This window comes from Homarus americanus, unplaced genomic scaffold (genome assembly GCF_018991925.1).
Source record: "Homarus americanus isolate GMGI-L3 unplaced genomic scaffold, GMGI_Hamer_2.0 scaffold37032, whole genome shotgun sequence".
Classification (NCBI taxonomy): Eukaryota; Metazoa; Arthropoda; class Malacostraca; order Decapoda; family Nephropidae; genus Homarus; species Homarus americanus.
Genome location: NW_024731852.1, coordinates 2101780 through 2168232, shown reverse-complemented (window position 1 = coordinate 2168232; position 66453 = coordinate 2101780). Strand labels below are relative to the sequence as shown.

At 42.5% G+C, this 66453-nt stretch overlaps 3 protein-coding genes and 1 non-coding gene across 4 annotated transcripts; 3 read left to right on the top strand and 1 right to left on the bottom strand.

The window, feature by feature from the left end:
- Nucleotides 1-10807: 10807 nt before the first annotated feature.
- Nucleotides 10808-24484, top strand: LOC121867887. The gene is made up of 4 exons (XM_042368008.1): nucleotides 10808-10974; nucleotides 22214-22345; nucleotides 22746-22914; nucleotides 23508-24484. The coding sequence occupies exons 2-4, from the start codon at nucleotides 22214-22216 to the stop codon at nucleotides 24080-24082; spliced, it is 876 nt and encodes a 291-aa protein (XP_042223942.1). The 5' UTR covers nucleotides 10808-10974; the 3' UTR covers nucleotides 24083-24484.
- A 1862-nt stretch (nucleotides 24485-26346) lies between these two features.
- LOC121867937 lies at nucleotides 26347-37840 on the bottom strand. Its single transcript, XM_042368084.1, has 9 exons — nucleotides 37745-37840; nucleotides 36926-37003; nucleotides 36273-36409; nucleotides 31257-31394; nucleotides 31017-31077; nucleotides 30040-30188; nucleotides 29217-29328; nucleotides 28917-29025; nucleotides 26347-26877 (listed from the first exon to the last, which is right to left on the bottom strand). Exons 2-9 carry the CDS (start codon nucleotides 36975-36977, stop codon nucleotides 26661-26663), a joined length of 975 nt encoding a protein of 324 aa, XP_042224018.1. The 5' UTR covers nucleotides 36978-37003; nucleotides 37745-37840; the 3' UTR covers nucleotides 26347-26660.
- Nucleotides 37841-41758: 3918 nt separating this feature from the next.
- On the top strand, nucleotides 41759-48258 carry LOC121867936 (vitelline membrane outer layer protein 1 homolog). Its single transcript, XM_042368083.1, has 7 exons — nucleotides 41759-41846; nucleotides 42886-43004; nucleotides 43662-43839; nucleotides 44560-44681; nucleotides 47172-47295; nucleotides 47626-47747; nucleotides 47959-48258. Exons 1-7 carry the CDS (start codon nucleotides 41801-41803, stop codon nucleotides 48130-48132), a joined length of 885 nt encoding a protein of 294 aa, XP_042224017.1. The 5' UTR covers nucleotides 41759-41800; the 3' UTR covers nucleotides 48133-48258.
- An 11361-nt stretch (nucleotides 48259-59619) lies between these two features.
- On the top strand, nucleotides 59620-59703 carry Trnal-uaa. The gene has a single exon. It is a non-coding gene; the product is annotated as a tRNA-Leu (tRNA).
- Nucleotides 59704-66453: the final 6750 nt, after the last annotated feature.

Here is a 66453-nt window from a genome sequence, read left to right as displayed (position 1 = left end):
TGTTCTTCTTCCAGATATTTTTCGCTGTATCCTGTAATTACTTCTCATACCTAGTAAGTGGATGTCGGTCGGCGTGTGTGTGCGTGTGTATTGATTCGCATATATCAGTTAACGGACTCGGAAATCAATCACAAGGAATTTGAGGCTTAAATGTAGTGCTGAAATTAATATACCCTGTATGAGTTTTTGTCCATGGCAAAATAAGAATCTCTTAGCATTACCATTTCACAAAAATTTCTCTCAAATTCCTTTACAACTAAAAACCTGGAACGTCAATGTGGCATTTAAAAACTCATGCACTGCTAAACAAATGTTAATCAAGAACTCCCCCAACAATACAGGTGGCTGCATTTATAAAGTTCCTTGCAAGGAATGTAACGTTTTACTTAGGCCAGACAGGCAAAGATCTTGTAACTAGACTTAAACAACATAAATATAGTGGCTAGATGAGCCAGAACTAATGCTCTGGTTTGTTCATTTGAGGGATAATAAGAACATAAGAACATAAGAATGGAGGAAACTGTGGTACCTATTGGGTCTATACCGGGCAGTCCTGTTACACTCAACCCCTATTCATAAGCATCCAACCTATGTTTAGTTATTCAGCGTATTCGAGTTAATGATGATATTTGTAACTTGTTCCATTCACTTCCGTTTCCAAACTAGTGTTTACCATTTCACGCCTAAATTTAAGTTTGTCTAATTTAAAACCATTGTTACGGTCTGCCCTGGTTGATAGTTTGAGTACCTTTGCATGTCCCTTGTTTAGCCCCTGCTCTCCACTCTATACACCTCATCAGGGTAGCACCTCGCACTACGTCTCTCGAGGGAGTGCAAAACACGGACAGCACCGCATCAGGAGGCTTCTGAGAAAAATTAGCGCCTGCGGTATCGAGGGAAAGTTTGAATTGATAAAATCATATTCACCGATAGAACGCAGAGGTCAGCGTAGATGCAGCAACCTGAGTGGGGCCGTAACCAATGGGGTTCCCAGGGCCGCAATAGTCACTTGTTCATAATCTCCGGCAAACGATCTAGACATCGGGATCAGCAGTAACATGGTGGATGACACCAAAATAGGGCGGACCAGGGCAGGATGCAAATGCATTACAGGAGGATCTAACAACCGTAGGTGGTCTGCACGCAAATGAAATTCAACACCAGCAAGTGCAGTGCACGACATTGGAAGAACAAATACTTATAATGTATACAGCCTTAACAACATCAACCTGAGAAGTCGACTTTAGAAGAGACCGAGGTACTTTGTAAGCCCGACCCAGCGGCCCGAAAGGTGCGTTAATGTTCGAAATAAGGCAACAGAGTAATATTACCTTATATCTAGAAGCGGGTAACAAGAGTGCAGAGGTCTTATTGCAACTATATCTTGCGCTAGTCAGCTGCACCTCGATTATGCGGTTCAGTTCTGGTGCCCCATATAGAATGGATATACATTCACCAGAGTCGGTAAAGGAAGAATGACAAAATGATTCTGGGACTTAGAAACCCGGCCGTCACCCATCCCATTGACCCAACGCTCTACCACTGTTCGACGAGAAGCGGTTTGCTATTGGAAAAATACGAGACCATCTATTTGCCTGTCTTATTTTATTTTATTTCCGAATTAATTGTTATTAAAACTACTTTTGAACAATATAAATGTGGCTTGGGACACCGTAGGCATATAGTTGTTCTGTGGGCTACTACGTTAACTAGAAGAAAATACACAACAAGATTAAACCAATAATAAACGTAACAATAAATTAAACTTCCGTAATTGGTATTTACAATATTCAACACTTCTCTCACAACTTACAAAGAGTCTTCAGCAATTATTCAGACCGACACTCACACGTCCGTTCATCAGGATAGAACACGAGGCATCTCTTTATTTTTTTTTTAATAAAGGAATATTAGTTCTTGGGAATGCTTCTGGACTTATGAAGGATCAGATGCTTTTAGCGTGTGTCTGAAGTGTGTGTCTGGAAGTGAGATTTATATGTCTGTCATGCTTCTAATAATACCTTGATTATTTCTTAAAGCCATCGTGCCTTGCCCTGTTAATGCTGAGAGCTATTAGAGTGATATTCTGTAACCTGACGAGAGGGGAGAGAGAGAGAGAGAGAGAGAGAGAGAGGAGAGAGAGAGAGAGAGAGAGCTCTCTCCAGGATTAATGTAAGCATTTCAATTGGGGTGAATGGGATAGTTTATCATGAGAAACAAATTCTCTGTGGCATACTCTGTGTATTCATTTAGGTAATTCACAACAAAACAACGATCATCAGCACCGGTCACCTTAAACACTTGTAAAGCGAAATTGTAAATCTACCAATAAATCAGAGAGCTAAATGCACATTAAAAATTCCACACCTACCAGGTCGTCCAACGGCTTACAATTTAGAATCGGTCACGCTTTCTTTTCCTAGCGGTTTGCGACTGTTTTATTTCATTAACTCCCCTCCACCCTCCAGAGATATTATTATTAATCTTCCTGTTGATCTTGAAATGCATTTACACTGAACATTGATATGCCCGAGAGCTGGCCAAATGAATCCCAAATTATTTCACACACACACACACACACACACACCACACACACACACACCACACACACACACACACACACACACACACACACACACACACACACACACCGCCCACACACACCCGCCCACACACACACACACACACACACACACACACAACACACACGTCCAACCAACACACACACACACCCGCCCACAACACACACACAACCGTCCCACACCAACCCACACACCAACCGCCCACACACACCGCCCACACACACACACACACACACACACCGCCCACACACACACACACACACACACCACCACCACCACCACACACACACACACACCACCCACACACCACACACACACACACACACACACACACACACACACACACCACACACACACACACACACACACACACACACACACACACACACACACACACACACACCGCCCCCACACACACAACACCGCCCCCACACACACACACACACACCACCACACACACACACACCACACACACACACACACACACACACACACACACACACACACACACACACACACACACCGCCCACACACACACACACACACACACACACACACACACCGCCCACACACACACACACACACACACACACACACACACACACACACACCAAACCCTCCATCTCACCACTGTACTGTTAATTCTTACCTCTACCCTCGACTTGTCCAATTAATAAACCACGTCACATCGACCTCATCGTCGCCTTCCCCTCTTGTTGTTGTCCCCCGTCAGCCGCCACCTACAGGAAGGCCTATGATATAAATGTACTTACAGGTATTGCACTAATTGGGAGTCATTGCATTGACTGAGTTGATTTACTGGCCATCAACGTCTGGGTCATCACGGCCGTAACATAATTACTTACTTTTTTTTTTTTTTTAGAGATTTGTAGGAATATTACCTCCGCGGACCTTAAGCTAAAATGCTGGTCCACCCACTGCTGGGATAAAACACCAGCGTCTTTTTTTGGAAATGTACATCTAGTGGGGATGCTCTGTAAGAAACTGTAGGGTTTCTTGACAGTGGTTGGTGGTTAGCTTTCCGGCAACCTTCTCTGCTGTGATAGGGGTTTGTATGTTTCTCCTAGCTAATTGTGTTCCAAGGCACTCTATGAGGTAGTGCTTCAGTGTGTTTTCTGCTCCGCTGTCACAGGTCTTGCATATGCGCTGCTCTGCTGGTACTGGTACAATGATTTCCCAAATGCATGGGTATCCCAGTCTCAGTCGGTGGAAGTTGACTTCTTCCCTTCTTGTTGTATTCTTCATGAGTGGTGGTCTCTCATAGTTCGTGACCAGATAGTACCACCTGGCCAATCGTGATGCTGGTGTTAACCTTCTGTGTTTCTCTATTTTCCACTGGGCGGTTCGTGTTATTGTTGTCTTCTTTATCTGCTCCTGACTGGGCGGGATGTTCATCTCAATGTTTCGCTGTTCTAACGCAGCCTTGGCAGCAGCATCAGCTCGTTCATTCCCTGGGATTCCGATATGACTGGGCACCCAGTTAATGATAACTTGCCGATCTTGTAGCCTTAAACCCTGCAGTAGTCCAATAACGGATGTTATGAGATGAATGTTGTCTCTATGCTCTCTGCATTGTAGTGCTTCAATAGCACATCGTGAGTCAGTGTGTATTACAATGCCTTGTTGACTGTTTATGGAAGCATGTCTTAGGGCTCCAAGTATGGCAGCTAGCTCAACTTGTAAAGTAGAGCATCCATCTGAGGTTCTCCAAAGGGACGTGTTACCTCCTGTAGTGAAGGCTGCTCCTGTCTTCGTACTGGTGGTCTCTACGGAACCGTCTGTGTAACACACTGTGCTATTGTGAGGTGTTAGAGCCTTCATGTTTCTCTCTGCTATCTGTCGGAGCTCATGTGGGTTACAGTCAGCCTTTCTTGTCCCAGTTTGTAGAATGTTGAAGACTGCTGGCGGGGGCTCCCACGGTGCTGGGGTGCTGTAGTCTGGACTCATTGTATCAGGTCCTTTGCTGAGGATTGTGTCTTTCAATTTCAGTCGGTTTACAGCGTCAGCTGCGCACAATAACCATGTGTTCTTGTTAAAGACATCTCTGTCAAGGTTCAGTGCTCGTAAGAGTCCGTTCTTGACGTCACTTTCCCGAGCCCTAGTAATCAGTTTTGTTGCAAAACACGCTGTTAATCGTTCCGTTCTGCTTTGTAGAGATGTGAGACCTGTCTCCATGTGTAAGTTTTCAATTTTTGTCCACATAGGTACCTTGACAATGATTCTCAGAGCGTTATTCTGGGCAACTTCTAATTTCGCCCACTGCCCCTCAGACAGTGTGTTAAGAGCCGGTGCCGCATAGTCTGTTAATGATCGAATGGCGTGTATACATAGCGTTCTAGGACTACATGTCCCGCACCCACCTTGGGTCCTGTCATGGCTCTCATCAGGTTGACTCTCTTGCCTATTCGGTCTCTTAGATAGTTTATCTCTGTGTCAGATTTGAGGCATTTGTCAATCCAGATGCCCAGGTATTTGTATACATTGACCCATTGTAGGGCAATACCTTGTATTCGAAGTTCTGTCACCGGCTCATTGTGTCCAAACCTCTTGGCTTTCGATTTGGGGATTGGTATCTTGAGCCCGAGCCTCATACATTCTTCACTGATGAGGTCTAGTGCTCTTTGGACTTTGCTGATCTGGTTTCTGCCTTTTACTATCAGTGCTAAGTCGTCAGCATAGCACAGCAGTTTGGTACCCTCCTGAAAGGGGAGCCGACACACGTTTTCCATGAGGATGTTGGAGAGAGTTGGACTAAGAACTCCTCCTTGTGGTATGCCATTTTCCAGTCTTTGCTGACCTGAGACTTGTCCTTGACAGGTAACTCTTGCTGTTCTGTTTTGGAGATAGTCTGCAATCCAAGCCAATAGGTATCCCTTAACGCCTTTCCGAACCAGAGTGGTTACAATGGCCTGTGCATTTGCCAGCTCAAATGCTTTCTCTAGATCAAGGAATACTACAATTGCCTTATTTTGTCCAATCGATCCCAGGAGAGTGACCAAACTGTGTGCAGTGCTGAGACCTTTGGTGAATCCAAAGATATTGTGGTGAAGTGGTCCAATTTTCCAGAGGAGTCGTGTAAGGACCATCCTTTCGGTGGATTTGCCGATGCATGCTGTTAGTGATATTGGTCTGAAATTCTGGGGATTATTGGGTTTGGGAATAGGAACAATGTTTGCTCTTTTACAAGCTGACGGGAGTTTGCCTGCTGACCATGATGCGTTTATAACTGTTAGAAGAGCAAGTTCACCAGCCGGTCCTGCATTGCTGAGTAATGAATAGGTAATACCATCACTGCCAGGAGCGGTGTCCTTGCTTGTTTTCCTGGCCCTTCTGATTTCTTCTATAGTAAACAGACAGTCTGTAGTGTCAGCTTGCTCAATTGCATGTCTGACTACTACTTCTCTCTCCAATTGTACTTGCTGTAGATGAAGTCTTATTTCAGGAGGTAGTTGAGCTGATGACGAACGTTCTGCAAAATGCTCTGCCAAGCGATTTGCTTCCTGTAGTGGCTGGGGGGAGGGCTGGAGATCTGTTCAGTTTTCCTGTTGCTGTCCTGAGATTTCTCCAGAGTTCACTCAGGCTGGTGTGTGCATTAAACGTTGCGCACCACTCGAGCCATTTGTCTTCCCTAATTTTCTGAGTAATTTGACAAGCATGTTGGACAGCAGCTCTCAAGAGTTTCACTCCCTCAGGGGAAGGGTATAGTCGGAGATGTCTTCTGAATGTGTTGATTCTGTGATTCTGTTCTCTGACTTCGTCATTGTAGAACCATTAGTCTTTGTGGTGTCTATTTGTAGGGTTTGTTTTTGGTATTGCTTTCTCTGCTGCATGTTGTATGGCACCAGTAAGGTCCTGGTTTAGTTGGTCAATATCTTCTGCTGGTTCATAGTTCGAAAACCATTTTTGGAGTTCATCTTGATATAATTTCCAATTTGCTTTCTTGGTATTCCATCTGGGTGGCGGACGTGGGGGAGGAGGGAGTAGTTCCATTCTCAAAGTAGTTGTCGTTGCAAAGTGGTCACCGGTCAGTTCATCATCCATCTCCCACTGAGCTACTGGAACGAGCTCAGTGGAGATAAATGTGAGGTCCAGTATTCCTCCCAGTATGTGTGTTGGTTCCCCAGTATTAATGAGCGCTATTTCTGGAACATCTGTCAGCAGTTCCACTAGGTGAATACCATCCTCATTGATTTTTGCGGTCGAATTGATCGTTGGATGGTGGGCATTAAAGTCCCCAGCAATGAGCACAAGTTCCTGTGTTGCTTGTGTCAGTAGTTCACCGGCTTCTAGTCGTTTGGTAGACGGTTAATAGATATTGTATACTACAAGACTGTCGTTTGCCAGGTGCATCCGAACAGCTTGTGCCTCTACTCCATCTCCACAGTGAACTGGTTCTACTTCTGAACTGGGGATGGTCGCCCTGACGAGAATCATGCTGCCATGGGAGTTGGACCCCTTTGGTACAGAGTACGGTTGGTATCCAGGCAAGCGGAATTGTTTATTTTTGGACATCATTGTTTCTTGCAGAATGAGGACATCAATATTGTTAGCTATGACTGCTGCTTGTACAGTATGCCGTTTGTTGGACAGGCCTTGTACATTCCACTGTGTTATCTTGAGATTACAAGGAGGTGAAGCTATTCTATCATTATCTCCTCGTCGCTGGTGCTGTAGTTGCTCTCGGCGTTCATGGTTGAGTCGCTCTCCTCCTCGTCCGTTAGGGGTGGTGGCTGTTTCTTGGGCACCTGCTCTGAAGGAGGAGCAGGAGGTGGAACCTCGGGAGTTTTTTCTTCTCTCTTCAGGGTGCTGTCGCTCTTGTCTGTGATCGTGTGTTTGCTGACGGTCTGTGCTTGTTGTTCTGTTCCTCGTGATCTGTTGCAAGGGGCTGGAGGCTTCACGGTTTTGAGTGATCTCTTGGATGGCAAGTTCATCCTCTTGTCTGATGTCTGTCTCTGTCTCAAGGGCGTCGTCTGTTCCACTTATAGTTGTGGAGTTTTGGGGGTCTGGTCTCCCTGCATCTTTTCTGTGAGCTGTGTCATAACTGCATTTATTATATTTTCGGTGCTGGTATCTTGTGTCTTCATTATCGTGGAGAAAGTCACTATCATAATAGTGATCATCTGTTTTATTTGTTCTTCGGTGAATGCCGCTTGTAGATTGGCAGGCTGGGGTGTATTCAGTTGGGTGGTCGCCTGAAGGGGTTGCAGTGTCCCAGGCAATATGGTGTTCTCCACCAATACTGGATTGTTCTGTCCTTTTACTGCTACACAGCTCTGGACCTGCGGTTGGGGAGTCCACCGGTTTGTCATGGTTTCCTACATGGACTGATTTTGTCCCGGTGTCTTCAGTTTTGTCCTGAATCCTGGTGGAGGAAGTGGAGGGAAGGAATCCTCTGACAGTTGGGGCGGAGTGGGTGTTGGGTTGACCGTATTCTGTCGCTGTTGACCCCACACGAATGTGCTCTGAGGTGCTTGTGTTCTGTATTGTGGTTGAATTTTTGCCATTGCAACTTTCATCCGCTCTCTCCTCTCTGGGCATGATGTGCTCCAAGCGTGATGTTTCTTTCCACAATTTGGGCACTTGGCTGTCGTGATGGTTCCGTCCTTGTGTTTTTGAATACACAATTCTGTCATGTGGCTTTGACTGCAAATGCCACATCTCACATTTTTGTGGCACCTGGATTGGTGATGTCCAAATTTCTGACATTTGTAGCATCGTAGTGGTTCTGGGACAAAAAGACGTAACTTGTAAGTCCCCCAGTTGCCTAGGTCTAGCTCCTCTGGGACTGTCCCCTTGATGTCCACTAGCACTTGCCTGGTCTGTGCTTTGTCCTGACTCGAAACACAGCGCTCTGCCTTGGTCACTTTTGGATGTTTTACGATGACTTCTACAGGTAGTTCCAGAGGATATCGTAGTAGGACCATTCTGGTTGTTTTCTCCTCGGGGTCTAATGGTATTATCTTGACCGTCCTCCCGTTGAGATTGGTGACCTCGCTGAGGATCTTGGCTGTGTTGTTGTCTTGAGGGGAAAGTATCAGGTCTCCAACTAGATTGGGGTTCACACTGAACTTGATGTTCTTGAATTCCAGTTCCAGTGCTACTACTACCTCGTATGCATGGTCGAACTCGGTTTCCTTGGGAATCTTGTACTTTGTCACATTCGGATTCGCGACGGTGGGTGGTTCTGCCACGGGGTGGATTGCAGGGGACATATTGTCCATGTCCGAGAAGTCTTCTTCCTTCCGAAGCCTCTTGTGGCATTTTCCTTCCATTGGGTACGTCTCTCTCGCTCGTCTTAAATCAATAGATTGACAGTTAAGGCTCACTATACCTACCTAGTTCCTTGTTGCCCTAGGACCAGTGCCGTAGCCAACCTCCAGGGGGATCGTAGGTTGGTGGCTGTGGTTTTGCAACAGGACCTCCAAAAAAAGGAGGAGCCTACTCTACCCTATCAGCTAAACTCACCGGCCCAGTTCACACCCCTCTAAGGGGCCCCTTTGTGGCCTGTCCTAACGACAGTTCCCGCAGGGTTCGTTAATACTGGGATAATCGGTGAGGGCACTAAGAAATGTGAGCCTAAAACACAGAGAAACAAGCAAGTCAATTCAACAGAGACGAGATATCCATGTCAGAGAGAGGGTGGCGTGTGTGGCGACAGTAAGTCTGGTTAAGCGCCGTCATGAGCAGGTGGGAAGCACGTGGGTCGGGAGTAAATACGACATACGTCTTCTCTCAGCGGTGGCTCACGCTGCACTGTAATTACTTAGTTGTTGTTGTTGTTGAGATTGTCGTACCGTAGTCCGACACGGGCCTTTGCCTATAGGCGGCCCATTCGGTGGTTCCGGCTGGAGCTCCTGGAGCAGCCAGACCGGATTGGGATTGGAGGTTGTCCTACCTGCAGATATGGAAGGATACTGCAGGTTGCAAGTGTGAGCGGACCCCCGATCAGTGGACGCTTACCACCAACCCCCACTCTTGGACGTGGTCAGTTTCGGAGTGGCGCGCCCCCCGAACTGGGGTCCGCACTTGCTGGGAGAGGATACTTTCTAAGCTATCTGGGTGGTGGGTATCGTGTGATGACCCGGAGTAGGTGGTGAATGTGGTCTGTTGGGGCCTTTCGGGTTAGAGTGGCCGCTGGTGTTGTGTGTGCTTCTTGGAAGTTTTGAGTTCTGTTTCGGAGGCTTTGTGTGACTTCGCAGTCGAGGAGATAGTGTTCAAGTGGGTTGGCTGCTGGCTCCTGACAGTACAGTAGGTGCATTCCATGACGTCATTTCCGATCATCTGCCAGGAGCACTTGTACCCCAACACAGTAAAAAGATGCGCTGCCTGTGGCGGCCCACATTCCTCCGCCGATCGGACCTGCTCGAAATGGAAGGAGGAATGCAGGATAGCCAAGGCTCGACTCGACAAGAAACTGAGCTACAAAGAGGCCCTCTTTGCTGTACGCTCCCAAGACAAGAAAAAACCAGTAGAAAAGAAAAACCAAGAAAAGAAAACCCAAGAAAAGAAAACTCAAGAAAAGACACCCGCCACACAGAATCAAGAACACCACGAGGCCCGTGGAGCTGAAGCCCACGTGGTCAACCTCACCGTCTCCGACTTCTTCCACACCTATGAGGACATAAGACACGAGGAAGACGAACAACGAATGAATGGACACTTCAAGAGAGCAAGAAGAGGAGGAGAGTTAGAAGAAAATCTACATTAAGCTAAGAAGAATACCAAGACAGAAAACCAAGACATTTCCTCCAAACAAGAAAATACCACACACAATCAAGCCGACCAAGCACTGAGAAACCATGGCCCAACCCAACACGCACCTGACGCTTGACCTGACGCTAACCTGACTCTGTCCTGCCGCCTCCTAGCCGAGTCCAGGCGAGTTGCTGCTGCCTCCAACTTAAACTCCCTCACGCAAGCGGTGTTTAGCCACTGCACCTATTTTCTCCTCCTAAAATTCACTTCAATCCTCCCTTTATCCTTCCCCTGAACCTCCTTCCCCCCTGTCACTAGCATTTTATGTATGTATTTGGATTATCCGCAGTCCTTCTTTAGATCTTTTCCAAGAGCCAGTAAGGAGCAGCGTAAAGTGAGTGGAACGTATCTGGATTTTTATTGGTCATTGAGCGAGGGAGGTGCGCGGTGTAGCTGAGATGTCGACTTCGTTAAAGCCACGCACCAGACAGTCTATTGACAACCACTACTACAACAACCACCACTGCTGCCGGTGCTCCTGTTGCTACTGCTGCTGAAACTACTATTGCTAGCGTTGCGTATGTGAGGGGTAACATGTTAAGCACACCCTGGTGAAGAGCAGTGTGTGTGTCTGAGCTGCCTAGTGATCCTCCTCCTCGCTCTTATCATCAGGAAGGTCAGTCTTTATCAGGTTTGTTATATTCCCTGAGACATATGTCGTTCAGCGAGAGACAAACGAACCAACACACCGAAACGTCATTGTGGCGTGTTGGTACTTACCGAAAACACTTTGCTCTTTGAGGGTTTTTATGTACATAAGAACATAAACATAAGAAAATAAGGAGTCTGCAATAGGCCGGTTGGCCTGTGCATGGCAGCTCCTGTCGAGAGTTACTACCACTCTTTATCATCCATGAATCTATCTAGCCTCCTTTTGAAACCTTCCAGAGTTCCCGCACTTACTACAAAGTTGCTAAGCTTGTTCCACTCGTCCACCACCCGATTTGTGAACCAGTTTCTTCCTATCTCCCTCCTAAACCTAAACTTATCCAACTTGAATCCGTTGCTCCGAGTCCTATCCTGCTCGGATATTATAAGAACTTTATCTATATCCCCTTTATTGATTCCTTTCACCCACTTAAATACTTCTATCATATCTCCCCACACTCTTCGTCTTTCTAGGGAATGCAAGTTTAGTTTCTTTAACCTATCCTGATATGGAAGGTTTCTAAGTCCCGGAATCATTTTCGTCATTCTTCGCTTCACCGACTGGTTTACAAATAGGGTGGTGGACGAGTGGAACAAGCTTAGCAACTTTGTAGTAAGTGCTGGAACTCTGGAAAGTTTCAAAAGGAGGCTAGATAGATTCATGGATGACAGAGAGTGGTAGTAACTCTCGACAGGAGCTGCCATGCACAGGCCAACCGGCCTATTGCAGACTCCTTATTTTCTTATGTTTATGTTCTTATGAACACACAACGAAGAGCACAAAACGATGAATACACAACGATGAACACACAACGAAGAACACAAAACGATGAACACACAACGAGGAACACACAACGAGGAACACACAACGAGGAACACACAACGAGGAACACAGGATAAATCAGAAATAAAATATATAATAAGTAAATATAGAAAAATAAATAAAAATTCATAAGCCAATAAATAAGAAAAAATAAATAAATGAAAAAAAAATAAATAAATAATGAAATAAAAATACAACAATAAATAAATATATAAATAATCCAATAAATAAAAAAAATAATCCAATAAATAAATAAAATAAATAAATAATCCAATAAATAAATAAATAAGAACAGAATAAACCAAAACATTTCCTCCCTTCCTAAAACCATTAATTATTTTTTTCCGTCAATATTATTCATCCGTTTATTTTGCCAGATGAGCGAAGGACGGCAATATTTTTTCTCTCTAAATAAAAATAAAACAAAAATAGGTTCGTTGTCCCCCAGTCGCCATTATTGTTATGAGTGGGGAGAGGAGGAAGGGGGAAGAAAGGGAAGGTTAGAAAGAATGAATGAGAAGGAGAGTGAAGAGAGGTGAGAATGATGGAGAGGGGAGAAGAGGGAGGGGTAGGGAGGGAGAAAGGGAGGGAAGGACAGGAGGAAGAGGGGAGAGCTTATGGAAAAGAGAGAGAGAGAGAGTTGGGAAGGAAGGCAGGGAGAGGAGGAGGAAAAAAGGGGGAGGTCTGGAAAGGGAGAGAAGGAGGAAGATGAGAGAGGTTATGGAAGAGAGAGAGAGAGAAAGAGTTGGGAAAGGAGGAGGATAATAAGAAGGGAGATAAGGAGAGGAGGGGGAGAAGAGGGTAGAGACAGGGGGAGACGATAGTGTTATAAATGGATAGGAAGGAGACGAGAAGGAGAAGGGAGACACAGATGAGGGAAGAGATGGAGGGTGTGTGGGTAAAGAGACAGGGAGGGCGTGGATGGAGGCAGGTGGCGTGGGGGAGGGAGAAGGCGTTGCGTGGGGAGAAGGCGTGGGGGAGGAAAGTATAATTCGCACCAAGTTTTATAATAATTAATAATAATAATAATAATAATAATGATAATATGATAAATAATAATAATAATAATAATAATAATAATATGATAAATAATAATAATAATAATAATAATAATAAATAATAAACACAAAAATAACGACAAGACTTAACGAAAAAACAAGATTAAAACACACACACACACACGTTGAATCAATAAGCTTACTTGTTCTTTCCTAGTTATACCTGACCCCCCCACACACACACACGGCTCTGCAATGTATCAACACACAAGGGTACAAAACACACACACAGGACATAACACCCATTGGACATAACACCCATTGGACATAACTCCACCACAATATTAATCAACTGGACAAAATCCCACTACCTTTACCTGTACTATTACGAAGGCTAAATCAACTTTAACAAAAATTTAACTGAACAAAATCCTTATATGGTATTAAAGTCTCATTCATTCTTTATTAGTTTGTTAGGTCAGGTCAGGGGAGGGTACCAATCCAGTAGTGTGTCTTAGTGTGGGAGGAAACGACATAGGTAAGGTTAGGAGTGAGGAACTTTTCAAGAGGTATAGAGAGGCGCTGGGGAAGATTAGAGATAGGGGAGGGATCCCGATAGTATGTGGTGTCTTGCCTAGAAGAGGGGTTGGTCGTGAATGGCTGTCCAGGGCAATTGCTATTAATTGCCGACTGGAAAAACATTGTGCAAACAATGGTTGGGCATTCATTGATAACTGGCAACGATTCTATGGCAACGACTACCTGTACTGTCGCGACGGAGTACACTTGTCTCGTGAGGGGGTAAAGACGTTGTCTGCATCCCTGGAGCGTGAAATTGTCACTCCGAAGGGGGGGTTTCGCCAGTAGAGAGGGGTCGGGGAAAGTGGGAATCAAAAAACAAGCAGGTCCTGGGAAGTAAAATTAGTTGCTCAGGACAAGGGGTAAAACAGGACTAGGGAAGGGTAGGTTTAAATGTATACTATACAAACAGTAGGAGCGTTAGAAATAAAATAGACTTGCTGAGAGCGGTTGTATGTACCGAGAATGTAGACGTCATAGCAATCACCGAAACTTGGATGAATCTGGCGAGCAAAATTTTTTTATCAGAGTACCACATAGAAGGGTACAACCTTTTCACAAGGACAGGGAAGGTAGGAAGGGGGGAGGGGTCGCACTCTTCGTCAAGGATACATTAAAATGTTGTACTAATAATTCAATAAAGGGTGAAATAGGAACCGAGTCTGTGTGGGTAGAAATCACGGAAGGAAGAGAAAAACTAATTATGGGAGTGATTTACAGGCCCCCAAGTCTTAGCAAAGAAGCAGCTCAGCCCATATGGCAGGAAATGAGTAGGGCAGCAAAATATAACAACCTATGCATTATGGGGGATTTCAACTTCAGAAATATTGACTGGGACAACATTGTAGGCGACTATGAATCTGAAGACTTCCTAGACGCAGTACAGGACAATTTTTTGAAACAACTAATTACAGAACCTACTAGAGGTGACAATATATTAGACCTAGTATTAACAAATAAAGAAAATATTATCAGAGATATCACAGTAGGGGAAGAACTAGGTAACAGTGATCACAGAGAAATCAGGTTTACCCTAAATTGGGAAACGAAAAACAATGACAATATGGTCAGAGTCCCAAACTTTCGGTTGGCGGATTATCAGGGGTTAAGAAAGTACCTAGGTGAGGTCACCTGGGAACAGTCACATCAGTCCCCAGTAGGAAGTGGTGAGATCATAGATGACGCAACAATTGATCATGACTATAATATATTCACCAGTATACTACATAAAGCACAAGAACAAAATATACCATACAGAAAAATTAGGTCAAATAAGAATGAGCCAAGGTGGATGACCAGAAAACTTAAACATGACATAGGAATAAAGAAAGGAATATATAAGAAATTAAAGGGAGGGGAGGAGCAGCTCAGAAACAGGTATAATGAACTATCTAGGAATGTTAAGAAAAATGTAAGGAAAGCAAAGAGAGACTATGAAATCAAAATAGCAAGAGAATCCAAGGCGAATCCCAAGGGATTTTTCCAGGTATATAGGACAAAGGTCAAGGACAAAGTTGGGCCTTTAAAGTCAGGGAGGGGAGAATTGATAAATGGCAGTGAAGACATGAGCAAAGCATTGAACAGCTACTTCTTATCAGTTTTCACAGAAGAAATTTGCGATGAAATTCCGGAGGTGGAACTGATATTTAAGGGAAAGGAAGAAGAGAAATTAAAGAATATCACCATCAGAAAAGAGGATGTTCTTAAGAAGATAAATAAACTAAAGAACACAAAATCCCCAGGGCCGGATGAAATTTTTCCTCGAGTCTTAAAAGAGTGTAGGGAACAGATTAGCGGACCCCTCGTAAATTTATTTACAAAATCATTAGACACTGGAGTTGTGCCAGAGTTGTGGAAACAGGCGAATGTAGTACCCATATTTAAAAAGGGAGACAGAGCATCAGCGTCAAATTACCGGCCGATCAGTTTGACGTCAGTAGTGGGGAAATTTCTTGAATCAATTATAGCAGATAGCATCCGATCGCATCTAGAGAAAAGCAAATTAATCTACGACTCTCAACATGGGTTTACAAAGGGAAAATCTTGTCTAACAAATCTGCTAACGTTTTTTAGGAAAGTCTTCGAGGTAGTAGATAATGACGAAAATTACGATGTTATTTACTTAGACTTTAGCAAAGCATTTGACAGAGTACCGCATCAGAGGCTTCTGAGAAAAATTAAGGCTCATGGTATCGAGGGGAAAGTTTTAAATTGGATAAAATCATGGCTCACCGATAGAACGCAGAGGGTCAGCGTAGATGGTGTTAAATCTGAGTGGGGCCGTGTAACCAGTGGGGTTCCCCAGGGGTCAGTACTAGGCCCACTCTTGTTCATAATCTACATATACGATTTAGATACTGGGATCAGCAGTGACATTAGCAAGTTTGCGGATGACACCAAAATAGGGCGGCAAATTAATTCAGGGCAGGATGCAAATGCATTACAGGAGGATCTAAATAAACTGCAGGGGTGGTCTGAAAAATGGCAAATGAAATTTAACACCAGCAAGTGCAGCGAACTTAATATTGGAAGAACAAATACTTATAATGTATACAGCCTAAACAACATCAACCTAGAGAAGTCGACTTGTGAAAGAGACCTAGGGGTACTTGTAAGCCCGGACCTACGGCCTAGAAAACAGTGCGTTAATGTTCGAAATAAGGCAAACAGAGTATTGGGTTTTATATCTAGAAGTGTAAGTAACAAGAGTGCAGAGGTCTTATTGCAACTATATCTTGCGCTAGTTAGGCCGCACCTCGATTATGCGATTCAGTTCTGGTGCCCCTATTATAGAATGGATATAAATTCACTAGAGTCGGTGCAGCGAAGAATGACAAAAATGATTCAGGGACTTAGAAACCTTCCATATCAGGATAGGTTAAAGAAACTTAACTTGCATTCCCTAGAAAGACGAAGAGTGCGGGGAGATATGATAGAAGTATTTAAGTGGGTGAAAGGAATCAATAAAGGGGATATAGATAAAGTTCTTATAATATCCGAGCAGGATAGGACTCGGAGCAACGGATTCAAGTTAGATAAGTTTAGGTTTAGGAGGGAGATAGGAAGAACCTGGTTCACAAATAGGGTGGTGGACGAGTGGAACAAGCTTAGCAACTTTGTAGTAAGTGCGGGAACTCTGGAAAGTTTCAAAAGGAGGCTGGATAGATTCATGGATGATAGAGAGTGGTAGTAACTCTCGACAGGAGCTGCCATGCACAGACCAACCGGCCTATTGCAGACTCCTTATTTTCTTATGTTCTTATGTTCTAGTGCTCTACTACCAACAAAGAACATTATTAATGTTCACCACAGTGGTCTTTGGGGCCTCGTTAATTATTTATGAGCGGCAGTGTGTGTATGTATATGACTAGCTACACACACACACACACACACAAACACACACACACACACACACACACACACACACACATAACACACCATATAAAAACCGGTACACGTGGCTATGAACGTGTGTACATAAGTAAACATACACGCACATTCCGCTCCCCCCTCCCACACCCCTCCTCCTCTACCCAACACACACACACACACGCGTGCAAATCTTACGTACAAAACACAAGCGTGATACTGCCCCTCTCTCCTCGATAAATACTAGTTAGTACAGTATTCAAACATCACACACGCACACACACACACACATGCACACACAAACGCGCGCGCGCACACACACACACGCACACGCACACATAAGAACATAAGAACATAAGAATGGAGGAAACTGCAGCGAGCCTATTGGCCCATACTGGGCAGTCCCGTTTACACCCAACCCCTATTGCTCATATGAGCATCCAACCTATGTTTGAAGCAATTCAGCGCATTCGAGTTAATGATGATATTTGGTAACTTGTTCCATTCATCCACTACTCTGTTTCCAAACCAGTGTTTACCTATTTCACGCCTAAATCTAAATTTGTCTAATTTAAAACCATTGTTACGAGTTCGCTCCTGGTTGGATAGTTTGAGTACCTTTGTAATGTCCCCTTTGTTTAGCCCTGCCTTCCACTTATACACTCTATCAGGTCGCCCCTCGTTCTACGTCTCAAGGGAGTGCAAATTAAGATGCTTTAACCTGTCTCTATACTCAAGGTTCCTAATGCCCGGGATTAGTCTTGTCATTCTCCTCTGAATTCTTTCCAAGGATTCTATATCCATTCTGTAATACGGTGACCAGAACTGAACTGCGTAATCCAGGTGTGGTCTCACAAGAGCAAGATACAGTTTTAGGATGACCTCGCTAGTCTTGTAACTAACACTCCTTTGTATGAACCCAAGTACTTTATTAGCCTTCTTACGAGCAAAACACATTGTTTACTTGGCTTAAGGTTCCTACTTATCATTACTCCTAAATCTCTCTCGCAGTCGGATTTCTCTATGGCATCGTTGTTCATCTGGTATCTGGTTTCCCTGTTTACATCTCCTATACTGAGTACTTTACATTTGTCGACGTTGAATTTTATCTGCCATTTTTCAGACCATTCGAAAAATTTGTTTAGATCTTCCTGTAGTTTTGCCGAGTCCTCGTCAGATTTGATAACACGTCCTATTTTAGTGTCTTCAGCAAATTTACTTATGTTGCTGTCAATGCCGATATCTATGTCGTTTATGTATATAATAAATAATAATGGTCCAAGTACTGAGCCTTGGGGAACTCCACTTGTGACGTTGCTCCAATGGGACAGTGCCGTTAATGCTCACTCGCTGTTTCCTGTCCTGTAACCACGCCCTAATCCATTTAAGGATGTCCCCTTTGATGCCATGAGCTTCTACCTTTCTAATTAATCTTTCGTGGGGGACTCTGTCAAAGGCTTTGCTAAAGTCGAGATATACCACATCATAATTGTGCCCCTCGTCCACCGATTCGAAAACTGATGAAAAGAATGTTAATAGATTATTTAGGCAAGAACGGCCACTTGTGAAGCCATGCTGGGAATCATACGTACAATACATGTTAAGAAGGATTCCTAAGCATTTACATACACGGGGCATATATACACACAGACACGCACACCATCTGGGAGGGACTTACTGCACTACGAGTTTGCTGTTCAACACCTACATTAATCTGTATGTTCACTGTATGTTCCTTTACCTTTCTCTAATGAAGGCTTTTGTTAAACCACCAATGTATGTAATAGGTCATTTATGTCCAATGTATATATTCAGCCTTCGGGCTGCAGAATTTTTTCAATAAACCGTTAATTATTATTATTATTATTATTATTTACACACAATGGTTTTCCCTCAAGATCGAGGATGCCGGCCCAAGGACCACCTAGGCGTGAATTTGTTTAACGTGTAGAAGCTGTCGACAACACAACAATCACACCCTGAGTTAACGAGCTGCATGACCCAGTGTCAAGGAATAATCCGAGAAGACCTTGCTCTTGTGAGACCACACCTGGATTACGCAGTTCAGTTCTGGTCACCGTATTACAGAATGGATATAGAATCCTTGGAAAGAATTCAGAGGAGAATGACAAGACTAATCCCGGGCATTAGGAACCTTGAGTATAGAGACAGGTTAAAGCATCTTAATTTGCACTCCTCGAGAGACGTAGAGCGAGGGGCGACCTGATAGAGGTGTATAAGTGGAAGGCAGGGCTAAACAAAGGACATTACAAAGGTACTCAAACTATCCAACCAGGAGCGAACTCGTAACAATGGTTTTAAATTAGACAAATTTAGATTTAGGCGTGAAATAGGTAAACACTGGTTTGGAAACAGAGTAGTGGATGAATGGAACACGTTACCAAATATCATCATTAACTCGAATACGCTGAATAGCTTCAAACATAGGTTGGTGCTTATATGAGCAATAGGGGTTGGGTGTAAACGGGACTGCCCAGTATGGGCCAATAGGCCCGCTGCAGTTTCCTCCATTCTTACGTTCTTATGTTCACTGTTTTCTAGGCCGTAGGTCCGGGATTACGAGTACCCCTAGGTCTCTTTCACAAGTTGACTTCTCTAGGTTGATGTTGTTAAGGCTGTATACATTGACAATATTTGTTCTTCCAATATTAAGTACGCTGCACTTGTTGGTGTTGAATTTCATTTGCCATTTTTCAGACCACCCCTGCAGTTTATTTAGATCCTCCTGTAATGCATTTGCATCCTGCCCTGAATTAATCTGCCGCCCTATTTTGGTGTCATCCGCAAACTTGCTTATGTCACTGCTCATCCCAGTATCTAGATCGTTTATGTAGATTATGAACAAGAGTGGGCCTAGTACTGACCCCTGGGGAACCCCACTGGTTACACGATCCCACTCAGATTTAACACCATCTACGCTGACCCTCTGCGTTCTATCGGTGAGCCATGATTTTATCCAATTTAAAACTTTCCCCTCGATACCATGAGCCTTAATTTTTCTCAGAAGCCTCTGATGCGGTACTCTGTCAAATGCTTTGCTAAAGTCTAAGTAAATAACATCGTAATTTTCATCATTATCTACTACCTCGAAGACTTTCCTAAAAAATGTCAGCAGATTTGTTAGACAAGATTTTCCCTTTGTAAACCCATGTTGAGAGTCGTAGATTAATTTGCTTTTCTCTAAATGCGAGCAATAGTCAATAGGCTCATAACGTTACCAAGGTCATTATACTCAAGTGAGCGCTTTAGGTTGGTGTTGCGATTGGTGGAAATTAACAGTTGGAGGAAAATCAACTTTGTGCCGGGAAAAAAACAAAACAAAACATTGAATCAACATTGGACGAGTGACAGAGGAAAATGGAAGGAGGCTATTGTTTACATGGCTGTGATCCACGATTCACAGGAAGAACATAACAGATGGTGAGGAAATAGTTAGTGGCACCCATTACTGCTGAGAATATTTGAGAAAAAAAAGGAAAACAAAGAAGGACCAGCGAGGTATCAGAGCCTATGACGTTATGGAGGTGCCTATGATGTAAGAGATATACCTACGACATTATGAAGGTGCCTATGATGTAAGAGATATGCCTTTGACGTCAGAGAGATGACCCCCTCCCCTTTCACCTCCATCACCACCTAGATCTCTTCACTAGGTCTCACCACACTAAAGGAACTGATGACCCACTGTTGCTGTGAGTTACTACCAGGACTGCGTGTATCCATCCAGTAAGTAAAGTATTTCGCTATTGTTGTCCTGACACACTTGCGACCAATGCAAGCGAGGTTTTACAGACCACGAACATATATAAATTTATACCTATGATAATTATCATAGGTATAAATACTACACCTATTATAATAGGTGTAGTATTTGGGTCCTGGGGGGAAATAAATGCTTACAAGTTGAAAAGAATAATACTGATAATACAGAAGAAAGATTTGAGAAACCTCGACATTAATCCTTGACAGTTCCCGGGCATCCTAGGGTGGACAGCTGAATACATTTTCGGCTTTTGTTGTTGGGTCTTATGGGCGGTTATCTCTGGGTATCCTGGGACATCACTGGTGGATGTGAAGGTTAACTTGACCACGACTCTCAGTTGTTACTGCTTTGCGTAACATGTGGTGGGAACGTGTTGTTATTCCTGTGTGGAGGAGGTGTTGGGGAGAGGGGCCAACCGTCTAGCCGTTCTTGGGATTGAGGTTTGCTTCATAATACCTCTACCCTTGTGAGACTTCCTAGGCTCATTTATTACTCCTCATTCCCACGTTCCCTCATTTCCTCATCCAAAATCGTTCTCGGCTTCCCTCTACCACTCTATACTCCCGCTTACACCTCCCGGACAGATGGCCGAAGGACATTTGGCCGACGGACGTTTCACCGACGGACATCGAGCCGACGGACATTTGGCCGAAAGGACAATAGACCGAACGGATAAATGGCCGAACGGACATTTAGCTGAATGGATATAGGGCCTTTTTAATTTTTGTTGTTATTTTTCTGTCTTTTTTGCCTTGTATTTACTTTATAAGACAAAGGATAAAAAGATAACATAATTACAATGTGATACATTTGCTTGATATACATTTTTTTTTGACCTGACTTAACATGACTAGTTACGTCGCTCTTTCTTTTGTGTTTGTGGTGGTGTTGGTGAGTGGATTAGCGGATGTCATGTTTTTGACCTGACCTCATGTTTTGTAAGGTCACATAGTCCTTGTAATTCACTAGTTGAATTGAAATTGGGGAAAATAATACTGATTGTTTCTGAATAATGCTGATTATTTCCGACGACTACCGGATATTAAACACAAGACTGAAGCAATTTTTATTAAACAATTACATTACAATTAATATATTTTATCCTTTAGTAAATGTACAAAAAATACATTGCAAAGAAGAAAGGAAAATAAAAAAAAATTAAAAGGCCATATGTTCATTCGGCCAAATGTCCTTTCGGCCATTTATCCGTTCGGCCAAATGTCCGTCGGCTCGATGTCCGTTCGGTCAAATGTCCGTCGGTGAAACATCCGCCGGCCAAATGTCCTTCGGCCATCTGTCCGGCAACGCCCGCTTACTTTTATCTTCTTTCGTCAGCCCTTTTTTTCTATAACAGTGAACATCTATTTAGGTCTAAAGCTGAATAAAAACTCACATCCATCTTGGTAAACATCATTGTATAATATAACCTACAATGTCCAGATTATAAGTTGAATTCACGGATCGATTTGGGGACACACTCTCCATAAAGTATCTTTACGGAGGGTCCAATGAAATGCAAAATGAACACTGTGACTCCTGTTGTCTCGGTAGGGTTGTGAAAATCCTTCGTCCGTTGTGTCATATTGTCTAACATAAAACCGTAAAGATACTTTTTGGAGCGTGTGTTAAATAATGACTGCAATTTATATTTCAGATGTGGGGAGCCTCGCTGATGGTGTTGGCTGTGGGAGTGTTGGTTTGGGTAGGAGCTGCCACCGTCACCAACACCAACTACAAATTATTGCTTGATATTATACTCGAAGGCAATGTTGTTGCTGTTGCAGGGGTAAGCTACACCCCTAGACTTCTCACAACACCCCTGCCTCACTGACAACACCCCTGCCTCACTGACAACATACCTGCTTCCCTGACAACACACCTGCTTCCCTGACAACACACCTGCTTCCCTGACAACACACCTGCTTCCCTGACAACATACCTGCTTCCCTGACAACACACCTGCTTCTCTGACAACACACCTGCTTCTCTGACAACACACCTGCTTCCCTGACAACACACCTGCCTCCCTGACAACACCCCTCTTCCTTCCCCGAAACACACCTGTCTCTCTCTCAGCAAAACATTAAGTATAGCATTGTTTTGATAATGACACTGTATCCTGGTAATACTGTATCCTAGTAATGACATTGTTTACCGATAATTATAGCGCCCCGTTATACCTGCAGGTAGAAAGCCGAGTGACGTGCGGTGCCCGGTGCTCCTCGACATCAGGCTGCCAGGTGTTTAGTATTGAGAAGACGGCCGCTGCTACCTACTGCACCGTCTACGACAGTATCACCGATGCATTCCAGGCGTCTGGACTGGGTATAAAACACTACGTCCAGCTGGATTTTGGTAGGTATTGGAATTCTGATGGGGTGGTGTATACAGTTAGGTGGATGGTAGGGTTTCTCACACAGGTACGTGGAGGGTATGATGATGATAATGATGATGACCCCTTGGTTAACTGACAAGAGACAATTGGGTCCCCTGTCCTTATAATTCATATTCTTAACTAGTTACTGATTTAATAGGTTACAGTTCTTAATTTGTGCTTATAAGTCTAGGTGTCCCGTGAAGAGTTTGAAGTCTCTCATATTCAACATCTGATCACTCGTTTTAGTATGACTGTAGATGAGTGTTGTTGACCTCTTCATACTCACGTGACTAAATACTAATACAGTGAGTTACGGGATGTTCAGCAGGGCTCTGAGTGCTCTTGTCAGCTCATCACCACCACCAGGAAAGGTATTTAGTTAACATTTGCTCAGTTTGTGTGAGATTCTCTTCAGTTGTACACAAACCCTGTTGTATTTTCAACTTTCTAGATATTTTTAATTATTCAAATTATTCATATATTTTACTTTTGTTTTGTTAGTAAGTTTCCTCCTTTTCCGTGTGGTCAGTAAAACCATTTTTTTTTTGTAACTTCGTTTTTCTTTCCACAGAGAACAACATAAACACCCTCGTGGCCTTGAATACCCCTACGACGACCACCACCACTGTGCCCAGCGTGGTATCGGGTTTGGTTAGGAACGAACAGAGTGAATATAACAATGCGTGTCCTGTTGACATGGGAATTGGAGCAGTTATCCTGGAGAAGGGATCGGAAAAGCAAGGGAAGATCTATTACCTTGACTGTAGGAAGTTTCCAGGTTTTTCAATCGGAACCACTGAAAGCCTACTTCTACCGAACCAGACGTGCCCAGCCAATACTGTGATGGCGCAGATATTTGGTTATGATTCAGGGGGAAGTCTAATGAAATGGCAAGAACCTGACTCTTTGAAATATGTGTGCAAGGATGTAGTTGGCTGGACGGTAACCTCCACGTGTCAGGATTTGACGGTCGCAACTGGAAACACTTGGAATGGAGATGACTTCGCCGATGTGGTTGAAACAGAGTGGGATTATTTCTTCAACTGTGCTGAGAATTATTTGGTCGTGAAGATGATGATTGGCAAATATGATGATAAAATGATGTTCACTGCGGTGACCTGTTGCCTGGTGACACCTCCTCCTTGAATCCTTCCACTTCAGTAACAGGTGAGATGGAGGAGAACCAGATGAATAGGTAGATGGTGAGCTTCGCTGCTTTTTGGTGACTCCCTCCCTCACAGTAACACGTCACCGTGACCCCCTCCATCATATAAAATAGATCTCATGATTCAATTTTGATATTATAGAGAATGCCAGTTGTCATACTAGTTTCGTGCTTATTATAGGTCATTGTGTAGTTAGGTACAGCTATAATTGGTAAAAAAATAGTATAATTATGTAAACTGTAGGAATATATGAGAACTGGTGTCATAATAGCATTTGGTCATCTTCAATTTTATGATTGTTAATCCCTTATTGTTTCTCAGTAATTGTGAACACACACACACACACACACACACACTACGAAAACTTAGGTCACTTGGGACACCCACGCCAGAGCTGAGGACCATCTACAACGCCTTTATTCTCCCCAAACTAACGTATGCGTCTCCAGCCTGGTCGTCTTCTCTCAACTCCACCCAACAACGTCAGCTAGAGAAGGTACAGAAAAGGGCCTGCAGAATCATGCTCGGCGCAGAATACTCCGGCTACACCAACGCTCTCTCCACCCGGGAAATGCCATCCCTCAGTGACCTCCACCACCAAGCACTAGCAAGGTTTGGCAGTGGACTATTGCACCATCCTCGTCATCGCCACCTCCTGCCACCTGTAGTCCCCCGCCCACCTCGCGCAGCCCGCCACTACAACAAAATTCAGCCCATAAGAGCCCGCACCGATAGATATAAGAACAGCACCATCCCATCTAGTGTTAAAATAATAAACAACTCCTGATTTATGTACTGTACAGCCCTGTAAATGTATTCAATGCATATTATATCATTATGTCTAAATCAAATGTAAGTCTGTATATTTTCAGCCACCGGCTGCAACTCTATTAATAAACTGTTTATTATTATTATTATTATTACACCCCCACACACACACACACACACACACATTACCCAAGCTAACCTTCACACAGTGAGGTCCCAGGTACCCAGTGATAATTCCCCTGAGACTCCACTATAGAGAGGCCTGGGACCACACCTTACCCACTTGAGTGAGTAAAGTCCTGTGACAACAGACCACGTGATGTCCCCATGATGCTACGACACCACGTAGTGAATGAGTTGTTACAGCATCATGTGAAGTTCCTCATAACACCATCTGTGAGGGAGCTACTAAACCACGTCAGGTGCCTCATAACACCATCTGTGAGGGAATTACTACGCCATGTAATGCCCCTCATAGCACCATCTGTGAGGGAATTACTACACCACATCAAGCCCCTCATACACCATCTGTAAGGGAATTACTACACCACATCAGGCCCCTCATAACACCATCTGTGAGGGAATTACTACATCATCAGGCCCCTCGCAACACCATCTGTGAGGGAATTACTACGCCATGTAATGCCCCTCATGGCACCATCTGTGAGGGAATTATTACATCACATCAGGCCCCTCATACACCATCTGTAAGGGAATTACTACACATCAGGCCCCTCATAACACCATCTGTGAGGGAATTACTACATCATCAGGCCCCTCATAACACCATCTGTGAGGGAATTACTACATCATCAGGCCCCTCATAACACCATCTGTGAGGGAATTACTACACCACGTCAAGCCCCTCATAACACCACCTGTGAGGGAACACACCAGGCCCCTCATACACCATCTGTGAGGGAATTACTACACCACATCAGGCCCCTCATAACACCATCTGTGAGGGAATTACTACATCATCAGGCCCCTCGTAACACCATCTGTGAGGGAATTACTACACCACGTCAAGCCCCTCATAACACCACCTGTGAGGGAACTAGTACTCCACGTGATGCCCCTCATAACGCCATCTGTGAGGGAGTTACTACACTACGTGTCTGCTGTTCAACACCTCAGCTCACATGATCTACGTGTGTAAACATTTATCTGTATGTTCCTTCACCTTTCTCTAATGAAGACTTTTGTTAAACCACCAATGTATGTAATAAGTCATTTATGTCCAATGTATATTTTCAGCCTTTGGGCTGCAAACTTTATCAATAAACCGTTTATTATTATTATGATTATTATTATTATTATTATTGTTATTATTATTACACACACACACACACAGAGTGAGAGGTGTCAAAGCAACATTTAAATTGATACTAAGTGTGAGGGAAATTTCCACACAACTGATCTGTAACTTATTGACACTGAAGAGAAAGAAGTGAGTGATAGAAAGTAAATATCGTGTTTGCTGTTATACATTTAATATTTCTAACATTCACTGAAATGTTATAAACATTTCTTAAAATTTCCTCTCTTTTTTCCTGTTTCTTTCTTCATCTTCAGATATAAAGAAAAAATATACAAGACAAAATATTCAGACAGTTGAATATCACCATTTATTTACCTTTAACAATATATTGTAAGAAAAAACACACGTGAAAATGTGCTTTTAAACAATCAACTTAAGAATAGTCTGGCGGGAACGCACTGCCTGTTCCTCGCTATTCATTGTCGAGCCATCTATCCCACACTTTAACTGTTCAATCCTTCCGAGCTGATTAGTCCTTTTTGTTGACGATACAGAGGGGAGCCTTCCTGTCGAGGCAGTGTTCGTCGCTCACGTAGTAATAGTTGTTGTAGGTAATGGCAGCACAGTGGCCGATGGGTGGGTTTTCCGGTGCCTGGAGAGAGCTGTAACAGTAGCCGTTGTTGGCCAAGCGGGTGGTGTTGAGGTGTTCGTTCTCGGTGGAGCGAGGTGAACACTGCGTCTGGTGCCTGAGGACAGTTAGAGGTAGATATATCACTCGAGGGTATAATCACTGAACTACTCTGTGTTGAAGAGTCGGTTATCAGTCAGTCTTACACTTAATCTGGCATGGAGATTCAACCTTATCAAGTCTAATGGAAGCCATCAACAGGTGTTTACTAACTCTGCTGCACTGATCACACCTTAAACACACCTGAATTATGTGAAGCAGTGCTCGTATGAAAGCTAGTAAATCCTACAACTTACAAAAGAGAATTTGAACAACATTAATATGAAATTGAACCTGGGAAAAGTTTTATTACTGTTAATGTAAATATTACGATAACTCTTCAGTGAAACAATCCAGTGTTTCTCAAAGTTTTGTAGCTGTAAATATTCATCCAAAAATGTAAAGTTGTTCTTGGAAACCATTAGTAAGATCACAAGCAAGAAGAAAGTTATGTTAGCATGACACGTCCCGCCTGGTAACTCAAAGACACAAGTTAAAGATCCCCAATTATTTTATCCTCTTCGTTCTTTACTTTCGTCTTAAGATTTAATTACTTACATCGGGTTTATGGACGGATAGACTAACAGTTCAAAGGAATATACACCTTAAATATTTTGTGAGTCACTCGTAACAATGGTTTTAAATTAGACAAATTTAGATTTAGGCGTGAAATAGGTAACTATTGGTTTGGAAATAGAGTAGTGGACGAGTGGAACAAGTTACCAAACATCGTCATTAACTCGAATACGCTGGATAGCTTCAAACATAGGTTGGATGGATATTTGAGCGATAGGGTTGGGTGTAAACGGGACTGCCCAGTATGGCCCAATAGGCCCGCTGCAGTTTCCTCCATTCTTATGTTCTAAAAAATAATTCACAAATTGAAATTGATCAGATGAAACCATTCCAGGGGACGAGGGAGACATAAGTGTAGTTTTCAGTACCGGATTTAGACCTGTGGAGGCCCATGGGCAGCCTCTTTGTGGAGACCCCCTCATTATAACTACCCAAGAGGGTGGGGTGGCTAGTGAAGCGAGCCTAAACATCTGGGAGTTCCGGGGGGCGCTGTAAGCCCCCCGGGAAAATTTTGAAATTTGAACACTTCTTTGGAGAATTTTGAAGCCATATGCAGTTATATTGAGGAAATTAGAACATTGAGAAATTTGTAATTAACTGTATATTTATTGATCGTGTACAAATTCCCAACACACACACACACACACACACACAAAAGTGAGACATGACTGGAGTCATTCATGTGGTTTCAAGTCGACCAGCCCTGATATAGCTACTACCGTACATGTCAAAAATTTTCAAGAGACTTCACAGAAAAGAATATATTATTATTGCTGAACATAGTTTTACGTGATGGAATAGATAAACATGAATTTTAAAGAATGAAAATAAAATAATCCAAATGAATAAACAAATAAATAAAATAATGTAATTTGTGGAGGCCCCCAGATTGTGGAGGCCCCTGGGCAGCTGCCCACTTTGCCCACTCCTGAATCCGGCCCTGGTAGTTTTGTTAGATAATAATTTCTCCTTGAATCATAAATAAGACTCTTACTAAATCCGGAATTTAATGTGTCACATCAAGGGCCGAAACTTAATCTGACTCCTCTTACCTGTGAAGCACCCGTCTATCAACACAACTCTGACATAAATATTGCAACACGTCCAAAATATCGCATACATTAATGATGTTAACAATAAAGTACTTCAGTAATGTAGTATGTTAGTTTTAATCTGTCTCGGGATGTCAAAATAAACCAGACATCGGGTAATCTAATTGACTGTAGCATGCTGAGTGGTGTCCTATTACTAAACACAAAATGGCTGTATAGTGATAGGTACTATACCAATTAGTCTGAGATTCCAGGAAATTACAACTTTAGGTTCTTGATATTTCCCTTTCCCCTTTCTCTCCTTCCCTCTACTCCCCTTCTTCCCTTTCCCCCTTCTCCTCTTCCCTGCCCTTCATCTCTCCCTTCTACCATAATATACCTCAGTTTTATGATAAGCTTGACTTCACCCAATAAAGGGACTACAGCTTACCTGACAGCCCAGTAAGGTGAGCCCAGTTCCATGGAGATGTCACTCACAAACTTCCATCCCTCGGTAATGTTTTCCATGCGGCCGCCAATCCAGAAATCTGTTGTCAGTTCTGAGGAATATAATACAGTGGGACGGTGAGAGAGATAGAAGAATCTATTTCTGGGTGACACAGTATTATGGTGAGAAGTACAGGATACTGGCACTGGGAAATGTCTCAGTGTATGGTTAAGAAACAGTCGTAGAAGAGCCTCGTGTACCCAGAGTAGTTCACACACACACAAAACTGACGAATAAACTCACTGTGTTCCTTCAGGTGATTGACGAGAGCAGAATACTTTGTGACATCATTATCGAAAGAGTACAGCTCGCCTTTGATGGTATGGCAGAAGGACCTTGCCTCTCCCCAAGTCACCTATAGAAGGGTGGGGGAGGGGATAGTGAGGTGAGGCAGAAGCTGGGTAACTGATGTCAAGACGGATGATACTTTAGTTTCTTTAGTTCGTTACTTTAGTGGAGTATAACTGTTTAAAGATGGAATATAGGAGCAGGAACTGTACTTGATGCAGTTTACTTATAGTAGTTAAATATAGGAACTGAGTCAGTGTACAAGTGTTGAGACTGTACAGGTGTTGAATCAGTGTACAGGTGTTGAGACTGTACAGGTGTTGAGACTGTACAGGTGTTGAAACTGTACAGGTGTTGAGACTGTACAGGTGTTGAGACTGTATAGGTGTTGAGTCAGTGTACAAGTGTTGAGACTGTACAGGTGTTGAGTCAGTGTACAGGTGTTGAGACTGTACAGGTGTTGAGTCAGTGTACAGGTGTTGAGTCAGTGTACAGGTGTTGAGTCAGTGTACAGGTGTTGAGTCAGTGTACAGGTGTTGAGACTGTACAGGTGTTGAGTCAGTGTACAGGTGTTGAGACTGTACAGATGTTGAGTCAGTGTACAGATGTTGAGACTGTGCAGGTGTTGAGTCAGTGTACAGGTGTTGAGACTGTACAGATGTTGAGTCAGTGTACAGGTGTTGAGACTGCACAGGTGTTGAGTCAGTGTACAGATGTTGAGACTGTACAGATGTTGAGTCAGTGTACTGGTGTTGAGACTGTACAGGTGTTAACTTACGTTGCCGGGGAAGAAGATAGAGAGACAGGAGTCGCCGACTTTGGTGTACAGGTGTGGGCAGTCAGGGTGGACGAAGGTGTGAGCCGTCAGGTCCTCAAACTCCACCGCCATCTCCTCCGTCTCACTCAGGTCATTCCCTTTAAACACATCTGTCCAACACCACCACCTGATTAACCACCTGTTGTTTCACCTACCTAATGCTCAAACTCGCCTGTCTATCTAATTATACTGATCCACCTGTCTTATATATTTCATCAAGTACTAGAAGCTTAATGCTGCTTCTATTACTGATATTATTATTATTGTTATTATTATTAGTAGTAGTAGTAGTATTGTTTCTGCTAAAGGCTCTCTGATGACTACTATAAAGTATATATAAAAACTATCTAAAAAAATAAGTCGTCCTAATTAATAGAGAATGATCCCCTTCTCCATCATTAATATTGTATTATAGGGATACCAAGTTAGAGTCATTTGTCTCAATGCCGTCAGTGTAGCCATCACTTGTGTTACAGTGTAGCCTACACCTGGTTACGGTGTAGCTAGCACCTGCGTTAGTATACCGTACACCTGCGTTACAGTGTAGCCTAAACCTGCGATAGTGTACCCTACAACACCGTTACAGTGTAGCCTACAGCTCCATTACAGTGTAGCCTACACCTTCGTTTTAGTGTAGCCTACACCTTCGTTACAGTGTAGCCTACAGCTCCGTTACAGTGTAGCCTACACCTTCGTTTTAGTGTAGCCTACACCTTCGTTACAGTGTAGCCTACACCTTCGTTACAGTGTAGCCTACAGCTCCGTTACAGTGTAGCCTACAGCTCCGTTACAGTGTAGCCTACAGCTCCGTTACAGTGTAGCCTACACCTTCGTTTTAGTGTAGCCTACACCTTCGTTTTAGTGTAGCCTACACCTTCGTTACAGTGTAGCCTACAGCTCCGTTACAGTGTAGCCTACACCTGCGTTACACTTCTCACCTTCTCTTATTGTCGGCATAATAATATCTTCGGGGTTCTGCAGCTTCTCATTACGCAGCATCTATGCAGGTGAGATGGTAAATACATGATAAATGTCTTCTTCTTACCTGGTAGGTCTATTGGTAGTTATTGCTCACTTGAGTAACTATTATTGAGCTGGTACTTCGATACATGGGAATTTATTTATACAATATTTTTTGTCCACAAGTATCAACCAAGAGAGAGAGAGGGGGGTGGTACCTGGCAGATCCTGGGGTCAAGGTCGCCCTCACAGGGGGGGTCGCTCCTCTGGCAGTACTCTTCTATGGGGATACAAGAGGATGAGCCGAACCTGTGACATTTAACGTAGTTGCGATCACAGTCTCTGTTCTTCCAGAGCTGTGGAGAATATTTACACATTATTAGTAAAAACTTAACTTAGATCATGTGTTAGTGATAATGATACATGTTACAAACTGTACAGTAGGCTTCTGCATCTAGCACTCTTATGGGGCGACCACAGGAAAAAACAAAAGCAATGAAATCAAGCTCCGGATTCTCAAAGGTTCCACAGATAATCTTCTTTTTAGTCATTATATATTAGGTGTTGAAACAATACTTTATCATAAGTGGGTAAATTCTCATAACATTAAAATAACCTAACCGATTTTCAAGAAGGGAGATAGATCACTATCCTCTAACTACCGTCCAATCAGTCTAATAATACCTATTTTCAAGAAGGGAGATAGATCACTATCCTCTAACTACCGTCCAATCAGTCTAACATCAATTGTAGGCAAATTACTGGAAGCAATCATTTCAAACTCTATTCGAAATCACCTGGAGAAGCGCAGGTTGATCAATGATTCCCAACATGGCTTCACAAGCGGGCGTTCATGTATAACTACTCTATTAACACTCTTTTCATCTTTTTTTCGAATCAGTGGACGAGGGGCATAATTATGATGTGGTATATCTCGACGTTAGCAAACCCTTCTACAGAGACCCCACGAAAGACTAAGAAAAGTGGAGGCTCATGGCATTAAAGGAGATATTCTAAAATGGATTAGGCATTAGGGCATGGTTACAGGACAGGAAACAGCGAGTGACCATTAACGGCACTAAATCCGATTGGAGCAACGTCACTAGTGAAGTTCCCTAAGGCTCAGTACTTGAACCATTATTATTTATTATATACATAAGCGACATAGATATCGGCGTAGACAGCAACATAAATAAATTTGCTGATGACACTAAAATAGGGCGTGTAATTAAATCTGACGAGGACCCCACAAAACTATAGGAAGATCGAAACAAATTTTTTCAATGGTCTGAAAAATGGCAGATGAAATTCAATGTGGACAAATGTAAAGTACTCAGTATAGGAGATGTAAACAGGGAAACCAGATACCAGATGAACAACGATGTTATTGAGAAATCCGTCTCTATACTCAAGGTTCCTAATGCCCGGGATTAGTCTTGTCATTCTCCTCTGAATTCTTTCCAAGGATTCTATATCCATTCTGTAATACGGTGACCAGAACTAAACTGCGTAATCCAGGTGTGGTCTCACAAGCGCAAGATACAGTTTTAGGATGACCTCGCTAGTCTTGTAACTAACACTCCTTTGTATGAACCCAAGTACTTTATTAGCCTTGTTACGAGCAAAAACACATTGTTTACTTGGCTCAAGGTTCCTACTTATCATTACTCCTAAATCTCTCTCACAGTCAGATTTCTCTATGGCATCATTGTTCCTCTGGTATCTGGTCCTATTTTAGTGTCATCAGCAAATTTACGTATGTTGCTGTCTATGCCGATATCTATGTCGTTTATGTATATAATAAATAATAATGGTCCAAGTACTGAGCCTTGGGGAACTCCACTAGTGACATTGCTCCAATGGAACTTAGTGCCGCTAATGCTCACTTGCTGTTTCCTGTCCTGTAACCACGCCCTAATCCATTTAAGGATATTACCTTTGATGCCATGTGCTTCTACCTTTCTAATTAGTCTTTCGTGGGGAACTCTGTCGAAGGCTTTGCTAAAGTCGAGATATACCACATCATAATTGTGCCCCTCGTCCACTGATTCGAAAACTGATGAAAAGAATGTTAATAGATTAGTTAGACATGAACGCCCACTTGTGGAGCCATGTTGTGAATCATTGATCAACTTGTGCTTCTCCAGGTGGTTTCGAATAGAGTTTGAATTGATTGATTCTCTTAATTTCCCTACTATTGATGTTAGACTGATGGGCGGTAGTTAGAGGATAGTGATCTATCCCCCTTCTTGAAAATCGGTATTACATTCGCTATCCTCCAGGATTCTGGTACTACATCTGTTTTAAGGACATGTTAAACAACTTTGCTAAGGGCATACTAAGCTCTTCCTTACATTCCTTTAATACTCTGGCAAATATCTCATCGGGACCAGGTGACTTATTAGGCCTTAGTTTGTCTATTTGCTTACTAACATCGTTACTAGTCACTACTACCTCGCTTAATTTGTTTTCTTCACTATCTCTGAATAGAGTCGGTGCCCCGGGTATCATGTTTAAATTTTCGGTGATGAAAACTGTTGAAAAATATTTATTCAAATTATTGCTCATTTCTCCGTCGTTGTCAGTAAGCTCGCCGGTGTCTGACCGTATTGGTCCAATCTTTTCTCGTGTTTTAGTTTGATACATTTGGTAGAATCCTTTGGGGTTTGTCTTTGCCTCCCTTGCTATCCTTACCTCATTATTCCTCTTGGCTTTCCTTATCTCGGTTTTAACCCTACTCGCCAATACCTTATAATAATCCCGGAGGTAAATTTCGCCACGATTTATCCTTCTACCTATAGCCTTCCTTTGGCCAATGATGTTCTTTAAATAATTATTTGTCCATTTAGGGTCATTGTTGTCTGATCTGAGTTTTTTGTATGGTATGTTCTGCCTTTATTGCATTAAGTAACTCATTATTTAAATTGTCGTGGAATTCGGCAATCTCAGATCTCGTTATCAGGTCGGTGTCATCTGTCAGGTTCACGCTCAAGCGCGACACCCCTTCTCTCAGCTGCCTCTTTAAACTGTCAAAGTTTGCCCTTCTGAAATCTGGTACTTTAGTGGAATTTTCCTTTCGTCTGCCCTGAAAATCTAACAGGAATCTAATTTCTTTGTGATCGCTGTTTGCAATTTCGTTCCCAACCTCGACATTGCTAATGAGGTTTTCTCTGTTCGACAGAACTAAATCGAGTATATTATTACCCCGGGTGGGTTCGGTTATATGTTGACTTAGGAAACAGTCCTGGATCGTTTCGAGAAAATCCTCTGATTCTGAGTTACCTGTAAGGTCAGTCCAATCTATTTGGCCAAGGTTAAAGTCGCCTACTATACAGACTTTGTTGTGTATGGAAGCCCTGCGCATTTCATCCCAGATAAGTCTCTCATTGACTCTGTCAAGATTGGGAGGTCTATATATTACTCCTGTGATTAATTTTTCCCTACCGTCGATTAATTCTATCCAAATTGTTTCTGTATTCCGCTCAGTTTTTATTTCCTTATTTATTTCACACATCAGATTATCCCTGACATAGATTGCTACTCCACCTCCTTTCCTGGTCTGCCTATCGGTATGGAAAAATTTGCAACCCGCAATTTGGTATTCAGCCGGTAACTCACGTGAGTCTAGGTTGAGCCATGTTTCAGTGAATGCTATTATATCGATTTTTTCGGTACATACCAAGGCCCTAATATCATCCATTTTGTTTCTCATACTTCTACTGTTCGCATAGTAGACATTTAAGTTGCTCGTGTTCTGAGTCCTCCCTTTACCGCGTTTAGGTTTAAACTCCCTGTCTAATTTAGTTTTGTCTTCATTCCTAACACTATTTCCCTGTAATCTTTTACTTGTTTACCCGCTCCCACTGCAGTCTCCTCCACCCCCGTGCCCATATGTTCCCTAGCAGTATAAAGACTTCGATATCTTTTGAACTGCCCCCTCTAGAGACCCAGCCAGGGTTGCCACCCCCTCCCGAGACAGGTGTACCCCATCCCTAGCATAAAGGTCCCTTCTGCCGTAGAAGTTGTCCCAGTTGTCAATGAATGGGACTGATATTGACTTGCAATATCCGTCAAGACGGCCGTTGACACCAACTGCCCTTGACAACCATTCATTGCTAACTCTCCTTCTAGGCAGGACACCACATATGACAGGGATCCCTCCCTTAGTCCTAATACGATCTATAGCTGTCTTGTAACTTATCAAGAAGCTCTTCACTCCTACACCGCCCAATATCGTTGCCTCCTGCACTGAGGCAGATAATGGGTTTGTTCCCATTACCGGACAAGATATTGTCCATCCTGTCAACCATATCCCCCCACCCCAGCCCCTGGCAAACACACCCTCATCCTATTTTTACTTTTACCACAAAAGGCTCTATCCAAGTACCTTACCTGTGAGTCACCAACAATTAAAGTTTTTATACCTTCCTTGTCAGTCCTGTCCCTGGCTGTACTAACGTCCATTTTGTCTATCAAGGGACTGAACGAGTTGGTACACTTAGCTGTTGTTGTCGTTGTTGTGTCCTTGGTGTGTTTCTTAACAACCAGCTTGGTAGTCCCTCTCCTCACAACCTTCCATTCGTCATTCAACGGCTTTCCCTGTCTCGTTTCTTCCTTCATCCTTGATATCTCTTCCTTTAATTTCAAGTTTTCTTGCTCTAATTTCAGGGTTTTTTCCTTGGTATTCTCTAACTCGGCCCACAGAAGGGCATAACCCCGTTTACAAGTAGCACTAGCCATATCTGGTAATTATACCCGGGAGCGGAGCTAAGCTGCCGTGACCTTCCCCCTAGTGAGGTCAGAACACAATGATAGAGGTGTATAAATGGAAGTCAGGGCTAAACAAAGAGGACATTATAAAGGTACTCAGACTATCCAACCAGGAGCGAACTCGTAACGATGGTTTTAAATTAGAAAATTTAGATTTAGGAGCGAAATAGGTAAACATTGGTTTGGAAATAAAGTAGTGGACGAGTGGAATAAGTTATCAAATATCATCATTAACTCGAATACGCTGGATAGCTTCAAGCATAGGTTGGATGGATATATGAGCAATAGGGGTTGGGTGTAAATGGGACTGCCCAGTATGGGCCAATAGGCCTGCTGCAGTTTCCTCCATTCTTATGGTCTTATGTTCTTAAGAAAGGAAAACAAAATAATATACGATTCATTTAAGAACCCATGCAAAGTGTGAATTTCTCTTGAGAGGACAGACACGCTCGAGTAACACTCACTTTACACAAGCTGCTGTTCTCGTCTGAGTTGTCGCCGCAGTCATTATCGCCGTCACAGATGTACCGAATCCTTGTACACCGGCTGTTGCTCTCCTTGCACTGTATCTGTTCACTCTCCTCACACAACGAGGCCAGGACTGCGTGACATCACGGTAGACTTTATTAGTATTTAAACCTACTGCACACTTACTGTAATTATATTCACCAATGATTCAGAGAGAGAGAGAGAGAGAGAGAGAGAGAGAGAGAGAGAGAGAGAGAGAGAGAGAGAATCATAAGTAAATACTACCCAAAATATCGTTTGTTCACTCGAAACATGCAACTGACGCCTATGGTTAGTTTGTAACAAGGCAGCTGATTGGTTGGTGAACGGACACCTGAAGAATCACTAACAGTTCTTTAGTATTTAATCTTTCTTATTTATATTCTGATATTTTAAGGAATAACTTATTGCGCTGATCTCTGATAATGTCCACACTTGGGGAAGCAAAAATTAGTATGTGAAACACTCTTGGTAATGAGAGAACACAAACATGAGAGATGTCACTGAAATTTTGTACTTTGGTGTTTATGTCCCCGCGTAATACACAGCTAGCTAATAGACATAATGGCGCAGTGTGTTTAGGTTATTACGTGAGGCAAGAGGTACTTACCCACACTGCAGAACGCCAACAGCAGTAGAACCTTGAATAGATGAATCATCATAGCCCCAGAACCTTTGTATGGTTTACCTGAGGAGTAAAGTCTGGATTAATCTCTCACATTTAAGAAACAATTATTCAACATTCGAGAACTTTATGATGATGTTCTCAGATTTTTTATGGGGATTAGCCCACCAGGCCACAGGTCACTCAGTCACATCGGGGCCTGGGGAGCAAAAATGTAATAATAATAATAATAATAATAATAATAATAATAATAATAATAATAATAATAATAATAATAAAGAACCATAAAGAAATACAAAAATGAAAAAAAAAAGATCAAAAGTGAGAAACAATATATGTATGTTGTGTTGCCAAAGTAAGAAAAACAATTGAGATCCTACAATTGTGTGTAAATGAGGCAGAAAGTCAGATCAGCAACCTGGGACTTGGTCACTATTTTCGTGATGCCATATGGCAGCAGGGTCTACCATTAGGCAATATGGTATGCTTCCAATATCTTCCCAGGCAGTAGTACCTCCCTGTTTGGTAGCTGCCTACTTGGTAACTACACGCTTGAACCATGAGACAAGTTAAAACCTTCTGCCTCAACAGGAGTTTGTTGAGGAGAGAACACTGTCTGCTGTGGAGTGGGGTACCTTCAGCTTCTCCTGCAGCCATTCCTACAGACTCATACAGTGGCAGGACAATGTTAACATAGTCACAGGCCAGATCTAACACCAACAAACACTATATATCCACACACACACACACACACACACACAGTAAGCAAACTCATACTGATACTTTTACATGACCAACACTTACTACTGTATAAAAATGTGGGGACTGACGAGTGACGACTGCAGAAGACACTTCCTTTATATACCCTCTCCCATGGACATGCCACGCCCCCTAACGTTACCAGTCAACCAATGAAGTTTCTCGTCGACCATCAATATCCACACTCCCTTGCGAGAAGAGGTAATGGAGTGTGGATCAACGGCCTCATGTGCAGAAGAAAGAGAACATACCGATTAACAGAATGACAGAGTGAAAAAGGAGAATAATAAATACGTATAAAGAAAGTATTAATGTAAGAGTAGTGTAGATAGGCATATGGAAATTAAATAATGGTTTCCCTCGTGTAACGAGGATGGCTGACCCAAGGGCCACCGAGGCGTGAATTTGTTTGAGGTGTAGAAGCTGTCGCCAACACAACAACCACACCCTAAGTTAACGAACTGAGTGACCCAGTGTCAAGGAATAGTCCAAGAAGACCGGACAACTCGCCAACTGCACTGGCTAACTATGACCCCGGAACACGATCCGCAAATCGATTTTTTTTATACGGGGATTAGCCCACCCGGGCACAGATTACTGACCCACATCGGGGCCTGGGGGGGCGAAAATTTAATAATAATAATAATAATAATAATAATAATAAAAGAACCATAAGAAATACAAAATGAAAAAAAAAAGATCAAGAGTGAGAAACAGTATATATATATATATATATATATATATATATATATATATATATATATATATATATATATATATATATATATATATATATATATATATATATATATATATATATATATATGTTGTGTTGTCAAATAGTAAGAGAAACAATTGAGACCTGCAATTGTGTAAATGAGGCAGAAAGTCAGATCAGCAACCTGGGACTTGGTCACTATTTTCGTGATGCCATATGGCAGCAGGGTCTACCATTAGGCAATATGGTATGCTTCTCATTTCTTCCCAGGTAGTAGTACCTCCCTGTTAAAACATAAGAAACATAAGAAAAAAAGGAGTCTGCAATAGGCCGGTTGGTCTGTGCATGGCAGCTCCTGTCGAGAGTTACTACCACTCTCTATCATCCATAAATCTATCTAGCCTCCTTTTTAAACTTTCCAGCGCTCCAGCACTTACTACAAAGTTGCTAAGCTTGTTCCACTCGTCCACCACCCTATTTGTGAACCAGTTCCTTCCTATCTCCCTCGTAAACCTAAACTTATCTAACTTAAATCCGTTGCTACGAGTCCTATCCTGCTCGGATATTATAAGAACTTTATCTATATCTCCTTTATTGATTCCTTTCACCCACTTAAATACTTCTATCATATCTCCCCGCACTCTTCGTCTTTCTAGGGAATGCAAGTTTAGTTTCTTTAACCTATCTTGATATGGAAGGTTTCTAAGTTCCGGAATCATTTTCGTCATTCTTCGCTGCACCGACTCTAGTGAATTGATATCCATTCTATAATAAGGGCACCAGAACTGAACCGCATAATCGAGGTGTGGCCTGACTAGCGCAAGATATAGTTGCAATAAGACCTCTGCAATCAATAAAGGAGATATAGATAAAGTTCTTATAATATCCGAGCAGGATAGGACTCATGGTTTAAGACAGATAAGACCCAAATTTGAGAACAAGAAAAATTGACAGTGGAGACAAGCTTACTTTAGTTAGAAGGAGGCTAGATAGATTCATGGATGATAGAGAGTGGTAGTAACTTTCAACAGGAGCTGCCATGCACAGAGCAACCGGTCTATTGCAAACTCCTTATTTTCTTATGTTCTTTTGTTCTTATATCAACACCCGAGGACGAGTTACTACACCAAGAGAACACCACACCACCTGGTGTCTCCATGACCAGCCCAGGTCCGGGCCATCAACTGTAAACTATAATAATTTGTATGTTCAATTCATGTTCCTTCTCCTTTCAGCCTTCCGGCTGCAGAACTTTTCAATAAACCGTTAATTATTATTATTATTATTATTATTATTATTATTATTATTATTATTATTATTATTATTAAAATTATTATTATTATTATGTCCTGTTATAAACTCAAGAATCTCAATCAGTTCTAGCACACATAGAAAAGAATGTGCAAATTGATTTATACAATATATAGTATAAATGCCACTATTTCGTTTTAAGTAAAATTTTGAAAAGTTGAGAATTGACCCAAAAAATGGTGGTTGATAGGAAAAGTGGTGCCTGATTTATATAGACTAGAGTAATGGCAGTAACAGCACACTCCCTTGTCATAGGTTACTAGCACTATAAACTACACGAGGTCAGCATCCACCGGACAACACGAGGATAATCACCATGACCTTGAACCGCCCCTCTTCCCTTGGTAACTGTTGCTACTGGTGATTCAACTTGTCCCGGCTGATCTATGTACATTGTTTGACTGAGGTAAGACACATCCAGTGACACGTTACTTATGTGTCACTAACATTGTCTTGAGAACACATTTCACAGTGACTATGTATTCTTCATGAGAAACAAACTGAAAGTATCGATATTTTTGGGTCCATCCATTATATGTAACACAGAGTGAGTCGGTAGCAATTAGTATGACGGCCTCGTAACTGAAGCATAACACACGAGTATTGTAGTTTGTATACAACATCATCAGGCAGAAGTTGTGGGCCGTAAAGGAGACAGAACCACACTCTTCATATATACTCTTAAATCATCTTTTATCCTTATCTACGAAATGTTATCTATAATCTTGTTAAGGCGAGCGACACCAAAGCCAACATGACGTATAACAGAGAATGTCATGCCCGACTTACAGTAACATGTTACAGGAAGACTTTGTCATGTCATATCACTCCTCTATGACACGCCAATAATAATGTGTCACTGTCACTTTGAAGTGTGTTTGACCAAAAGGAAGTACATGACCATAATTTTGAGTCTTAGGTAGTAATACCATAAGGCATAGATACGTGTTGAAACAAAGATAATAAATATTTTGACGTTCATATTTGTATTAGAGTTAAATTAAGTTATATTTAGGGGAAGTTACGTTATTTTCATGGTGCGGTGGGCGAGTGGATACAGTTCTCGACTCTTATCCTGAAGGTCGTTGGTTCGCGCACCTGGGAAATCATCATTTGGCATATTTTTCGTTTCTGTTATGGCAGTTGATTATGTCTGTTTTTTGGGGGGTTAACTAATATATTATCGATTATATGTGGTGAAGCTGTATGGTAAGGGTGTATGGTGAGGGTGTATGGTGAGGGTGTATGGTAAGGGTGTATGGTGAGGGTGTATGGTGAGGGTGTATGGTAAGGGTGTATGGTCTCTCTCATACACACACACACACACACACACACACACTGTATAGTAAATAATACTCTCTCTCTCTCTCTCTCTCTCTCTCTCTCTCTCTCTCTCTCTCTCTCTCTCTCTCTCTCTCTCTCTCTACACGCCTTTGCTGTAGAGGTGGTAACTGGTTCTCTTGCACTAGGCTACATGGTGGACTTCTTATCTCCTTGAAATATAAAAATAACGAGGTCATTTGACGCCCCTAGAATGATACCAGATGCCCCCATAGGCTTGTGTACTGTAGATGACCTTAGACACGTTATGACATAGTAGTAGCAGTAGTAGTGGGTAATAAAATGTGTGAAGAAGCTGTGCTGTGCTGTGCTGTGCTGTGCTGTGTTATGCTGTGCTGTGCTATGCTGTGCTATGCTATGTTATGCTATGGTTACCTCTGAATCATTTTCAATATATTTGATTACCATTTGTTGTATTATTCTTATTATCGTTTCTCTGTCAATTTAGAGAGGAATGAGTAAATCAGTGAGTGAGAGTGTGAGTGAAGAGCTTGATCAGAGGGTGCGTGAGTAATTGAGAATATGAGTGAGTGAATGAGTGAGTGAGTGAGTGAGTGAGTGAGTCAAGGAATAGTAATAATAATAAAGGTAAGTATGAACATGAGAAAGAGAGAGAGAGAGAAAAAAAGTGAGTGAGAGAGAAATATAGAACTTGAGGGAGGAGGGAATGTGGGGGGTTGAAGGGAGACTATATAACAGGTAACCAACAACACCTGAGTCATTGAGTGAAGATGTTCCCCATAGTAATCACACTCCTGCTGTCTGCCGCTGTCTCAGGTAACCTCGTAGAGAGAGAGAGAGAGAGAGAGAGAGAGAGAGAGAGAGAGAGAGCATTCCTGTTTAACTTCACCTCCTAACCTGTCCACCTACACACCTGTCCACCTACACACCTGTACACCTTCCATATATAACCATATAAGAAACGAAACATTACAGTATAGACACATATGTAATTTCTTCTTGTGACTCCCAATTAGTATATAATTATAAGTTATCCATTATGTATGCTGAAGTATATAGAGTTTATGTATAATATAATATAATAAATGAGACGAAGGACTGACAAAGTATTTATTGGTTGCGTATTGGACAAAGTTCCCTGGACAGTATTGGCAACCTCAGATTTTATTATTATTATTATTATTATTATTATTATTATTATTATTATTATTATTATTATTATTATTATTATTATTATTATTATTATTATTATTATTATTATTATTACGGTATAATTTAGTTAGAAAAGTCTCATTTAGTAGCTATAAACCATATAAATATATATTACCTATCAGAGGATGACATCACTTTTAAGCGATATAGAGAGAGAGGTTCAAACAGACAGACAGTGAGAGAGAAATGCAGACAGACGGAGAGAGAAAAGAGAGAGAGAGAGAGATAATGAAAGAGAAGGTAACCAATAATAAGGCTAAAAGCTTCATCATACTATTACAAGTAATACGGAGAGTTTCTACAGGTACATGATAAAGGGTAAGAACAGGTGGGCTCACTCTCACGTACTGAAGACATGTGAACAGGTAATTGGTATTGTGTGTGATGACTCGCCCAGGTACAGCCAGGTGTTCTACTGACAAAAGTTCCCAGAGACACAGTACGATCATTGTGTTGTAACATCTCACTTTCTTCAGCTGATAGTGACATAGTGAAGATAAGGTTTATAGCTTAATTAATATACGTCACTTAACAATACCCGTATATAAGTGTAGCCAATTAATCTGTTTTACTCTACATTACTTAACATGAGTTTACTTAACTGTACATGACTCTACATGACTCTGCTTCCCTCTGACTATAGCGGACGTCAACATCAGCAGCGTTATCACCGCCCCCAGGACACTACTGGTGGGTGAGGCGCTGTACCTCTTCTGTCAGGTGGACGGCAACTACAACACCTGTGGCTGGGAGTCCCCCCTGGTGAGAGAGAGAGAGAGAGAGAGAGAGAGAGAGAGAGAGAGAGAGAGAGAGAGAGAGAGAGAGGAGAGAGAGGTGGAGACAGAGGAGAGACCGACAGACAGACACAGGCAGACAGACAGAGAGAGAGAGAGAGAGAGAGAGAGAGAGAGAGAGAGAGAGAGAGAGAGATTAAACTTATTGACACACATAAACCAGATCTATGTCTATGGCTGATACTCCCAACTGGTAAGACATATGGCTGGCTCCTCAGTGTAACACAGTGATGGTCTTGTTGGCGACACACTCATCTGTCTTAGGAGTTTCTCAATATCTCAAGATTCTTCCATACTTGTGCCGTTGTGTTCTTGGGTCTCTGAGGTGGTGCAGCTTGGATGTCTTATGTCTAGCGAAAACAAAAGTAGAGAAGTCATAAAAGAAGTTGATGTAGAAGTAAAAGGAAATCATTGTGTGAATTTGAGATACAGAGAGGAACTAGGTATTAAAGTCCTGAGAAGTATAAAATGACAATTATTTTTTTTTACAAAGGACTAGCAATAATAACCATGATAAATAGTATAACTAGGAAAGAAATTGTGATTGATTTATAGTAGAGAGAAAGTGTGAAGGGTTCGTGTGAAAAAGACTCCCTGCAATAACATCTTCTACACCCTACACCAGAACCACACTATCTACCCTGATGAGCTGGATCCTGACGCAGACGACATCGTGCCCTTCCCGGGGTTCAACTGTGGCATCATTGTGCTGAGGGTGAAGGAGGAACATGAGGGACACTGGGCCTGCGTCGCCACTACTGACGAAGGCTTCGAGTATAAGGGCGGAGATATTTTTGTCAGACGTAAGTGTCACCTGAAGAGTCATATACTAGTCTTCGTCAGTAGTTTCTCTTCTGTTCTCTTCTCTTCTCTTCTCTTCTCTTCTCTAATGACGTATCCCAAAGGTGTATTCTAAACAAACACTATAATTACTAACACGGTTTTTTCACCCAGTGGTATAAACCCATAACACGGAAAATATATATATATATTTTTTCAGCGATTAATGTTTATTTTGTCAGTCCAGAGTATAGCGTGTACAGTAAGTCGTGTTGTTTGAGTGAAGAAACTGTTTGATTTAGTATATATAATTTTTTTTCTATTTCCTCCCTTGTATCATCATCTTTATTCTTTCTTCAGTAATTTTATTTTATTTTATTTTTCTGGGATTATTTTTATTTCTCTTTTATTATCACTATTTAATACCTTGTTTTTCTCCTATCTCTATATTTTCCCTTCTTTTTATCTTACTTTATTCCTTATTCTTCTTCTCTTCTTTTTTTTTAATCCTACTATATCACTTATCCTTCTCTTATGTCTTTATTTTATTTTATCCCTTATCCATCTATTATCACATCTTCGCCTCCTTCCCTCCCTCCCTTCCTAAGTATTGTGAATGATGGCTTAAGGTAACTCCCTCCCCTTCTCCCCGTCTCCCCGTCTCTCCTCTCCCCTAGTGACTCTCTCTCTCCGTCTCTCCTCCCCCCTAATGACATGCTCTCCCCGTCTTTCCTCCCCTCTAGCTGTGGCATCCTGGCCTGGGGTGATAGCCAACGTGTCCTCGCCCCTGTTCGGGAAGTGGGGAGTGTGGGGAGAGGCCCAGCTTTGTCCCCCCAACTCCTTCGCTGACTCGATCACACTGAAGGTAACTGACTCAATCACTGCTAATTAGTCAGTCGTTAATAAGCTGTTGTTCTGAATGATTTATGATAAACTGTGTCCAGTTTGAGGAATGAGAGAGAGAGAGAGAGAGAGAGAGAGAGAGGATATGGGATTCATTGGAAGATGGTGATGTGTGTAAGAATAAAGATATTTTGTTGAACATCATCATCATCATCTCATCATCATCATCATCATCATCATCATCATCATCATCATCATCATAAATGAGTTGTTGGTTGGAATTTTTTCGTAAGATGGCATGTCAATGGGTAAAGAAAACTCGTAAATCCACTTTGGTAACAATATTTTAAAATAAATTGAGCCAAAAAGTGTAAAAAAAAATAAGGGTTAAAGTAGCTAAAAAGTCACGTTACTGCGGAAAGCTCTGTGATTGGTTGTGACGTCACAGGTTTACTCGAGCCGCCTAGCCAACCAGTAGAAATACAGGACTTGTGGCCATATACACTGTTGGTATACACAGGCATACCTTATTTTTAGGTTAAAATAAATTACTGCTCAAGTATCATCGCGTGTATTTACTTGCTGGCTGCCACAATGATACAAAAGACCGATAACTCCAACATGGAAGTTTTCATCACTGTTCTCTATTTCATGTCTGGAAAAAGTAAGTTTTCGTCACTGATGTCTGTATTTAATGTTGTGGAAGGACTAGGGACGACCATGGCCAGGGGATGATCAGATGACAGGTGTTATTTAACGTGCTTCATAGCTGGATGGCGGAGTTCTTGATAATACTCTACAATCATAAACACATTTACTTGTGGTAAATTTCTTTCATCTGCCTTGATGAGCCATGGAAGTAGTTGTGCAACCTCCTCGGCTGATCGGCCTTAACTAAATATTATTATATAAATTAACTGTACTTTACTGTGCAACACAGTTATGCTATATTGAATATATAAATATTACTAAGCACACTAACTAATTCAATGGATATTAGCTGCCCATATAACAAATTTCATAGTACAAACATTCCAAACAATAATGGTATTATTTTGGTTTCGGTCATCTGGGGAACCTTAAGACTCTAACTATGGGGTTAAGTACTTTAAACAATAAGACACATTATCTCTACAGGATTTCTGTCGCAAAACATTTTTCGATCGCATAAGAAAATACAGATCATATGTTAGGTTAGGTTAGGGTATGATGAGTTATACGGTCAGCTTAACATACATCAGTAAGGGCGGGGGTAGTAACTCAAAACTTGTGATTTCCGATAGAAATGAAGGTCTAAATCGTTCATAACACATCGCAAACCACCAGAAAAAACATAGTCTGCATGTCTAAGTACAGGGATGACCAAAACTTAACATTTACCTAATATTGCCTACCTCGAGTCTAAACATCAAATTACTTATGGTAGCTAAAGTAAAAATTTACCCATTAATTAATATAAATGATGATATATCCCAAAGCATTCTCAAAACAAAGTGTAGACAATGTCATTACTTCTAAATTGACTCGTATCACCATCTAGTACTGATATACTCTGTAAATGCACTGGAAAAAAAGCGAGAGAAAGTCTACCAGGCAAGAGTATACTACAGCTGAGCTGTCCAAAAGAACATAAGAATGGAGGAAACTGCAACGGGCCTATTGGCCCATACTGGGCAGTCCCATTTACACCCAACCCCAATCGCTCATATATCCATCCAACCTATGTTTGCAGCAGCTCTTCACGGCACATTTATTCATTTACTAAATGTCCATGACTTAGACCATAAAAAAACACCCTTAAAACTTACCTGAAAATGGCATTTGGGGTCTGAAGAGGACAACTTTTGTACTACCCCCGACTGCAGCGGCGAGTTTGTTGGAGAACGCCGTCTGCTGGGAAGCTGCTGACGCTATTGCAAATGCCAGTCCTGTTTGTAGAGAAATAAACTTATCTCGACTATTATAGCAGGAATTTAAACTTTTATTACAAATTATTTATACCGTATCACTGTATGAACGTGGCAGAGTGTATTTCTTGTGTTTACCCAGACCCGTCTACTCGTCCATTACATAGCATTAAGATTGTTTATTTTTTTAGATATCTCCCTTATCTCTCCAGCCAAGAAGGTTAATTAAACTCTAATAAAACAGTTGTCAACCATCTGTGTAAATCACGTATTCACCCAGATAAAATATATCACTGTTATCACTGGGCTGTGTGTTGTGTTGGGGACCTTAATTTATCTTGGAGAAAATGATTATATGAATACCCAACACTAATGACCTTACTAGTAGCCTTCCAACACGGTGCATTCATAGGGTATAGCTCATTAATCTTTAAACACTTCCAGTTATTGTTCAGACCAGGTACAATAATAGGGTTAAAAAGCTGTGTACAGGTATAATATTTAGACAGGTAAAGGATGTGGATAATGTCTTTGCTGATTTCTGTTACTGTTGTTAATGGTGTATAAGGCACTAGTACAGACACTTATATTAACCCTTTCAACAGTCTGAGGCGCCAACCACAGGGGACAACACTGCCGCTAATGGGCTCATTCTGCCGTGCCGTCAACAGGGGGGAGAACTCCGAACCTCCATCAGTAGTACAGTTGGGGATTTCGGCACCTGGAGAGGTTTGTGGCGACCTTGACTCTGACATCTGACCTTTTTTTTATCAATTTATCTATAACACTGTGTGGATAATTACCATAATGGGGTGATAATTAACTCGTATCTCTATAGCATTAGTTTTCAGTATCATTACACCTCCAGGTTTCATACTGTTCTTTAGTTATATCTTATGAAATGTTGTAAAGTTGATATTATCCTAACACTTGATTGGTTCATGTGGAGTCTAAGCACACAAAATACTCCTAAGTTGCTCTACAATGCTTGTTATAGAGTACCTGGTCATTAGGTATTCCTTAAACGTGTCTTGAGACTTTGTTTATATATTCTTTTAGAACCTGTGACGTGCCCGATCCCAGAGTACATTCATAAGTTCCAACTGAGGGTTGAGACAGAGAACGCCTTCGACGACACCGCGGTCAACGATATCAAGGTCACCTGTACACATTACCCGGAGGTCAGGTCAAGTTCTGGTCACTAACAGCTGGTCCAGTGTTCACCCCCCATTGACGTTTGTTCAGTCATCAGTCCAGAATGACATCAATTATTGTTTTGTTAATCATCCATTTATTCTAGATTGTAAGTACACAGACAAACAAACAAAATAAGATATTATTATTAATTTATCGCAGGTGTCTGGTGTTAAGTGTTGCTGTTGTCTCCTGCAGGATGTGCTGGACGGCGGGGGCGAGACCTGGGGTGTGTGGGGGGACTGGGCCTCTTGTCCCGACGACAGTGCCGTCTGTGGCATCCAGACCAAGGTTGAGCCTTACCTGGGGGTGGTCGACGACGACACCGCCCTCAACGACGTCCGCCTCTTCTGCTGCAACACCGTCTGGTAGCTTCCTGCTAGGTCCTATTCCTAATAGGCCAGTTTTTATGGGTCCCAATCTTCGTGGTCTTTTAAGATACTGAAGCCCACGTATCTGCCACCGTCTGCATCATTGAAATAAAATCTTTACTAATAAGTACAGTGTGTTATAACCTTCGTGGGCGGTGGTAGAAGTCGGAGATAGTGGTATAGTGGAAGGGAACATTGGGACAGTAGTCCAGTGGAAGGGAACATTGGGACAGTAGTACAGTGGAAGGGGATAGTGTGGCAGTAGTACAGTGGAAGAGGACATTGGGACAGTGGTACAGTGGATGTGAACAGCGGGACAGGTCAGGTTACGGTGTGTACTGACCCAACACACACAAGGGTCGCCCACTTAACCTGGTGAGGGAACAATCAGACTCGTCAATATTTGTGGTGCTGCCGCCTGGCGTCTGTCCTGCTACGCTCCCCCGCTACCGCTCCCTGTCCATATTCGCGGGGTATTATCTTGCGTCTCTTTGCGTACGTTTTAACATTTTTCGTGATTTGGCTTATTTCTGTGTATATATTCCGATGAAATATTTTTATCTGATAATTTCTGTGGCTGTATTCTCTATGAATTCTTTTTTTTCGAGATTATTTCGATATCCCTTATAGTAATTGTTCATCTTCGTGTCCTAATCCTTTCTGAATCGTTTAACATGTGTATACGGTCCCAAATCCGCCGTGAATTGTTTGATAAAGCTGTTTTTTAAGTAATATTTGTTTCAGTCCGTTTCAGTATCCTTCATGAATTATGTGACAAAATTCACGTTTAAATTCACATATAAACATGCGTAATTTGTTGGTGTTATTCATTTACGCAGTAAGACTATTTATGTGGTAAAATTACCGACGTTTTAATACTGTTAACGAAGTAAATTTTTACGCCGTAACGTTTATTTTTATGGTAACTCGCTCTTTACATGTTAACACTCTCTTGGTCACTTGGTATTCCACGTTGATAAAGTCTTTCCAGGAACATGTATACAGGAACTATATGTGTGAAATTGCTTTTATTATAATATATGACAGAATGATATGTGAAGATAAAAGAGAAACTGTCGAACAACTCAGATACGACAAAACCACAAGAAGGATAAAAAGAGACGAGAAAACCAATTGTCTCTCCCTGAAAACATCGGATGAAAAGATTAAATCTCTGACTAAACACAAGAGCAGAAATCAGTTGTCGCTAAACAAATATACGAGAGACAAAGACGAGTGGGCACAGGAGAAACATTCCCGTCTGGAGGTTTATGTTTCTTGCAGTCTCAGATTTCTCGCCAAATTGTTTGTTTACATCGGGGCATGCGCACGTTTTTCTTCCGTTGTTTGTTGATGTCTGCGCATGTGTGGGTTTCTTACCATGCGCGTGTTCCTATCGTTCGTATATATAAACAGATGTCGCCCTCATCTCCTTACTATTTTTTCCTGATATTCTCTTCTGTTCGGGAGGACCGGAGTAAACATTGAAGATTTACGCAGTGATGAAGCTGGAGCAATTCTTTATCTATGGGACGTCATATAGATGGCTCTCTGGTTGTCGTCGTTGAAGGCAAGTTGGATAAATTATACAAGCATCATTTACACGCGGGATTGTCCATAAAAACTAATACTCTTTTAAGTTAAACAAATTAGTGGTGGATAATGTTGGTGTTGTGTTGGTGAAGGATTGTGGTTGTGTTTGTGAAAGGTGTGAGGCTGTGGTGGTGATGGTTAATGGTGAGGGATAGATATCGTACATAACCTTGAACTGTTGTTGTGTGTTGATGCATATATACACACACATAAACACACACACACACACAAGGCTAAAATCCACACTATGTTTATTTGCAGATCATCAACTGAGTTGGGGATCAACCTTTTCCTTTTAATTCTTGGAAACTTTTTTTTAATTTAAGTCTCAAATCTATATTGTTGTTTTGTTTTTATGACCCGATTCATATCCGTTTATAAAGATAGTTTCTAAGATATCAATCCTCGCTTTTTTTTTTCTTTTTTATTCTTTATTTTGTCTTTTTATCTCTTTTATTATCCACCTGTTTCCCTGTCTTTTGTGTGTGTGTGTGTGTGTGTGTGTGTGTGCGTGCGTGTTTGTCTTTTTTAGTATTTTTGGTGGTTAATTTTGCCATTGTGTCTGTTTTAAATATACCTGTCTGTCCTTCAGGTTAGTTTAATGTTTTCTATTTGTGATTCTTTCTGTCTTTTCCTGTTTGTCTGTCTATATCCCATTCATTATATCTTTGTCAGTCTTCTTCACCTCGCTACCTTGTTCCATTTCTCGTCTTTTATTTCTTTCCTTCTCTCTTATGTCATTGTGGTCGACTCTCTCCATTCTTTCTCCCCCTCCTACCCTATCCCCCCATCCTCCCCTCCCTTCCCTCATGACCCCTACTCTCCCCACCTCCCCACCTCCCCAAGACCCAGTTGTCCCCACCACCACTACATCCTCGTCTACCTCGGGAGGAGACAGACAAGTTCTTCATCATCATCATTATCATCATCAACGTCGCTCCGGATCTCGCAGGACCTATGTTAGACACCCTAAGCCCCCACAGGTGAGTCAGACACTCCCTTAGCCCCTACAGGTGAGTCAGGTATGCCTCAAGCCCCTACAGGTGAGTCAGACACCCCCTTAGCCCCTACAGGTGAGTCAGGTATCCCTCAAGCCCCTACAGGTGAGTCAGACACCCCCTTAGCCCCTACAGGTGAGTCAGGTATCCCTCAAGCCCCCACGGGTGAGCAAGACACTCCTTTAGCCCCTACACCTGAGTAAGGTATCCCTCAAGCCCCTACAGGTGAGTCAGGTATCACTCAAGCCCCCCCACAGGTGAGCCAGACACTCCCTTATCCCCTACAGGTGAGTCAGACACTTTATTACCCACCACAGGTAAGTCAAGCACCCCAAGTTCTCACCCATAAATGAAAAAATAAACTCATGACAATTTACCCAAACTTTCAAATGTCGTAGAGGTAAATTTTGCCAATCTTTCAAATCTCATAATTTCTTCAAAACCCTTGAAAAAAATTAAGCTCGTATCTCCCCTCCCCCACCTGCGTTTACAGTCGTACGTGGAATTGATAGCTGAGGCACTGGAGTCGTCGCCTTCAGGAGCTCTCACCCTGGCTGGCATCACACACTTCCTCCGCCGCCAGTACCCGTTCTTTCGTGGCCCATACCAAGGCTGGCGGAATTCTCTAAGGCACAATCTCTCCCTCAACCAGGTAGATACACAACCAGGTAGACTCACAACCAGGTAGATACACAACCAGGTAGACTCACAACCAGGTAGATATACAACCAGGTAGACTCACAACCAGGTAGATATCATAGATACAACCAGGTAGATACACAACCAGGTAGACTCACCACCAGGTAGATACACAACCAGGTAGACTCACAACCAGGTAGATATACAACCTACACAGGTAGATACAACCAGGTAGACTCACACCAGGTAGACTCACAGCCAGGTAGATACACAACCAGGTAGACTGTAGACTCACACCAGGTAGATATACAACCAGGTAGATACACAACCAGGTAGACTCACAACCAGGTAGACCTACACAACCAACTCACAGCCAGGTAGATACACAACCAGGTAGACTCACAACCAGGTAGACTCACAACCAGGTAGAACAGCAGGTAGATATACAACCAGGTAGATACACACCAGGTAGACTCACAACCAGGTAGACTCACACCAGGTAGTAGACTCACAACCAGAACACACCAGGTAGACTCACACCAGGTAGATACACACAGGTAGACCAGGTAGATATACACCACAACACAGGCAGGTAGATACACAACCAGGTAGACTCACAACCAGGTAGATACACACAGGTAGACTCACAACCAGGTAGACTCACAACCAGGTAGACTCACAACCAGGTAGATATACAACCAGGTGAGATACACAACCAGGTAGACTCACAACCAGGTAGACTCACAACCAGGTAGATACACAACCAGGTGGACTCACAACCAGGTAGATACACAACCAGGTAGACTCACAACCAGGTAGATACACAACCAGGTAGACTCACAACCAGGTAGATATACAACCAGGTAGATATACAACCAGGTAGATACACAACCAGGTAGACTCACAACCAGGTAGACTCACAACCAGGTAGATACACAACCAGGTAGACTCACAACCAGGTAGATATACAACCAGGTAGATATACAACCAGGTAGATACACAACCAGGTAGACTCACAACCAGGTAGATATACAACCAGGTAGATATACAACCAGGTAGATACACAACCAGGTAGACTCACAACCAGGTAGACTCACAACCAGGTAGACTCACAACCAGGCAACCTTCAGTCTCTCTTTAGTTTCATTAACTGTAATGGTTGGCGAGAGTTCAACAGGTCTCACGATACACTTGCTTAAAACACGTCTCACACACACACACACACACACACACCTCTATTATTAAAATAACAAACAGCTCCTGATTTATGCACTGTACACACTTAATGCATTTAATACTGATCACGTGTGGCTATTGATAAATTTTAAACCTTTAAATAGTGAGAATATTTCACCTTCAAACACATAACTTGAGAATATTACACTGTGAGAAATATTACCGTAACACTATTGAAATTATTGTATGATTCGTTTAATTAAAAGTTCATCATATGTTTATAGTTTTGTTGTGTATTTAACAGGTAATTTAAATCTCATTATATAACACTGCTTCTGTTTACCTGCTGACTTGTTCCATAATTATATTCTTTCAGTGATTATGATAAGTTTGGTATTTTCAGATGGTTCCTAAAATAAAATCATTCAAAAATAGTTGTTTCGAGATAAGAGACTAACGAGCTCCCGTAGTACCATAAAAAAGATGTTTATATCCGACAGAGTGTAAAAAGTATATATCTTTAATAATGTCCTTATTGAATTTATTGCACGAGGCGATCACTGTGAGGTGGACAGGACGTCATCGACCAATAACAACTTCTCACTTAGTGCAAATGTGACCCCACTAACAGTTTTCTTTAGGAACAGACGAAATTAGTAGTTTGTACCACGAGGCCACTTAAGTGTGAGTACTTGAAGGATGGTGTCAGGAAGGAATGGACTAAGTGTGGGAGATCGTCCAATGAAAACTACATTAAAGATGTGTGTGTGTGTGTGTGTGTGTGTGTGTGTGTGTGTGTGTGTGTGCGTGTGCGTGTGTTTCTTAGAGTTTCTTTGTAGATAAACATGTAGGATAAATTTTTGTTTCAGTGCTTCAGGAAAATTCTCCGTGATCCTCGTCGACCCTTTGGTAAGGACAACCTGTGGACGTTGGACCCTCGCCACCTTCCACGCCCCGCCTCCAGACGTCACCCTTGCTACCCTCCTGCCTCGCCACCCGCACCTAAACCTCCGTCAGCCCCAGGACAACCTTTATTACCAGCAGGAGAAACTTCTTTATTTTCAGGGAAACCTTCAAGGAGGGCAGGAAAACCCTTATTATTCTCAAGGCAGTATTCATTCTTGAAAGGAAAATCTTCAGTAGCACCATTACCACCACCACCACCGTCTACACCACCTCTAAGACAGTCTCCATTATATCAAGTGAAATCCCTATTAACAACGCCCGCGACCACAAATACCACAACATATTCGCCAGGTCTTTTGGGGTCATTTACAAGTACTACAACAAGTCTGCAGTTTCTTTCAACTAAAAGCTGTTCCTGCAGAAACTCGCAGCCACATCCTGGTGCGGTACCAACACAGTTAAGTCGAAGTAAAAGGCTGGAAACAATATTAAGAGAATCCCCGGTGTTGGGTCCACAAGCATTTTGTTTAATAAATGATCACTCACCAGGGTATCCCAGAGACACTACCTCTCTGACCAGTGTGAACTCTTCTCACAAACACTACTCGACAATGCACACGAAGATCTACAGCCCCGACCTCAGTAATATTGATAGTGCACTAGCGAGGGGTGATCCTGGCTCTCTCATCCAACCTCATGCGTTTTGGGAGTCAGGAACGAGACAGATGTTGTTCCATGTTTTCGACTGTGACGACCAAGAGATAAAATTAAGATCTCAAACCCTTCATTCAACCTCGATGACCGACCGGCGAGAGGACTCCAACACACGCTCTTCCGGTATTGTGAGCAGCAGGACGCATGACGGTACACAAACTGTAGATAATCAACCTCCAGACACGAACACTCAGGAAAACGTAGATTGTCCCTCGCAAGGCACTCGTAAACAAAAAGAAGAAACCCTGAATAATAAAGGCAAGAATCCAAACTTTAACACTATTCTGAATCCAAAACTGAAATTTGGCATCGAAGAAATATTGCGCAGTGGTTTTGGGATGAGAGAGGAAGACGACGTCGAGGACCACACATCTATAGTCTTACGGCCACCTGAGTGAGGAGCCCATGACACACACACATACAGCTCAGACAGACTACAAAAATCATTGTTATTTAAACACATTGCCTTTTGACATAATTTCATAACTCAAAGATAAATCTAAAAGTATCTAAGATGTGTAATTAATTATGTCTGACGATGTATAGAAATAATCAGATTAAATGGCAAAATTCTTCAGGACGAATCCAAATAAAAAAAATGAATCATTACGAAGCATTGGGCCCTTATGGTGGATCTGAACTGTACTTAAGTTAACATAAAATAAGTTATTATTATTATTATTATTATTATTATTATTATTATTATTATTATTATTATTATTATTATTATTATTATTATTATTATTATTAAGACACGGTGCGCAATTCTTTCACCTCATTTAACTAAGAATAGAATAATATAAACAAATTAATTGATATTGTAGAATTACCTAATAAACTCTAACTGTCTCTCATGGCATTTAAGACTTTCATATCATAAACAAACTATTAGAATAAATTGTTTGTTTCATTACTTAATATAACAAAAAGAACAACAACCAAATATTACCATAAAAAATTCGCTTTTCTGTGTACAAATTACTATGAACAGGGTGGTACATGCAAGTCTCTATACCAAGAAAAATGAATGAAAACAGTAGGTATTGGTAAAATGATTTTTGAGCCACTCTGTATACCCAGCGCGTGGCAGCAATGATTGAATTCCCTGGATGTTTTCTGGCAACGGCTGACATATGTAGGTTAGTAGGGCTGGGATTTTATCATCTACAATTCTAAATAAACTCGTAATTTTCTTTCTGTGATCAGAGTTTTTTCGTATTGTTTTTCTGGCTAATTTTATAATGAAAAACAGCTTTCACCAGCTACGATAAGGCAGTGTTCACCCACTATGATAAAGCAGTGTTCACCAGCTATGATAAGGCAGTGTTCACCAGCTATGATAAGGCAGTGTTCACCAGCTATGATAAGGCAGTGTTCACCAGCTATGATAAGGCAGTGTTCACCAGCTATGATAAGGCAGTGTTCACCAGCTATGATAAGGCAGTGTTCACCAGCTATGATAAGGCAGTGTTCACCAGCTATGATAAGGCAGTGTTCACCAGCTATGATAAGGCAGTGTTCACCACCTATGATAAGGCAGTGTTCACCAGCTATGATAAGGCAGTGTTCACCAGCTATGATAAGGCAGTGTTCACCACCTATGATAAGGCAGTGTTCACCACCTATGATAAGGCAGTGTACATATCTGTTTATCCAGTAAATAGAACCTATGAAAACTCTACAGGTGTTTGTGTTCGCTCCTGTAGACAGAACTTGATACCCAGAACACATGCAGTATCCAAGTTAGTGAGTGATTGATAGTCGGAATAGATCCACTTCTTTAGAATACCTAGTTCACCCTTTTGACCGTACTTTACTATTGTTAATGAAAATATACTTAGCAACTACATTTAGGTATTTGTGTCCTTCAAAATTCTCTTAATTTAGTGTATGATTGATTTTTATTCGAATCAGATATTAATTGATAGTTGAGGAATATTTATATAGCCTTTACCGATTTAAGAGTTGGGAGTTTCAAAGGATTAGTTTTTGAGTTAGTGCTCGTAAGCTTATTTTCTGTTGTAAGCTTATTTGTGTCAAGGGAACGTGTAGCAAAGTATATATGTCAGGAAACCCCTTTAATAGTTTCAATAGGAATGAAAAACACATCATGGGAAAATTTAACATAATGCAAGTCATCACAGGTATCTCAAGGTGCGGACGTAATGTATTCAGCCTGAGATACATACTGTACAATACACATGGGAGAGGTTATGAATACATAGTTTGATAATCATTGTATAAATTATGAAATATTGATTGATTAGAGTCAACTTGAAGGCCAATAACTTAGTTTTCTGTTGTAATGATATAACATAAACACGCTCGAACCACTACAGCTGTCCTACGCGTTATAAAGCCATGTTTCTGTCGGCTTTCAACGAATAAACTGTAATAAATTTTTGGTTGATAGTGAAGTTTCATACACCAGCAACATAACGCTTAACTATAGGTGTTTATTGTAAGGCGTTTCAGATGCACTGAATAGCGAATGTGTTAGCTATTCTGTCTGCTCAGACGCTGCTGCTGACTTCTGCGAATGACACTTTCAGAGAGAAAAGCTAACACCTCGATCAAACGTTAGCATTTGCAGCTGCCAGAGGCGCCCGAATAGCTAACAACCAATCAGCGAGTTTCTCCCAATGAAAATACGCTGATCATGGCCTCCTATGGAGAATATTTTGATTAATATTGAAGTGTTGGGGGCATGTAAGGCAATAAAAAAAGCTGTGACATAATAATTAAAATAATTCTATATACGATAATATATTGGATGGGACCTAAAAGCGTATGGCTTTTTAGTTTGACAAATTTATTGACAAAGCTTGGAGTACAGTTTGCCTATTCTCAGTAATTGAGTCAGGTCTTGAAACTGAGGGTGGTATCACTTCTTACTTCCATGCAGGACAGAGGCGCGTACACAAAGAAATACATCATATTCATTAGCAGTATATATAGGTCAGAGTCATGTGGGTGATGTCAATGTTCACTGCCATGCAGGACAGTGGTTTATATACATTAGACGTCATATTCTAATTGAAAGACTAATCAGTGTGGGCTAGCAAATTTTGGATAAACAGCAAGAATGTCCTCAAGCACCCCTGATTCAATGTAGTAATTACAATAAGCCCGATTTTGTGTTATTCTTATTTATTGTTGACTGATTTACTTTTTTTTGTCCTTTTTTGTCTTTCTTTCCATAATTTTCTATATATTTTCTTCACTATTTTTTCCGTATTGTGTCTAATTAACAGTTCTCCTATTTTTTTTCTGAAGACTGTGTTGTACAACAGTTATTCCAAAGACGTGGTACAATGTCGTATTTTTTAATGACAATAGCTAACGCGTTAGCTATTCCGTGCATCTTAAAACGCCTGACAATAAACGCTTCTAATTTTAGCCTTGCTTACTCATTTCTCTGTTATCTTGTAAACAACTTAGCATCATCGGCAAACCACTTAAGATGTGTAAATAACATCTATTATAACATGAAACAAACAACACTGGTCTTAGCACACTACCTTGTGGCACACCACATGGTACACATGAGACACCACGCCACCGGAGGGTCAAGAACCTACCAGGCGCTGATGAGCAGCGGCTCCCCTTGGCCATGTTCGGCCCCATTCCTTAAGTCCCTCTCCCCGACCCATCCTCACCACCGGGATATCAACATAATCAAAAGTGACAATTTCGTTTCGGAAAGAAGTGGGATCAGTGTTGAAGAGTGATGAACAGTGTTTATGCCAGTGAATTCAGCACCCGACAGCACCAGTGAGAGTAGTGACCCACCACTGAGATAAGCACCCCTGGAAACTGACCGCCATCTTCTGACCAGGAGGTGCTAATCAGTCCACCCTGGGAACAACAGAGGGTCGGCTTCACACCTGACTACGAGATAACACAACACCACCCAGCAGAGTGAGGTACTGTGACACCACATCACAGCACCCGTGTCCCATGACTACGTGAGGTCCTTCATATCGACACCTACGGCAGTGCCGGATTTAGACCTATGGAGGCCCATGGGCAGCCTCTTTGTGGAGGCCCCCCTCATTATAACTACCCAAGAGGGTGGGGTGGCGAGTGAAGCGAGCCTAAACATTTGGGAGTTCCGGTGGGCGCTGTAAGCCCCCCCAGGGAAAATGTTGAAATTTGAACACTTCTTTGGAGAATTTTGAAGCCATATGCAGTTATAATGAGGAAATTAGAACATTGAGAAATTTGTAATTAACTGTATATTTATTGATAGTGTACAAATTCCCAACACACACACACACACAAAAGTGAGACATGACTGGAGTCATTCATGTGGTTTCAAGTCGACCAGCCCTGATATAGATACTACCGCACATGTGGAGGCCCCCAGATTGTGGAGGCCCCTGGGCAGCTGCCCACTTTGCCCACTCCTGAATCCGGCCCTGACCTACGGACGAGTTACTGCACCACGAGGCCTACGTGACTTCACACAGTAAGGCAAGAGACCAGCCCGGGCCATCAGCTGCAAACTATAATAATAATTCGTATGTTCAAGGCATGTTCCTTCTCCTTTCAGTAATGAAATCTTTTCCTAACAACCCACCCACCCCATGTGTTTGTATGTAATAAGTCATTTTTGTCTATTGTTTATTTTCAGCCTTCGGGCTGCAGAACTTTCTCAATAAACCGTTAATTATTATTATTATTATTATTATTATTATTATTATTATTATTATTATTATTATTATTATTATTATTATTATTGTTGTTGTTTACGATCATAAGGAGAATCTTGGGTCGAAAAGAGCCCATTAAAGCTTACCATATCCGTTTACTTTACTCTGTACCTACGCACGTCACTCTATTATACTGATCACTTAACCAGGCTGTGATTAGCTGAAGTGCGTGACGTCATGTTGCTAAAGTAGAGAACACAAACCAATCAAACCTAACCAAATAAAGTTAAAAAAAGAAAACCTAACTTATGATTTTGATTGTGTTAACCTAACCTAACCTACCCCAACCCAACCTAACCTAACCTAACCCAACCCAACCCAACCAATCACAGCTTTACTGACGGCCGCTCACTTGACGCACGTTGCTTGGCTTTCCAAAAGACTCGAACTTTATTTGCCTCAGTAACGAGAAACGCGTTAAAGTTTGTTTATGGATGAGTTTAAGAGTATTCTCGTGAGTCTAATAATTAAATGGAAATTGTATTCTCAGCTGTTACCTTTCTGGGAGAAAAAAAATTAAGTAGGTCAGTTTGGGTTAAAACTTAGTGGAATAAGTGGGAATGTAGTAGTTATTTTTTATTAAACTGATTAATTAAACGATTTTTTTTCCTTTGAGTGATAGTTTCTCACGAAGTTTTACCTCCTTATATATATATACAAAATTATTTAATTTAGCGAACGTACGAGTGTATAAAATATATGTTATATGTTATAGTAAATAATTTTGTACGCTTTAATAAGGACCGAGTCAGGTTGGCCGAGTGGTCTAAGGCGCCAGACTTAAGTTCTGGTACTCGTAAGAGTGCGTGGGTTCGAACCCCACACCTGACATAAAATGTGGGAAGCTTTTGAAGTTCAAGAGACTGAAAAATAAACACATTGCAAACAACCATTTCGTTTGAGAGTAGGAAATGTGTTGCTCTTTGTGTAAGACAAAGAAAGCAAGTTAACTAGTAAGGGCGGCTAACTAGTTGCTGCTACTGTTGTTGCCTCGCGAGATGGTTACTCCTTTCCTGCCGGTCGATAACCCGTTTCTGAAAGCTTCGTTCACCTCACGACCGAACCTGTCCCAAATATCATCAAAGTTAATTCATTATTTAATAAAATGTCATACATTGTATTATAATATACTAATCTGGTAATTAAATATATAAAAGAGGTAAATAAGGATCATTGTAAGCGACTAAAATGTGTTACTATGAACGTAGACTTTTGAGGCACGAACGTAAACAACCAATGTGACGTCACTTGGGAATCAGCTGTGGCGGTGAGTCAGCTGATCCCATCCCCGGCCCTCGTGGCTCGCCACGCCCAGTGCCTCTCCTGGCACTAACACCCCAGCCACACTAACACCCCAGCCACACTAACACCCCAGCCACACTAACACACCAGCCACACTAACACCCCAGCCACACTAACACCCCAGCCACACTAACACCCCAGCCACACTAACACCCCAGCCACACTAGCCACACTAACACCCCAGCCACACTAACACCCCAGCCACACTAACACACCAGCCACACTAACACCCCAGGCACACTAACACCCCAGCACACTAACACCCCAGCACAGCCACACTAACACCCCACACTAACACCCCAGCACAACACCCCAGCCACCCCACACAACACCCCAGCCACACTAACACACCCCAGGCACACTAACACCCCAGGCACCCCAGGCACACTAACACCCCAGCCACACTAACACCCCAGCCACACTAACACCCACACCACCCCAGGCACACTAACACCCCAGCCACACTAACACCCCAGCACACACTAACACCCCAGCCACAAGCCACACTAACACCCCAGCCACACTAACACCCCAGGCACACTAACACCCCAGCCACACTACTAACACCCCAGGCACACTAACACCCCAGGCACACTAACACCCCTACCACACTAGCACCCACACACTAACACCCCAGCCACACTAACACCCCAGCTACACCTAACACCCCAGACACACTAACACCCCAGCCACACTAACACCCCAGACTACACTAACACCCCAGCCACACTAACACCCCAGCTACATTACACCCAGCACTAACACCCCAGCTACACTAACACCCCAGCCACACTAACACCCCAGCCACACTAACACCCCACACCCAGCACACTAACACCCCAGGCACACTAACACCCCAGCCACACTAACATCCCTACCACACTAGCACCCAAGCCACACTAACACCCCAGGCACACTAACACCCCAGCCACACTAACACCCCAGCCACACTAACACCCCCAAACCCCACCACTTTCCCCCTTCCCCTAAAACCCTCACTCTCGCCCCATCAACCTCACCTGAAGCTCTCCCCCATCTCCCCTCCTCCTCCCATCTCCCCTCCTCCTCCCCGTCTCTCTCTCCATGTCCCCCCCCATATCCCTCCCCTCTCGGCAAATAGGCTCGGAAGTAGTTGAGATATAATTTTCTTTGGTCCACTTCATTTTGTTCTTTGTGATGAATTATATCCCCTGAATGCATTTTTCATTTGCTTCGTTCTTATCCTTTGATCTGTGGCGGAGAAATTAATGCGTGTTTGCAGTTACATTCCTCCTTTTGTATTTGAGTTCTTATTAGTGTTTTACCTCTGTCGAGTTTTTTGTAAATTATAATACATTGGATTCAGATATACATGTATTTTTTTACTTTTGTCGTATATTATAATATGAGGTTAATTGACTTCGTTAAGTTTGTTGGATTATTCTTGCTCGAATTTATTGAAGCATGCAATTCTAATTGAACTACTCCACCATGGAAACAAAAAATAACCCATTATAGGAAAATAATTATAGCACCATAAACTGAACGTTTCTTTTTTCTTTTTAGCTAGAATCTTTTTGTGTGACTATATTAAGCTGCAGTCGTGACCACTACCAGGAGAGTGTTGAATACTTACTTGCCGACACGCTCGCTTCTCTCAGGACGTTTGCTGGTTTAGTGTTCGTCAGGAGAATGGGTGAGTGATATGTGTGGACGAGTAATTACATGAACACTCGCCTGCATGGCAGTAAACAGCGACATCAACCAACATGAATCTGACCTATATACAGTACCATATACTGTTAATGAATATATGATCTATTCTTTTGTGTATAAACCTCTGTCCTGCGTGACAGTGAGAAGTGATACTGTGGGGTATGGGATGTTTGGTTCACACTCAGGATGGGATGGAGAAAGGAAACTCACAATGTGCTCTCATTTATACATGTTGTATTGGATGTACAATGCAGCTTGGTGCTGGGAAGGCAGCATGGTTACAAGCGTGATGTAGAGAGAGCTGGTTGGTGAGGGTGCTCAGAGGAGGACAGCTTGTGGGTCGCCATGCTCGCCGGCGGGAGCGAGGACCGCCAGGCAGGCGGAGGAGGAGGAGGTGTTGCTGGCTGGTTGGTGTAGGTAGAAAGAGACAGGTCACCACGAGGTCAGGTCTTTTATAGCTCCGTGGGCGGCGCTGGTTGACCTAGACCACGAGGCATCCACTGGGGAATTCGCGGGGTCGGCTACGCAGAGACAAACAGCGTTTGTAGGGGAGAAATCCACTACAATACTCCCTCCTTCCCTCCAGGCGGTGTAGGAGACTTGTTGTCTGCAGGGCTGCATGGCACATGTGAGGCAGAACGGGCGGTGCATGCCTCATGTGAAACATAACGGCGATGGCGTGGATGAGCCGGCCGCTAGTGGAGGCAACTGTCTAGACACACAAGATCTGTCGGAGAAGAGAGGGAGAAAGAGGGTTGTGGAGGCGATGAATGTTGTGCCTCCCTCACGGCAGGTACAGAGTCGTCAGATACGCCTGCTGGGGTGTGGGCCTGGGTCAGGAGCAGGGGCTGCGTCAGCAGAAGCCCATAAGAGCCCGCACCGATAGATATAAGAACAGCACCATCCCATCTATTGTTAAAATGATAAACAACTCCTGATTTATGTACTGCACAGCCCTGTAAATGTATTCAATGCATATTATATCATTATGTCTAAATTAAATGTAAGTCTGAATATTTTCAGCCACCTGCTGCAACTCTATTAATAAACCGTTTATTATTATTATTATTATTATTATTATTTATGAGGGCTCGTGACAGCAGCTGGGTCCACGACAGCAGCAGGGTGCAGGACAGTAGCAGGGAGTACCTGAGGGAGAAAAGAGGGGTGTGTGGGTCCGCACTCAGGCGCATGGGCCGCGTCGGGAGCAGGGGCTGCATCAGGAGAAGCGGCAGGAGGTGGCGTCTGAGGCAGGACGGGTGTGCTGGGTTCGGTAGGACGTGGTGCTTGGGGCAGGAAGAGGAGCTGGTGTCTGCTTAGAGAAGCAGTGCTGCTCTAGGGTGTCTAACCTGTGGTGTAGAGACAGTAGCTGTAAAGCCGATGAGAGCTGCCTCTGGGTGGATAAGCCAGTCTTCCATGTTGCTTGAAGACTGGGAGCGTGATCTGTTTCTCCTCCATCCTGTGTGAGTGCGTCACTCCGGGGGTCACCATTTGTGGGGTATGGGATGTTTGGTTCACACTCAGGATGGGATGGAGAAAGGAAACTCACAATGTGCTCTCATGTATACATGTTGTATTGAATATACAATGCAGCTTGGTGCTGGGAAGGCAGCATGGTTACAAGCGTGATGTAGAGAGAGCTGGTTGGTGAGGGTGCTCAGAGGAGGACAGCTTGTGGGTCGCCATGCTCGCCGGCGGGAGCGAGGACCACCAGGCAGGCGGAGGAGGAGGAGGTGTTGCTGGCTGGTTGGTGAAGGTAGAAAGAGACAGGTCACCACGAGGTCAGGTCTTTTATAGCGGAGGTAGGCGTGGGTAGATAGTTAACCCCCGCTCCGTGGGCGGCGCTTGTTGACCTAGACCACGAGGCATACACTGGGGAATTCGCGGGGTCGGCTACGCAGCGACAAACAGCGTTTGTAGGGGAGAAATCCACTACAATACCACCCTCAGTGTCAAGACCTGACTGAATTACTCAGAATAGGTAAACTGTGATCCAAGCTTTGTCAATAAATTTGTTAAACTAAAAATAAAAAGAACGGCACACTTCTCTAAGCTCTCTCGACACACTAATAAGTTGCTACCTGACCTAGCTCAGTTGCTAACTGACCTAACTTGGAGAAGGACGTGCCCCTAAGTGCTCGCGTTAGTGACTAGAGGAAATGGCCGCCTTGGAGCGTTGTGTTGTGGGGGAAGAGGAGGGGAATGTGAGGAAAGACGACTTCCTGGCCACTCTGTTAAGGCAGCTGGGGCAGTTGAGGAGTGAGATGGACGCTCTATAGGGGGAGAACGAAGCCCTCAGGACTGAACTCCTTCAGGTAGGTGTCCTGCCTAGCAGGACACCTGCAAAGGAGGAGCAGGCGTGGAGAGTGGTTGTTTCCAAGGGGACTAGGGTCAGACTCAGGAAAGCTGACCAGGGTGTGGAGTGCAGTAACCTCTACCAAGTGTTGGTGGAAGCTGGCGGGGAAGAGAAGAGGAAGGAGGAGGAAGAGAAGAGGCAGGACGGTGTGGTGCCAGGAGAGAAAAGGGCAGTTGTTCAAACCCTGCCCAGTGGTAAGGTCGTGGTAGTTGGGGACAGCCAGGTGAGGTTTTTAGATAGGACTTTTTGTGCAAGAGATAGGAAACGTAGGACTAGGGTGTGTTTTCCTGGGGTTGGGATAGGGCATGTAGCTGAGAGGATATATAGGGTTTTGTCAGGGGAGGGTACCAAGCCAGTAGTGTGTCTTAGTGTGGGAGGAAACGACATAGGAAAGGTTAGGAGTGAGGAACTTTTTAAGGTTAGAGATAGGGGAGGGATCCTGATAGTATGTGGTGTCTTGCCTAGAAGAGGGGTTGGTCGTGAATGGCTGTCCAGGGCAATTGCTATAAATTGCCTACTGGAAAAACATTGTGCAAACAATGGTTGGGCGTTCAATGATAATTGGCAACCATTCTATGGCAATGACTACCTGTACAGTCGTCACGGAGTACACTTGTCTCGTGCGGGGATAAAGACGTTGTCTGCATCCCTGGATCGTGAAATTGTCACTCCAAGGGGGGAGTTTCGCCAGTAGAGAGAGAGGTCGGGGTAAGTGAGAGTCAAAAAACAAGCAGGTCCTGGGAAGTAGAATTGGTTACTCAGGACAAGGGGCAAAACATGACCAGGGAAGGATAGGTTTAAATGTATACTATACAAACATTAGGAGCGTTAGAAATAAAATAGACTTGCTGAGAGAGGTTATATGTACCAAGAATGTAGACGTCATAGCAATCACCGAAACTTGTATGAATCTGGCGAGCAAAATTTTTTTATCAGAGTACCACATAGAAGGGTACAACCTTTTTTACAAGGACAGGGCAGGTAGGAAGGGGGGAGGGGTCGCACTCTTCGTCAGGGACACATTAAAATGTTGTATTAATAATTCAATAAAGGGTGAAATACGAACCGAGTCTGTATGGGTAGAAATTACGGAAGGAAGAGATAAAGGAATTATGGGAGTGATTTACAGGCCCCCCAAGTCTTGGGAAAGAAGCAGCTCAGCGCATATGGCAGGAAATGAGTAGGGCAGCAAAATATAACAACCTATGCATTATGGGGGATTTCAACTTCAGAAATATTGACTGGGACAACATTGTAGGTGACTATGAAGCTGAAGACATCCTAGATGCAGTACAGGACAATTTTTTGAAACAACTAATTACAGAACCTACTAGAGGTGACAATATATTAGAACTAGTATTAACAAATAAAGAAAATATTATCAGAGATATCACAGTAGGGGAAGAACTAGTGAACAGTGATCACAGAGAAATCAGGTTCACCCTAAATTGGGAGACGAAAAACAATGACAATATGGTCAGAGTCCCAGACTTTCGATTGGCGGATTATCAGGGGTTAAGAAGGTACCTAGGTGAGGTCACCTGGGAACAGTCAGGTCAGTCCCGGGTAGGAACGGGTGAGGTCACATGTGACACAACAATTGATCATGACTATAATATATTCACTAGTATACTACGTAAAGAACAGGAACAAAATATACCATACAGAAAAATTAGGTCAAATAAGAATGAGCCAAGGTGGATGACCAGAAAACTTAAACATGACATAGGAATAAAGAAAGGAATATATAAGAAATTAAAGGGAGGGGAAGAGCAGCTCAGAAATAGGTATAATGAACTATCTAGGAATGTTAAGAAACGTGTAAGGAAAGCAAAGAGAGACTATGAAATCAGGATAGCGAGAGAATCCAAGGCAAATCCCAACGGATTTTTCCAGGTATACAGAACAAAGGTCAAGGACAAAGTTGGGCCTTTAAAGTCAGGGAGGGGGGAGGTGATGGATGACAGTGAAGAAATAAGCAAAGCATTGAACAGCTACTTCTTATCAGTTTTCACAGAAAACATTCACGAGGAAATTCCAGAGGTGGAACTGATATTTAGGGGAAAGGAAGAATAGAAATTAAAGAATATCACTATCAGAAAAGAGGATGTTCTTAAGAGGATAAATAAATTAAAGAAAACAAAATCCCCAGGGCCGGATGAAATTTTTCCTCGGGTCTTGAAAGAGTGTAGGGAACAGATTAGCGGACCCCTCGTAAATTTATTTAC

Excerpts from the sequence above, each read along its gene's own strand:
- LOC121867937 (XM_042368084.1), bottom strand. The coding sequence starts at position 36,977 with ATGATGATTCATCTATTCAAGGTTCTACTGCTGTTGGCGTTCTGCAGT. Across the intron at positions 29,329-30,039 it reads CTATCTTCTTCCCCGGCAAC|GTGACTTGGGGAGAGGCAAG; the intron begins GTAAGTTAACAC and ends ACCCTTCTATAG. Across the intron at positions 29,026-29,216 it reads CAATCACCTGAAGGAACACA|AACTGACAACAGATTTCTGG; the intron begins GTGAGTTTATTC and ends TATATTCCTCAG.
- LOC121867887 (XM_042368008.1), top strand. The coding sequence starts at position 22,214 with ATGTGGGGAGCCTCGCTGATGGTGTTGGCTGTGGGAGTGTTGGTTTGG. Across the intron at positions 22,346-22,745 it reads ATGTTGTTGCTGTTGCAGGG|GTAGAAAGCCGAGTGACGTG; the intron begins GTAAGCTACACC and ends TTATACCTGCAG. Across the intron at positions 22,915-23,507 it reads CTACGTCCAGCTGGATTTTG|AGAACAACATAAACACCCTC; the intron begins GTAGGTATTGGA and ends TTCTTTCCACAG.
- LOC121867936 (XM_042368083.1), top strand. The coding sequence starts at position 41,801 with ATGTTCCCCATAGTAATCACACTCCTGCTGTCTGCCGCTGTCTCAG. Across the intron at positions 47,296-47,625 it reads GGATTTCGGCACCTGGAGAG|AACCTGTGACGTGCCCGATC; the intron begins GTTTGTGGCGAC and ends ATATTCTTTTAG. Across the intron at positions 47,748-47,958 it reads CCTGTACACATTACCCGGAG|GATGTGCTGGACGGCGGGGG; the intron begins GTCAGGTCAAGT and ends TGTCTCCTGCAG.